Below are 72,089 nucleotides of genomic sequence, written 5' to 3' on the forward strand. Positions count from 1 at the left end.
TCTCTAATTTCTTAACTTCATTATCAATTTCACACAATTAGAGAAACATCAAATAAGAAAACGAATTCAATTACCTTTTTCTTGCCTTACAGACTTCAATCAATCTCAGAACAAATTTCATTATCTGAGATTAAGATGTCACCTGCACTCCACTGTAATCCTCTCAATCATCCAAACCCATCACTTAACTCATATACACAATCAAACCATAACCCATCTGCATCTTCACAAACCCTAACTTCTTCACTTTGACAACTAACTTTTCTTTTTCAAAATCAAACCCATAACTTTCATCTTTACTTCATATCGGGAAACCCATCCTCTAATTTCTTGTTATTTCATTCAATTACTTCATCCTCAATCCAAAAAAACCCTAACTCATAAATTGGGAAAGAACATGAGGAACCCTAAATCCTGGTTTAGTGATTCGTTAACAGAATGGTTCTTTAACAACAAATTAACATCAACCCTTTTTTTTCTTCATCATCAACCACTCAAATCCATCTTTAATTAATCAATTCTTCCATACTTTGAACTCAAACCAAACCCTAATTTCTGATTAACCAAGAAACAACACCACTCTCATATCTTCATCAACACCAGTAATATCTTCTAGTTCATATGCTCTAACTCATCGATTGTCTCTCTATCTCGTACCAGCTCTCATCACCTGAAGAGGAAGAAGAACATGAGAAAAGAATAGCAGAAGAAGAAATAAGGAAGAAGAATAAGAAAAAATGATTCTCTCTGTTCGATTTGGTGAAGATAAGGCCCAAAGGAAATAATAGGACACGAAATTGCTATGATAAGGAAGCCACAACGTGTCCGTGTTGCATCATTAGCGTTTTCCATGAAATGACGAATTTACCCTTCATACTAAACCAATGATATCTTTTTCATCCGATATCCGATTGACACGTTCGAGTAGTCCATTCTGCGTAACTTTTCAAGATCTATTCAACGACACTAATTTCGTATGTAGTTCGTTGTTAGATTAATTCGTATTAATTAACTTTCATGTTAAACTAATCGAGTAATTAGCGGCTAAGATGTCTCTTGACTAGTCTAATAGCATTGACGAGCTTGAGGGTCTTTACATCTACAACCAATCTCCTTTTTTTTATATTATCTTTCCTATTTTTTTTTGGGTTCAAACATGGTTAGGATCTCTCCGGAGGAAGATGAGGCTTTTATTAGGGCTCACTGTTCTGCTTCAAATCGTCAAAATCAACAAAGAAACCATCATGCTTGCTTGTTTTGGGAGATGGTGCTGCGAGAGCTTACCGAAATAATAGGAAATATTAATGTTCAGACAAAGAAAACAATATTAACTCGCGTGTCCATAATTAAAAATGAGATTAGAATATTCATAGCATTACAAATACCACTATATCGTAATGTTGCTGCTGCATGGAATGAAGCGAGAATTGTAAGTTAAACAATGTAAAAGTATATCATATTTAAAAGAAAAATTTTTGTTAACAAAATATATGTTGATATGTGTGTATTTATCGCAGGAAGGTCATGCGAGGGAGTTATACTTGCAACAAAAAAGAATGGAAGTTAAGTTCTATAATTGCTACCTTAGTTTGAGGCAACAATTTACTCATATGAACCCAGAACTGTTAGCACTTGAAAACCCTGATGTCGGTGAAGACTAATTCCGACAATTAATTGGTTTTGTGGGCACACCTCTCTGACAAACCCTCAAGAGACTATAACTCGTCCGTCCACTTAACGGTTTAAAGGCTTGCTGCACATGCTAAGTGCAGGCGTTGCCTGCGACAGTGAGTTAGGTTTAAGTTTTTGCACTAGGAATTTGTAATAAGTGTACTATATTGTTACTATGTCTATATAAATTTCACTTCTGATGATGCCTCTTTATGCAGACCCCCTGACCCATTTTGAGTTTTCAAAATAACGTGTTGTCAAGTTTTGTCTCGTCTATCAATGTCTAGAACAAGTGGATGGTAGTATCTTATCACGCAAGTGGATTGCAGTACCTCACTTTTATTTGCTTATAAAAACCAAAACTCATCGACAATGAGATTCACAATTTCTTCAGATAACCAATAGCCTGATTTTTTTTATTTATTTGCAGACATATTAATCATCCACATATGGCCGATGCTGACCCCTGGGAAGGTTTTGATGAAGACGAGCTTGCAGCAGTGTTAGATATTTACTCGGAGGTCAGCCAACAAAGTTCAATCGAGTTCTCAACAAACACACCGGTTGTGGCTAACACATCAAACCCATATGATAACCGCAATAAATCGGTTGTCGTTGACCTCACCCCATGCCCAATAGTAAGAAAATCAGAGCGTTTAATCCCTAAATCCCGTGGTGCCTCAAGTAGCCGAAAAAAATTTCCCGGACCGGCCAGAGAGCACAGAGAGTTAGAAGATCTCAGACATAGAAGGAGAGTAATGGGAGAGGAAGATGTATCTACACAAGCCCTCCAACAATTAGCGATGGATGAAACTGGAGGTGTCAACGATATTCAATTCCAAAGTAACCCTTGGTTTCTTGCACAACAATTTTACGGAGAGGGGGGAACCGCATTGGGATCTATAAAACCAGTAAACCAAAGAATCGCAAGGTTGGTTGTACTGGTCGAGGAGCAAAGACAATATCTTGATGACTATACTTTGAAAGTGAAGGTGATTCTTCACTCATGATGGGTTATCCACTTAGTAAATCAGTTCAATTTTGTGATTACTCATTGTTGGATTTTTTATATTCTTGCAGGATACTAGTGGTAAAATGCCAGCAAACGTCCATCGCAAAGTGGTTGATCATCCTGAGTATGGAAAGCATATAAGGGTGGGAGCAGTATTAGTTTTGAAAAAAGTGGTAATATTTTATTTCGGCAAGACAAACTTTTTCATAAACATAACGCTTCCCAATATCGAAAAGGTTTGTTTCAAATAGTTAGTCATTGACATTTCAAAAACATATATGAAATAAAATTATTAACTTGATGTTTGTTCTACAGGTGATACCTTCGGATTCTGGTTTTGTTGCGATGGGTCATCGACAACTATAACACCGTTGATAGATCCCAAATCCGTTTTATGGGTTTACCTTTGTTAGCACCATTTTAATTGTCCTACGTTGCTGAAGTATCCGAATAAGTTTAACTTATTTAAGCATCATTGTTACTTTTATTTACTGCTAATTGATTATAATACGACCTATCAAATGAAACATACAATCACTCTAAGCATTATCTTCGTTGGAACCAAAACATACAACCACACTAAACATCACAATCATCCGTACATTGTTAGCCCGTATAACAAGCCTTTAAACCACGTGAGTTTTTTCAGATAGGTGTACCCACAAAACTAGTAGGAAATATCTAACTTCCATCTCAAACCCTGGTAAATTAATTAATAATCTCTTGATCGTATTCTGTTTGATGCGCTTTAAGAATATGAAAATCTGCATCGTGTGTCCATCTTTTTCCATTACTTTGTTTGTCTTCGTACTTAAGATGACCTTCGCGGTACTGCAAACAATTTCATAAAAAGAGTAAATAAAGTACAGGGAAAAAAACTTTTTAAATTCATATAACATCGGAAAGAATTATTATAATAAAATCACTGCATCTTCAGGGTTCCAACCGGCCGGCATGTTCCCCAATTTGGTTTTGTATTTAGTTTAAAAAAGGGACCAAAATTCGGTACTGTTAAGATTTTTTCCTATGGGGTCGCTGCAAACCAAACAGTAAACACCAATTAGAGCCACATCCTCTTCACGTGAAAAATTTAGACATTTGATGTAACTGCAGGGTAGCCACACAAATGAGAAATTTAAATTAGCAACACAGGAAACTAATACTTCTAGAAAACCAAACGTGTGTGTGTTTGAGTTATGTTGTGTATTCTTTTGGATTTCACAAGTTCGGTTTATATACTTTCTAAAAATAAAACCCTTCCACACATACCAAAGTAGTTCTGATCAAGATAAAATAAATAATGTTACTGTCGGTCCTTACAAAGTTAACTTTTTTGGTTGATGTTTGACATGGCAATGACACACACATATCACTCTAAAAAATATCTTGAATTAAAATTTTTTCATTATTACTTGAAGGGAAAACTCTGTCGCTGAAAGCCTGCACGTTATTTTTGAAAAATTTGGAATCTCGAAAAAGAATAAGATGAAACAATTTTCAAATAGATGTTAAATTTTCATAGTCGTCCTCACTTTTTAACGAAATTGGTTTCATGTTCACAATCGTCCTTACATTTTTACGAGAGCCACTAACTGTTTAAAGAGACACCTACTACTTGGATTACATCAATAATATTGAATTATCAAGAGATAGTCGTTGATTCATTTAATAGTTGAGCAATGTACCTTTAAACGAAACGGGAGGTGAATTAAGCTTCGACAGAAACCAAAGTCTACCCGTACAATATCTAATATCATAATCATAACTTCGTATCTTTAATTTAAACTAAAACATACAACCTCACATGAAACGTTACACCATAAACATAAACATCATAAACAATACATGTACATAAAACATAAACATTACATCATAAACACAAAATAACTTCCCGGCGAAACATAAAATAGACTTACTCAACCCATTCCACCAACTGACACCCAGGACATTTCCAGAAATGTTCACCGAACGTGTTCTTATCTTTAGAACGATGCAGTTTCATAACAAACTTACAATCAGGGATTGGGCATGCCGCCACCTTTTCGTGTTCAACCTTAATTATGCCTTTGTCTTTGAAGTTTTTACATAGTTTATTTACCTTTCTATCATCTTTGGCCTGGATTGCATCTTCCAACCATTGCATGTGCTTTTTCACGACACTTATCGAATTGGCAACGCAAGTACCTACTCTGTCCCGGTTCCGTTTCTAGTAACGTTTTGATTCCCGTACAACGTCTATGTGGGCACTTGGAATACATCCAAGGGAACTGCATTGTGGAATGGTCATCAAGAAAACATAGTGGACAAATTTGGTTTACTTCGATGCATACCATCTGTTTTCCTTTGCGGCTAGAATTCATTTGTGACTGAGTTTATTTCAAGAATGGTTTTATGCTTCAAGTTAGGTATTTCTTTGAATCGTTAATGGATTGTATTTGTAGAAAAAATTGTTTTTATTTATAAGAGAATTCCCGTTGTTGATAAGGAAAAAGAGATATCTATCTTAATGAGATATCAATAACAGTGCGTTGATGATGATAAGAATCCGAGGCTAACAGTGCGTCTGAGTGGAAACAAGTTGTAGGTTTACAATTTTTAAAAATAATGTGATTCGTCTGTGAGTAAAATGCACCTTTAGACATGTACATCCAACACAATAAGAAAAATAAATTAATCCAACAAATCTCGAAACAATTTATTCCTTGAATGTAAATAGAGTTGGTAAAACACGCTAAAACTATAAATGAGTGTACATGGAGTGTAAACGAAAAAAAGTCAAGGAACAGTTATACGTTAACCGTTATAAGAAAGGAAAAACGGACAACGAGTAGCCGTTCATATGGAACGGACAATAGTTGTCCGTTATTTTGAAGTAGAACGGTTAATGATTTACCGTTTTCTACTTTTTTAAAACGGCTAATGGTTAGCCGTATCCGGAGTCTTCCCTCTGGAATTCCCGCACACCAGAGAATCCTGGAGGGAAGAGGAGCTTTAAGTAACGGTTTTTTGGTTTGGGAAGAGGCTGGGAATGCCCATAAAACCCAGTCTTAGCAGCGCATGCTGTGACCACCACACTTGTGATGTGTGGTCTTCTTTCCCTCCTTCTTGTATTGCTTCTCTCCGTGAGAACGAAGCTTCTATTTATTTGTAGGTTTTGTCCTTCTTTTTGTTGTCTGTTCATTCGACGACGATGACATAAAAAGAAGAAGTCAGAATAGGAATTTGAAGAAATCTCAAATCCTCCCTCATTACAAAAAGAAAGAACGGATATATTCGATTAAAATGAAATGAAAATGACCATAATCAAAATAAAATAAAATAACATATCACCGCTGTCAAAAAGTGGAATAAAATACGTGTGCAAACAAAGCAATTCCTAACTGATTTCCCGCCTGCCAACACTTTCCTACTCATCTTTCTACACCCCCACACAGTATACACTCGAAGAGGCCATTCCAGAAACCCATTTCTCTTCTTTCTCAAGATTTATAATGAAAATATCACTCACTCTCTGCATTCTCTAGTAAAGAATCATCCATGGCGGAAACCACCGCTACCAAAGATCAACTTAGCTTAGAAATTAGGTCTTCCCCTAAATCCATCATCAAATCAACCAAACAATGGGATGAATCTTTTCAAGAACAAACTATATCCTTCTTCAATTTCTGTTCTCGGAGGAAGAAGAAATCTAATACTTGGATCATTTCACTCTTTGTTGTTCTTCATCTGGTGGTTTTTGCTACTACGATGATTGTGAATGATTGTCCTAGAAATTCCAGCCATGGACGTTGTGTTATTCGATCTATTGGTAGGGTTTCTTTTCAGCCTTTAACGGAGAATCCACTTCTCGGTCCTTCGTCATCTACGTGAGTCTTTCTTCACTTCTATTGGTAGTTTTTCCAGTTGCTTGAATTAAATTTTTTCTTTGTTAGGGTTTTCCGAACCTGCCTGTTATGGAACTTGAATTCAATTCTTTTAACTAGGATATATGAATTGTGCAATAAGTAGATCTAGTTTGATCAGTTGAGAATTACTAGGTTAGAACTGTTTTTGCTGCTGCAGTATATAAAGATCACCGCCGAATTTAGGCATTTTGAGGTTTTTATGTTTTTTACTTGTCGATTCCTTGTTAGAAGATACCAGGAGTTCAAGGATTACTCATATGACTCCTATGAAAATGGTATTTTTCTTGTTAATATGTCTTATTTATTCTTGAATTGGTACTGGTTGAATCTGTATGGCCTAGAGCATTAACAATAATCTAGTCAAATCAGAATAAATGCTGGCTTTGAAAAAGTGAAATACTCTTTCACAGGGACTTAGGTCTTTGTATGCTGTATTTCTCTGACACGAGTAACTTTATTCCGTAGTATGAATACAGCAGAAGATTTGTGAATGTTAAACACAAAAGTGAGTTTCCTAGTGGAACTTTTTTGATAACAATACAGAAGTATGTTCTGCTTTAAATGATAGAAATTAAACAAGAAAACTGGTTGAAGCAGTTTCTCGTTTTCATGCGCCATTTGTCCTGAAATGCTAGAGATGATTTGAATGGGGACGGTGTACCGTTTAATTTAAACATTATCACGAGTTTTTGTGCCAATCATTCTTTCTGAGAAACTATCATTCTTTCAGGCTGGATGAGATGGGTGCTCTTCGTCGGAAGTTATTGGTGAAACACGAAATTTGGCGCCTAGTAACATCTCCATGGCTGCATGCAGGGATGTTCAGCCTGATTATAAACCTTTCTGGTGTTATCTTCATAGGCCTGCAATTAGAACGAGAGTTTGGATCCTGTAAGATCCTTTCTGCATTCTCCTTATCTCAGAGTGACAAGTTTGATACTGTCTAAGCGTAACATAACCTGCTCTTTTTTTCCGCTTCTGGATTGCAGTGAGGATTGGGATGATCTACTTATGCTCAGGTTTTACTGGTAGTTTGGTATCTGCGCTTTTCGTTCAAGATATCCCAGAAGTTGGGTCTTCTGGTGCTTTATTCGGATTACTTGGTGCCATGCTCTCAGGACTTATCAGGAATTGGAAATTTTATAGTGACAAGGTCCTTTCATTATTCTTAGACTTTCACATTTTGTTTGGTGTTGTCTCTTTCCTCACTGTCTTCTCACTTTCACTCTTTCATTTTCTTGTATGCGAAAATGCAGTTCACAGCACTGGTAGTACTGTGTTTGGCAGCAACTATAAATTTTTCTCTTGGCGTGTTGCCTCACGTGGACAATTTTTCAAATGTTGGGGGATTTGTCTCTGGATTTCTCCTAGGATTTGTACTGTTCTTTGACCCTCGTCTTGTGCAAGTGCCTCTAAATAAAAAAGGTCTATTTGAATACAAGGAAAAGAGTTCAATGAACTTCAAGCAGAAATTGGATAAGCCAGTGCTGAGGAGTATCTCTCTCGTTCTGTTTGCTCTTCTGTAAGTTTTTCCTAACTCTATGCGACTTCTTTTATTCACTTTAAGATAATTACAGAAATTCAAACTGGTTCGTCTTATTTGTTGAAGATTTATACTTATGGATCAACTTATTTTTGGTTTGGTAGTGTTGCTGGATCTGTTGTTGCAGTACTACATGGAGAGAACTTGAATAACCAATGTAGCTGGTGCCATTATGTTAACTGCATTCCTTCCAAAAGGTGGAGCTGTAATGTGAAAGCTTCGCTGCCGTGCGAGGTAAGCATTTACAACTTTTAACTCTCAACTGTTGATAATGCAATGCTGTATGCCCATGCTGTGCAGCGAGACAATAACAGAACATTTGCACCTCAGATATTGTTTAGTGACACTAAAGATTGATGTTGCGAGATTTTTTATACTTATAAAACATGACTGAGAGAGTCATCTAACACCAAGCACCAGTACATCAAGAGATTTGGTACATAAAAGCTACTTCATATCCCTATGATTAGTTTGCGAACTGGCACATTATGGGCAGCTGTACCATACTTTATCTTGAGTCAGCCTTTTTTGGGTTAGAAATGACAGAAATACACGCATGCTGCTATTTATCATATAACTGAATCAATCTCATATTCTATAGCTCATACTAACTCTGGTTGCACTTGTGCAGGTCAGGAAAACTGCTAACCAATCGATTCTGACATGTAAAAGTAACGGCAAGTACAGAGTGTACACTTTCACAAACTTATCAGAAGCGAGGATAAGGGACCTGTGCAGTGAGATATGCTACTAAGCCTGCTGAACATTGTATGATATATGTTGTCATGACAGGTGTTATGCTTTAGAAACTAAAAAAATGGGTGGGATTTCTTTTCTTTTTTTGTTTGAAGGGGAAGTGTCACAATGGTGAGATCGATACATATATGCACTACCATTTGTCATAAAACAACATAGGCAATCCGTGTAGAAAAAAAAAGTTTCGCTTTAAACCTGTAATAAATGCAGTTACTGAAAAAGGTTTTTGTTTGTTTGCTTTTGCTCAAGAATTTGTGAATTATGAAAACTTTTGATTGCCAAGCCCATTTAGTCGAGGCGATGACAGGCCGGACCTTATTTCATATATCCAAATCCACAACCACAACAAATCTAGATGCTTCTAGCCAGTGAGAGAGAGATGATCTGGACCATTCGATCTCGTCTCATCAAGTGAAAAGACCTAATCCTAAATGACATCAGCCCTAGAGAACATCCACATGTGCGAAACCCACAAAAACCCTACTCAAACTAAAACAGAGAGACTTCAAGTACTCTAGCAACAAAAAATTCTCGACCATTAGATCTATCGACACGTCATCGATCCGGAACAAATTCTGAGTTTCAACGGTCAAGATTTCGTTTGAGAGGTAGAATCCGAACACTTTGAGAAAAACTTTTGTTTCTCTATTGTGTTTCTCTCTCTTCTGTTTCTCTGTTTTTCCAAATTTCGATTTTCAATTTTTCTTTGAATTTTAAGAAAAATCTGTGAAGAATTTTGAGCGACTGAGTGAGAAAGAGATGGCAATTATTGATAAAGAGAGAGAATTTGAGAAGGAGAAAGAAATCAGGGTTATGAACGGCAAAACAAGCTATGATATTGAAGATGATGATGAAGCAGTTGATGATAATGATGAGGTGAATGAAGTTGTTGATATGAAGAGAGTTGTTGACGAGGGTACTGAGGAGGAAGATGGTGGAGATGAGGAAGACGATGACGATGAAGAAGAGGAGGAAGAAGAGGTTGATGATGAGGATGAGGAAGAAGATACTGAAGAGGGTTTGCCTGCTTCTACATCTGTTCCTCAAGTCGTTGATGTTAGCGATGATGATGATGATGAGGAAGGTGCTGGTGGTGAGGATGATGATAGTGATGATGATGACGACGACGACGACGATGATGAGGATGAGAACGAGGAGGAGGTCGAAGAAGATGATGAGGTATAATTTCTTTCTTTTATGTAATTTTAAGCTTAATTTTTTAGATTTATGTTTTGTCTGTGATATTATATCTGAGATTTGTTTGTTTCCCTTTTTTGCCCTAAATTTTTAGGTTAAAAATTTATTTGTGGTACAATTTCCTGTAATAGATATGTTTTATTTGGCTAAAGTATGGGGATTTTGATTGTGATTTAAGCTTGATTTGTCTAGATAGAAATTCAGAGGTTTTCTGATTCATCTATTTTGTTGATTTTTACTAATTTTGTGTATGTACATCACTTTGTTAGTTCTAGTTGATGTCTGTCTGTTTATTTGTTTTGTTAAGTTTTACTGTTACTAGTTTCAAGAAATCTGTCTTCCCCTTTTTATGTCAAATTGATGGTTTAAGATGAAGCTTGGATCTTGGTTTAGCTAGTTGGGTACCAGTATTTTCTTGTTTTGATGTGTTAATCTTGTTTGAAGAGGGCAAGTTTCTTAGTAAAACCTTGATTAACTTTGTTTACCCTAATCTAACCTTTGATTTCTTCAGGGTCTTGTTAGGTGTTGCTTTCAATTATGCTTGTGTGTGTAGGAGGGTCTAGAAGATTTTGATTGGTAGTGCTCTACTTAATTTTCTTGTTGAAGTGGGATCTGATTCAGCAGTACTTTCTAGTCTTTCTTGTATGTTGATGGTGTCTATGTGGTTGTACCAAGCCCTCCATGAATTTATCATGGATGTATGGATGATGCCTGCTATGTTTCTGTTAAAGCTGTATGCTCAGTCTTGGATTATGGAAAGAAGGATACACTTCTGTCTCGCTTACTAATATGTTATGCCCCTTCATCAGCATATTTCTTGTAGATCTGTGTTTGCAGATGTCTTCTCATCTTGCTTGTTGGCTACATATATCATTGGACTTGTTTGATCCTGGCTGCAACTTGCTATATTGTTGTTTATTTGCTCATATATAGGATTGTGTTTGTTGGTGACTTTGCATATTAGTTAGAAACATGGTTTATAGGTCTTAACACTAGTAGGAGTAATGATAATCCCACTTTATTGTTTTTGATTGACCTTGAATGGTGGTTCATGAAGGAATATGCTAGCTTGTCCTGTAGATTAAAATCTGCCTGTACATATACCTTAATATGGTTAGTTAAACTTTTCCATTTGCCATTTCTGTTTGTTATTGTCACTTTGTGGCTTCTGACTTGCATACAATTTTTGTCCCGTAGTTTCCATTGATAACATGTGCCCTTTGTTTATGATATGTACTGGTGCTAAATTCAAGAGTTGACATGTTTACGCGTTACAAACTTATCCATCCCTTATTGTCCTGGTTTTTTCTTTTTCTTTCTTGTTTCTTTTTTTGGGAAAACAGTTGAGTTTCTTGTGCGGGCTTTGATTTATATCTGATCATTGAATATTAATGACATATGATTGTCTTGTAGGAGGATTTGGGAACTGAGTACCTTGTTCGTCCAGTAAGTCGTCCAGAAGACGAGGAGGATGCTAGTGATTTTGAACCAGGTCAGGAGAATGGTGAAGAAGAGGATGAGCTTGTGGAGGAGGATGAAGATGAAGGTGAAAAGGGAGAGGTTTCAGCAAAGAGAAAAAGGCCAAGTAACGATGATGACTCTGATGAGAACGACGATGATGACTCTGATGACGATGGTGGGGAAGATGATGTGAGACCTTCCAAACGATAGGGTTCAGCCCTCGAGGTTTGACGAGAGACCGTATCCAGTCAGCTGAATGCCTCTCCTCCGACCTCGAGTACACAGTCCCCTTGTGTAGAAAAAAAAGGTAGAAAAGTTTGATGCTTCATAGCTGTACTTTTGTTTATTTTTACTGTTATTTATGAGACAGTAAAGTAAGGTCTTAAACTAGGCATCTCTAAATTCAGAAAAAATATGCATTGTAGACGTATTTCAATTGAGTGGCGGTGTAGTGGGTGTTGATTATTACTTTTCTCAATGGCAAGAAAGTTTAAGACCTTGTGTAAGGTATTGTTAACTAGTTCTTCATTAATATTCTAAATAGTTTAGATTAATCATGTTCAGTACAATTTCTGCACAAAGACTCTGTAGACGGACGACTGCGGCCTATTAACAGAAAGGTAATGTTAGAAGGTGATATTTACTTTGGTTTTTTGAGGCGGGTTAAGAATTACAGAGCAGCCCTTGCAAACCTACCTTATTCACTTGTTTAGTTAAAAGCCAATGTAGACTTGTGAACGAGAATCGCCAAATGAAGAAATAGTACCCCAGCAGATCAAATACTTCCAAAATTATGAGGGAAAGAGGTTATAACAGATAAAGAAACTGTATAATCTTGCGACCATCTACACGTCTGTAGAACTTATTCTGATACTTGGTAGTATGAATACAGCAGAAGATTCGTAGTATGAATGCCTTAGAGCAACTGCAATGGACGACTAAACCCAAATTTTTGGTCCAGATACGTGACGTAGTCGAACAGAGTAAAGATAAAAAACCAGACTATACCTAAATTTCAGACTATATTTGGTCTGGACTACGGACCAAAACCAAATTTGGTCGAGCGAAGTTATAAATTTCGTCCGTTAACAGGCGTTTATATAATGCACGCTTCAGATGAAGCGGTTGATACTTCTCGTCCCATAGTCAGGCGTTTATATAACGTACGTCCCAGTGAGGCGAAGCTATAATGTACGCCCCATCAGACGTGAGTATAATTTTCGCCCCATTCAGGCGTGCATTTTATGGCCGCCCCACTCAGGCGTGCATAAAGCTCACGCCCCACACCGAGCGGACATTATACCTTATACTCCGTATGTTACCATGTTTGAACGGATGAAAATAGTCGACAAAAATGTTTATACCGTTGGTAATTTTCGAACGTTGGAGAAAACGGAACGTTGGACATTTTCGAACGTTTGAAAGATATTTTCGGACGTCGGAAATTAGGTTTCTTTCATACACCTATATATACACTTGAATTCCTCTAATATTTCCCCAAACACTACTCATTCATACTATCTATCAGCAGCAGCAGAAGAAGTATTATTTCGTCTTTCAAATCATTTATTAGGAAATTTTCACCGAATCGCTTACAATGGCACCACGAATAGCACGAGGTCCAAATTTTACGTCAATCGAAGATGTAACGATGTGTAAAATTCATTTATCAATATCTCAAGATCCTGGTGTTGGAACTGATCAATCAGAGGCGGCGTTGTGGACTCGTATCAAGGATGATATTGAACTTCATTTACCTAATAAACCAGAGCGGTCTTGGAGTTCCTGGCAAAAACGATATCAGGGAATAAGTAAAGATGTGACGTTGTTTTCGGCGAAAGAGGCGGAAGTGGATGGTGAATATCATACTGGATGGGGTCCTGAAAAGAAGGTAAGTATTCTTTATTTTTTGAACAATTATTTTCTAATATTTACACGCCCATGAACTTAACTATTTTTAAAAAAGCTTGAAGAAGTAAACATGTGGTTCAAGGAATGCAATAATGGAAATTTTTTTTAAGCACGAAGAGTGTTACCCAATTGTCTTAGAAAATATAAAATATAATTGGCGATCGACTTTTGTATTCGTTACGACGCACGATTTGGACAGTTGTGAGAATAACGAGGAAGATGAGGAAGGACAACAAACAACAACTCAAGCCGAGTCCGGTAACGACACAGATAGTGGAGACATAAAGAACACATATCTCCGTAAGATGGGGAAAAAAGCAGCAAAACGATATAAGAAAACTGGGAGAGAAAAATCCACTGTCCAAGAGGAATTGATGGGAATAATTATTAAAGAACAACAAAATTTCAATACTCATTACCAAGCACAATCAAGATTCAAGATGGAACAAAGAGCAGCAGAGTTTGCAGCAAAACAAGCCGAACATGCGGTAAAAAAAGCCAAGGAAGTTGAAGATGAAGAATTTCACATCATTATGATGGATCTTCAAAAATTTGATCCTGTACAAAAGGAGTACTTCGAACTTCGTAGGGCGGACATAGTTCGGAATAGAAGAAACCAATCTTAACTCAAAGGCGGAATAGTTGAAAACTTTATTATCTCTCCTATTTAGTGATTAATAGTTTTAGTAGTATAACTATCTTTTAATATTTCTTATTATTACAATTAGCCGTATTATTATGTAATTTTTGGATTTTAAGTTTATTTTCGTTGAATTGAATTAAATTTAAACGTTTTTGAAACAACTAACCGTAATTAAAACTTGATGATGATTACATAAAAAAGAGATAATACATTAAATAAAACAATTCGTCCAAAAATACTGACCAAGTATTGATCAACATCTTTCGAACAATAACTATAGGAAAGTTACAAAATTCTAATTTAATCATTCGTCGGATTATAGTGCGCAAGATTTGATTTGAAGATTTCATAGCATTCCTCATGCTCAAAATCATTGCCTGTCTCGTGGTAATATCCCAACCGAGCTGTAATTTGCTGCAAATTTAAACAAAAATAAGTTACATATATGTTTAGCTTAAATATAGCTCTAAGCATAGGATTTGAAATATATTCTCACCCGTTCCTCATACGCCATACTAGGATTCCGTATGTTAACATCAACATGAAACACAACAAAAGTTTCCACCTCATTGTTGATGCGATTGAACCTATTTTGAACATCTTTTTTAGTTCTAGATTTTTCATTACCTGTTAACGTATCGAATATATCAAAAATATTTGACCAAAAACGGTTGCGGGGTTGCCCTGAATAAAGTGGATCTCTGTAACATTGATCCACGCTTGAACAATACCAACATCTTCTTCTTTAGAGAATTTTTTCATACTTCGTAGCTGAATCACAGACTAAAGAGATTGTTTGGGGTGGAGAAAAGAAGAAAAATAAGAATTCTATAGTTTTATAGGATAAAAAAAAAAGAATTGACACGAATCAATCATAATATGTTGGGATAAGAAAACAGTAATCCCATATAGTATCGACAAAAAAAAATGATAAGAAGATAAGAAAATGATTTTATTATTATCCAAAGTTAAAATACAAAGAAAATGACAATCATAAGCTTTCATAAAAAAACAACCCATACAATGACAATCAATGTCCAAATTTTTAATTTCCATATTCTGACCATATATGTTCGATCAAGTCATCATGCAAGCGAATATGCGCTTCTTTGTTATGCATTGCACGTCGGCGTTGCTCAGCTCTAATTTGGGAAAACTCCTCACTATTGCCTCTTAATATATTAACCAGTGCCGGGTTGCTACGTTGTTCATAAACATGTGGTCAGTCTCCGGGTAGACGCTCATCCTCGACTATCATATTATGTAAGATAATACAGGTTTTCATGATATCGGCAAGCACATTTGGATTCCACATTCTTGCAGGTTGTTTGATGATTCCAAACTGTTGTTGGAGTACACCAAATCCCCGTTCTACATCTTTTCTTGCACCCTCTTGCATCGATGAAAAGATTTCCTTTTTCCTACCTACCGGATGTTTAATGACCATAATAATAGTAGGTATCTCTGGGTATATGCCATCACCTAGATAATACGACATATCATATGAATGTCCGTTTACCTCGTAGCTCACTGGTGGTGCTTTTTCCTGTTACAAGACTTCGAAAAACATATGAACGGTTCATAACATTAATATCGTTGTTAGATTGGGGCATACCAAAAAATGCATGCGAAAACCATAGATCATAGGACACCACCGCCTCCAACACGATACTTTCGCTCTCTTTATATGCGATGTTAGCCCCTGACTCTGCTGACGGACATTTATCCCATTTCCAATGCATGCAATCTAGACTACCTAGCATCCCTGGAAATCCCGGGTCTTTGTTTTGCTTGAGCAATAGTTCAACATCACCAGCAGTTGGTTCACGAAATATTCTTTCCCATACACGTTGACAGTCGTCTTACAGAACCTCCGAGTAGCTTCCAACACAGTGGTTTCTCCTATGCGTAAGTACTCGTCTATTGCATCTGCCGCACATCCGTAAGATAACATTCTTACTGCTGCTGTTACTTTTTGATGAGGGTTTAATCCTACAACTCCACAAGCATCGGGCTTTTGAACAAAATATCTGTATGTATTGGTAACACCTTCCACTATTCGGTTAAACAATTGTCAACGCCTTCTGAATCTTCTGCGAAAAACATTGGGTGGTTGGTTTAGGTACGGAGAAAAATAGTCGTTCCATAGAAGTTCAGCTCCTGCATCACGATTTCTGGGTACTTTGATACGAGTTTGAGGACATTTTGAATTTGTAACAAGGACTCCCAAACTAACGGCCATGTTATTTTTCATAATTGATATTGCATCATCATCAGAGGAATAAAAACTACTATTAAAATATGAAGAAGAAGAAGAAACAGAAGAGCAATAATGAGCGGTTTTCTCATAGCTTTCCATTACTATCTGAAGCAGAAGAGGGGTGTTGCCATTCATATATTGGGTGATCAGGTATTTAATTTATATCCAAGAGAATTAATAAAAAAAAAGGAGATGGTGAGAGATAGTGATTTTCTTGAAAAAATTAAAGTCTTTTACAAAAAAAGATAAATGCTTTGACAGTAGCCTGATATGACTATACTCTATATGGACGGTGTAAAAACTATACACACTGCCTACTCTCAAACTTGAGAGGACTACTAAAGAGATAGTGGAGAGCGTTGACTTGAAATGACTCGCTGTAAGATAAGATAAGATATTAACTATCAGTATCCGAAGGCGCCGATCGAGGTGGCATAAAAGGCATCTGCATTCTCGGAGTGGCATTGACTAACGACATTGTTGAAGCTGATCCTTGACTCATAGAGCTCCAAACTTGCGGTGGCATTGTTTGGGAAAAGGAACCGAACCCAAGGGGAGGTTGGACAGCGTGCGGCGGACGGAAAAGAGACATTTGTTGCTGTAAATCTATGTTCATAGTATTCAGCCTTTGTATTTCTGCTTCTTTCGCCATAATAACGTCCATCCTCTCATTCGTTTGTTTTAATGTAAAATTGCGAAATTGGTGATTAAAATCAACATGTTCTTGAAATAATGTGCAAGCTTCGTGCTGTCATGAAAAAATAAAATACATAAGTACAAATGTATAATAAAAGTCGAACGTTCTTGAAAAAGTCGAAAGTTAACATACGTGGGATAATAGATGTGGAGGAGGGATAGGTACATGTTCAGCAGGGTGTTCAATTGGGTCCGTATACAAGTCACCAACAAGCCCATATGTTTGGGCTTCCCAATTAGGATGAGTCACATAATCGTTGTAGTTAGTTACCTTTCTCCAGTATTGTAAATATATATCATAATCTTTAACAACTTGCACTATCTCTGTAGCATCGAGCAAACCTTCTCTTTTTAGGCGTTCTGCTTGAATACTGCCGATATCCCCAATAACTGTGTGTAGTTTTATGGGAACAACAAAAGTATAATGGTTTTGCCTCCATCACCTTTCTCCGAGGTACATCTTATGCTGTACAGTTAGAAAGGGAATACGAATGTAGTAAGTATGATATATACTACATAAGCATGAAAAAAAATGTTATTACTATTTACCAACAATTATCGAATAAAATTTAATTATTAACTCACAATGCCCATGTAAGAAAATATATATCTGGAGTCTGATAGCCTCGAAGCCGTGCATCCCATATCAGATGAAAGAACTTCTCTGTATGATACCCATGGGAGCCATGTCACTTTTTCAGCAGTAAGCTTACTCAGTAAATCCCTACAACGGAAAATATCATTTGTATTCTTCGGTACATTCCATTTAGAAGTTACAAGCCATTTTTGTTCTGTACTCCCTTTTGAGACGTCTGGTCGACATATGCCTAGGTATTCATACCCCCAAAACTACTCCATGAAAATAATTAGACAATTTAATAACTTCGCAACAAAATAAACAATGAAAGGAAGAAAAAACTGGATTAAAAGAATACCTCTAATATTTGGAATGGACCGTATAATGCCTTTTGTCTCCTACCATTTAAACGGAGTGACGCATACAATCTCGAAAAAGCAACACCACCCCAGTCATACGTGGATACTACATCAAGATTTTCAAAAGCAGCTAACCATCTAACATCAATATAGGTCTTTGCATTAGAAAAGAAAAAATGTCCCAAAACATACATGAAAAAGGAAATTGCTACTCTATAAGCAAGGGTGCTATCATTTTCATCCGCAACCAACTTGTCTTCTAAGAAATATGAGCTTAAATATTTAATTATAATTGATTTGAAACCCACAACAGAGCTTTTGGACAGAGCGTGACATCTTGGATATCCGGAAAGATACGCTCACGAACATATTCAAATTGATACTTCCCAGAATCATACGGAATGTCAGGCCCATCACCGATACTCAGTCCAGTCAGCATGAGACAATCTAGGGGGTAAATCCCATCTCACCATTTGGGAAGTGAAAAGTATTTGTTATATCTCAAAACCGCTCAACAATATAATCAACCATTGGATGTTGGGTTTCGCTACATTGTATGTTCAGTAAACTTTACCATCCCGCTTTTTCAATAATATATTTAGCTCTAAGACAATATTGTGAAATAGTTTGATAGTGATGAATTACCGATGCCAGAGATCCACGATGTTGATACTTTAATTTCTGCTCTCCTGTAAATGTAATGTCTGTAGTAGCGTGCGGTTTATCATCTTGCAGTACATGAAACCGCCCTAACCGGGGAATATCAACCTCCTTAATTTTACCAGTAGAGATTATGTTGTAATCCTCTTCGGCTACAGATTTCTGTTTCTTGTTCGTCTTCGTGCGACCATTGAACCGCGCTGTGAGTCTGTTCAGCATCTGTGCACACACAAGATAAGTGCAATCTCAATTTTAAAACACCAACCCTCATTATTCCATATTTTTATAAGTCCATCATCATTTATATTCCAAATACTATAAATCCTTATCACAAACTATATTAATTTCAAATTCTATAATTCCACTTATATTCCAAATACTATAAATCCTTAATACAAACTATATTAATTCCAAATTCTATAATTCCACAAACACAAATTAAATCGTCACCTATGTATGTAGAACATATTAGAAACCAAAAAAATATACCTCATAACAACTCAATGTAATCACTTCAACATTCCATAAAAATCACTATAAAATCAATCACTTTTAACCCCATTTACATACATATATGTAACACATAAAATTCACATAACCACAAGAAATGTAAAAACACATATTAATCCAAATTTATGAAAAAACACATAAATTTAGCTCATCTTAAAACCCAATTTCATATTTAACCAAATCTACATATAACATACGTGATCAAATCTGTTCACATACGGTATCATATTCATAATTGTTTGTCAATACCCAATTTTCTAAAACCTAATTTTAACAAGGTTTTAAATTAAAACCTAAATTTAACAAACTAAAACCCTAAATAAATTGTGCAAGAATATAGATAAACATAAGAGATTAAGAAAACTAACGTACCTCTCATGGAATCTATCTCGTTGCTATTTTCCTTTTTTTTCTTCCTTTCCTACTCGTTACTGCGTTTGAGAATGGGAGTGAAAGATATAGGTGATGTTTTGATGGCGGTAGAAACAAAGAGGTAGAAAAGAAGAAGACCGAGAAGAAAAGATTAGAGTAAACGTGTAACACGTAAAGGGGTTTACGTGGAGGTGGAGGTATAATGTTCGCCGGGTTGAACTTCACATGTGTTGATTACGTGTGTTAAGTGGGGCGGAGATTATATGTACGCCCTTGGACCGGCGGAAACTATAAAAACGCCCCATCGGGCGTGTATTATATCACCGTCCCGTGTACAGGCGTAAATTATATGACCGCCCCACATCCGGTGTTTACTATATCAACGCCCCACATCCGGCGTTAATTTTATGGCCGCCCCAACTGGGCGCACTTAATAGCTACGCTCCACTATCAGACGTTGATTATACGTCCGCTCGACTAAATATACTCGCTACCATAGCGTCATATTATGGACTAAACTCAAATTTTATCGTGGTTTTTGGTCTTTGCTCTTTGGTTTTCATCACACCATTGTGGATGATCTTAGGAAACTATATTTACACGACCATTTGGCTCACCTGCGAAGTTAACATAACATAAGCACACAAAAAATATGCTAGTAATTTACTACTTGTACAGTGTGGGAAAGGCTGTTTCCTGCTTGGTTTCTAAAACTCATTGTAAGCATTTTTCAGTGAATTATCTTGACTAGCTAGTAGATTTGGTTGATCAAATAGGAGGTTCTTTCCTCATCTCACAAATAGGGTACCTAAGGTCTGATGGTGTGGTCCCTTCTGCAGACAAGTCCCATCTTGACATGTTATTTTTTTTACATTTTCTCATTAGTATCTAAATTTCTAGTCTCGTCAACTTATGTGTTTGAAATTGGTACAAGGCGACGCAGCCACTAACTGTAAAGTTAAATATTTCAATGATTACCACAGAATACAGATACTACTTCATGACAATATTAATTCTTATGTCCATCAATTTTATAGTGCTATTACTGCATCGGTGCACTGGTTCATACAATCGCAACTTAGTGCTTTTACTTTTAAATATGTAGTGTACCAGTTAGCACATATAGAGCATCCATCCAGTACTTTTTGATTTTGTTGAGTAGCCACAGATACAATAGTGGGGATTGTCGAAGATGTGTTTTGCCAGCTCACTCACGGGGATAGGGTACCCGATACCTACAAGTCCAACCTTACCAAAATTTTGTGCTCATCAATTGTCCAACACATGCAATGCAAACAAAGTTGGTAAATGCCCGACTTCAAGTCATGCTTTGTAAGTGTAAACTTTACAACATGAGTCTTTAGTGTCACTAAACAAGATCTGAGGTGCACATGTTCTGTTATTGTCTTGTTGCACATCATGAGCAAACTGCATTCAATTGTAAACAGTTGAACCATACGTCGTCAAAAAAGTTCTACTAACGAACTCACTTTCGTGTCTGAGTTTTTCTAGTTCAATTCTCTTCCCAAGTATAATAGTCCTACAGATCCTTCATTTCTAATCTATGAAAATCTTAGCCAGACAACTACGTGCATTCATTATCAGCCAGTCACTCAAAAACATAGCATTCAAACTCAATTTTCAGAACTCACACCAAAGAGATTCATTAACAGATGGAGTACAACTTCAATACCTTAATTCATATTCATTAACCAGAATAACTCCATATCAACAATTCTTTTAAATTTTTTTGGATAATATTTATATTTTAGTGGCAATACAAGTACCGAACCTGCGACCTTCTAAAGGTATACATACATGGTATCACTTCATTTGTTAGTCCCACAGCGGCAACACTGCGAAATGGACTCTAGTTTATAGGAAGTGGAATTTGGAAACTGGACACGACCTTACTTGAACAGGATCTGTTCTATAGGCTCGTACCTCTGTATCCTTGAGTTCTAAGGAGACAGGAACCGTAGTCTGTCTGACAGACTCCAAATTCTTTTTGCTGGAGAAAATGCAACTTGTTTTAGATTTTACCTTCAGGGAATAAATAGTACCCAAGAATATGAGGGCTTCAGGGAATAAATAGTACCCAAGAATATGAGGGACTTGTATAGTATGAATACAGCAGAAGATTTGTGAACGTTAAACCCATACAAAAAGTGAGTTTTATTTCGTAGAACTTTTTTGACAATGTACGGTCAACTGAATGCTGTGGAACAAGACAATTGCAGAACATGAGCACCAGATCCTGTTGAGTGACACTAAAAACTGATGAATTTAAACTTATAAAGCATGACTTCAACAGTTGGGTAGTTACCAACTTTGCAACTTAATTAAGCAGTTGTTTGCTTGTGTTGGATAATTTATGGGCACCAAACTTTGGGTTGGACACGTAGGTGTCCGATCCCCGTGGGTGAGCTGGCAAAACATATCTTAGACAATCCCCACTATTAATTAGGTGCTTGAAGGGTCACTCAGTTCCACACTCGGCCAACAAGACTGAATTTTTTTTGAAGAGAAAGGTTAAATTCATTCAAGATGAAGATGAAGAAAAAAGAAAAGAGAATACAAGATGAGAACGCCTAGGCGAGTTCAAAGGTGAGAGAAATACTCCACCAGAAACAAAGAAAAAGCGACTAAAAGAGTGGTGAAAACCAACTCGCCAACAGAGTAAAACAAACCGCAGTAAATAAAATACCTCGGCCTACAAGACTGAATGGTTAGCACATTAATTGGATTTTACACTCCTCCTATCACACTGTCTGTATAATGCACACTAGAGAAAACAAGTATTTGTGGTTACTCTACAAAATCAAAGAGATCTGGATGGATGCTCTATGTACTAACTGGTACACTAGAAATTAGATGGGCATAAAGTAGAATTATGTTATGAAGTAGTATCTGTGGTAATCGTTGAAACATTTAACTATACAGATAGTCGCTGCGTTACCTTGGTGACCAATTTCAAACACATAACTTGACGAGCTTGAAATGAGTAATGAGAAAATGTAAAAAAACATGTCAAAATAGGACTTGTCTATAGAGGGACCACATAAGACCTTAAGCGCACGCTGTTTCTGAGATGAGAAAAGAACCTCCAATTTGATCACCATTCCAAAGCTACTAGCTAGTCAAGTAAATTCACTCTTGTGCGGTTTCAGAAACCAAGCAGGAAACAGCCTTTCCGCCGTTGTAGAATCAGTAAATTAACATATTTATAGTGAGGGTGTTTCTGTTTAACTTTGCAGCTGTGCCAAATGGTCGTGTAAATAATATAGTTGGAAGTATAGTTAGAAAAGTGCGGCAATTGCTCATATATCTTTCATTTTCTGCCGCAAAACCTCTATAATGGTATCAGTTGGATTACCAATCCTTTGTGTTTTTTATTTTCAAGAATATGACCGATCCCTTTCGATGTTTATTTTCTGGCCCTGAGGTATTTTGTTAAAAAAGAATAAAAAAGAACTCCTAACTGTATGTTTCATACTTTCGATTTTTTTATTTACTAGAAGTTCAGACAGAAGTTCCACCAATTTATTAAGAAGAAAGAAACTGTCCCGATTAACGATTACACGCTGGGTTGGGTGCTAAAATTGGGTCCTTTACAGACAAGAAAGTTGGCCAAACCAAATTTAGTAGATGCACCCGCTGCGTGACTGCTAAGGGCATCCGCATCGTGGTAATAGCTTTCTCTGCAGTAAATGTTGATTTCTGCTGTAGTTATTTCTTGTTCTTCTTTCACAACGCGCGTACGCTGCATATTACTCCGCGTGTATTATCGAATTTTTGTTGTGCGTTTAAAAGTAAAATAAAACAATGGGATAGTGGTAACAAACGGAATCAAAATACAAAATGAGTAATTAATCGAGATAAAGTTCGGGAAGCGCCAAAAACAGACCAGATCAGTTGTAGAATCTTCACCAAAGATTTACGGTAGGGCATACAATGAAAGAGGAGAAAGTGAGACATACGATGAAGAAAGTGGAAGAGTACCTTATTGAGTTATCTCACCCAAACAAACTATCAATCAAATCAAAATTCTCAATCAATATAGGTGTCTCTAAAATAGTCATCCCTCCTTTATTATTCATATACCCTCTTTCGTTGTAAATATGCTTATTGATAGATTACTGGTCATTTTCTAAGAGGACCACAACTCTGACCGTCTAAAACTACTACGCCACATCCATATATATATTCAGTCCGTCCTGCTTGTAGTACTCATCTCATTTATATTCTCTCAGCTTCATCTCCCTCCACAACTTCATCATTCTCTCTGTATCCATCTCTTTCTATCAGAATACTTTTTTCAACAAGTTTATCAACAAAATGAAGAACACAACAATCCTGTCAAACTCATCATTTTTTATGATCATCATCTGAAAGATAATAATAACTACATATCTTTTAATCTTGCACATACTGTTAATCTACTACTAGCTGCTGCCACAGATATATATATATAATTAATTAAGTTGTATAGTCTGTTGTTATGATGAAGAAGAGTGGTTTAATGAATGGTGGTGATTATGAACATGCTACACATGGCAGCCCACACTTGAAAACTGTACTGTCATCAGCAGATATCTTACATCATCATAACAACAATATTAATGCTCATAATAGTGAAGAAGAAGAAGAAGAAGAAGATGAGGAAAGAAAGGTTGCGCTTAATCTTCGTCATCTCTCCAAAATGATTCTTCCACCATTGGGTTCCTCTAACTATAATCAGAACCAAATCTTATCCAATGGTAGAATTATCACCCCCATGGATTCCAGATACAGGTAAATTCCCTTTTCTTTTACTACTCACTAAGTACCTACTAGTTTTTCAACTCACCCCGAGCTGCAGGCTAATTTGTTTGGCAAATCCAGCATTTTTTTGTTAAAGTGGTCGTTAAGTTAGTTGAGCAAATTGCCTGAATTCGGTACGTTGGTGCCTAAACTAGATTGGTTCAGTGCATATATTTGGTAGGTCTCTTGGATTATCCAAGGAAACTAGTTTCTTTAAATTGTGTCTTTTGACCGAGCCAATTGAATCGGTGAGTCAAAATAATGGGACACCAGTAAGAATCTAGGGAACGTTATTATATTATTATTTGACTGATTGTGCAAATACAAACTGAAGGATTCTCTGGTCCAGAAAGCGTGACCGCGTCTGCGTCCGCAAATATAGAATATATGTATCACTTTTCTTCTTTCTTTTGTCTTTGTTGATACTAAATTAAACAGACTCGGCCGAGTCATCATGATTTAGTTCACCTAATACTCCTTGAATATTTATATAAAATGATGGGGCCTAAGAATTGATCTCTCTTATCGCAAAAGAAATTTAATTTATGTATTGAAGTGAGCAATGAGGTGTTTTCTTTGTGGGTCAAGATGTTGGATCCGATATCTCTATCACAAAATCTTCACACCAACATGATATTGTTGTCGATATGGTTAATCTGTTTCCATTTGATAAATGTTTTACACCACTACACGCATAACCCACGCATTTACCCACAAACAAAAACTGTTGTAGAAAAATCTTAAGATCATTGAAACTTTTGAGGTTAATCCTGACAACCGAGTCTCATTCCCGGTCCAACTCGTTTATAATTTGCAACTCGAATATCTATTTCAGTCTAGTGTCTACTGTCTAGTCGTCTAAGTATTTTGTCAAAACAAGACTGAATTTGTTCTGTAAATTTAAATAGTGTTTCTTATTGCCGAAACGGGTGTTTTTTGTGATCTTTTCTTTGCTAAAGTTAAAGGCACATGGATTCCGAATTCTGTCACGGGTTCAAGTTATTAGGCGTTTGAATCGTATAGAATGTATTGAAAGTTAGTTGGGTAAGACGTTGATCTTACTAGGGTAATCTTTACTAGATCCATCCGACTTTCGCTATCTGTTGAACAAATGGATTGAAAGTGGGTTGTATGTCAAACCAAATATAACTTAATAATGCATGCTCTTTTCTAGCCTCTAGGAATCTAGCCCATCTAGATTTGGTTGGTGGAGGTAAAACTAACATTAGCCACCTCGTGCAAAAATCCCAAGTTTTCATTTACTTAGGGATGGCCACCGACAAAACTATTTGCATAATTGATTCCACTTGACATGGGACTGCACTGCAGAAAACAGTAAGTATAGGCGAGGCGAGATATTATTTGCAACTAATCTTGGCTGCGTGAACCGTGCCCACGAACCCAAGAGTTTTACAGCCAATTTGAATCTACATCTCCAGAATAATTCTAAAAAAAATATTAAGCGGCAGTTAAAAAAGATTCACAGTAATAAATGAACTAAGAAAGCATGACGAAATCCCAATTCAAATGACTGTTACTTATGGACTGATTCATTTTCTCTTTTCTCCTCTGACATTTTATCTGACAAACTGTGATAATGAAAATTGCAATTATCTGATGACTGCGTAATTAATGTGTTTAGATGTTGGGAGACGTTGATGGCATTTTTAGTGGCGTATTCGGTATGGGTATATCCGTTTGAGGCAGCATTCATGAAGTCGATACCAAGAGGAGGACTCTACTATGCTGATAACGTTGTTGATTTCTTCTTTGCCATTGACATCGTTCTCACCTTCTTCGTTGCTTATATCGATCCCAGAACTCAACTCTTGGTCCGTGAGCCCAAAAAAATTGCTAAAAGGTAATTATTGCTTCCTAAAAATTCAGTTTGGGAACTATTCACTCAAACTCAATGATGCAAATCGCAGCAGTGTTTAACAAGTACTCAAATAGCGTTAGTATTGATCTTAGAATGTCTGGATAACTTATAAAGGTATGCGTATGCCTCCGCAGGTACCTGACAAGTTGGTTTATCTTGGATGCGGCTTCCACAGTCCCATTTGAGACTTTGGGATATTTGTTTACGGGAAGCAGGCATATGAATATCGGGTATTACATCTTGGGTTTGCTAAGATTTTGGCGTCTAAGAAAGCTCAAACAACTCTTCACCAGGTACATTATCTTTTCTCCTCCTTTTCAATTAACAAAGTCAATCTACAAGCGAGGCTACTTAATTGCATTCTTTACCATCATTTCAGAATAGCACAATCTAATACTTAAACTGAGCACGTACACTAATGAAATATCGTGTACTTGAAAGTTAAAACGTCGTAGCTGATTATTAGTTATCATCGTATTTTTCTTCCAGGCTTGAAAAGGACATTAGATTCAGCTATTTCTGGATAAGATGTACCAGGCTTCTCTGTGTAAGTAAAATATCGCATATTCTTAGTGTTGAAGAGTAGCAAGTAGCAACTAATTTTGTACTGAAGTATGTGTTCCTGTTGCAGGTGACATTATTCCATGTCCACTGTGCTGGTTGTTTTTATTATATGCTGGCTGATCGAAATCCAAACCCGAATAAAACATGGATCGGAAAAGAGTCACCAGATTTCAAGGAAGGGGGACTTCGGATCAGATATATTACATCCATTTACTGGTCTGTAACCACCATGACAACAGTTGGTTACGGAGACTTACATGCTGTGAACAGTAGAGAGATGATCTTCAACATATTTTACATGCTCTTAAATCTCGGTCTAACCGCGTACTTGATTGGTAATATGACCAATTTAGTTGTGGAAGGAACTCGCCGAACTATGGAGTTTGTAAGTATTTATTTTTCTGGCTACATTTGCGTTTCATTAATTTCGCACCCGCATTTTCATAATGGCAAAGGCTGCATTTGTCTAGAGCAAAGCTTTGAGAATTCCTGCATCGTTTAATTAGAAATTCTGTCTCTGCTAATGCAGCGAAACAGCATACAGTCAGCTTCAAATTTCGTTTGCCGTAATCATCTTCCACCAAGGCTGAAACAGCAAATAATAGCATATATGTGTCTGAAGTTTAGAGCTGAGACCTTAAACCAACACCAGTTAATGGAACAACTGCCTCAAACAATTTGTAAAAGCATATGTCAGCATCTGTTTTTGCCTACAGTTGAAAAGGTTTATCTTTTTCATGGCGTATCACGAGAAATTCTCTTGCTCCTGGTAAGGATTTTATGTACATTTATGACATACAGAAGTTATTACTTGACATACAGGCACTAAAAGTGTTTAAATACTGATCAGGTCTCAAGGATGAAGGCTGAATATATACCACCAAAAGAAGATGTTATAATCCAAAATGAATCTCCAGATGATGTTTATATTGTTGTATCTGGAGAAATAGAGATAATAGATTGTAGGGAAGACGGGGAGTTCTTTATGGGCAGACTAGTAACCGGTGACATTTTTGGAGAACGTGGGGCGCTTGGTTGTAGGGCTCAGAGCTTTACATTCCGAACAAAGACCTTATCTCAACTCTTGAGGTTGAAGACAGCCAGTCTTTTTAATGCAATGCAGGCTAAACAAGAAGACAATGCACTGATCCTGAAAAACTTCTTCCGGGTAAGCTGTCAGTATATATTAATGGCAAATGTAAGATCAATCTTAGCTTATATTAAGACAACTCTCTTTATTGATGTTTAGAAAATCTCTCAAAACTAAACACAAACTCTAATCTTGCTCATATGATCAACCACAACTTTGGTGATCATATACATATAGAACTATGAATTTCTTTTCCTAGTCCTATTACCTTATTACATGTCTTTCCTTTTCTTAGAACTAGATGACTTCTAATTCCCTTAGGATTACATCAATTGCCTTTTCTTATCCTAACCAACTTGTTAGAGATTATCTTAGGCTTAATGTTGAAGTTTAACCAACATTCTCCCCGTTAAGCTTCAACCTTACCCGTGACATATCTTGTACTCCAATCAGTTGTCTCATTTCTTCAAACTTGATCCGAGCTAATGCCTTTGTCAATATATCTGCCTTCTGCTCAGTTCCAGGTATGTGTTCTACGTTAATGACCTCCTTCTCGATGCATTCTCGTATGAAATGATACCTTTTGTGAATGTGTTTCGTCTTCCCATGAAACACTGGATTTTTAGTGAGTGCAATTGCAGACTTATTATCAATCTTGATGAGAACTTTTTCAGGTTCTCTTCCTTTGATTTCACCCAACAGTTCTTGAAGCCATACTGATTGTTTAGCTGCTTCTGTTGCAGCCATAAACTCAGCTTCACATGATGAGAGGGCTACAGTGTCTTGCTTCTGTGAACACCATGTAATAGGTGCTTCACCTAGATAAAATATATGACCAGTTGTACCTTTTCCATCATCTTGGTCAATATTATGACTGCTGTCACTATACCCAACAATTCCTTTTGATCCTCCTCGACCATACTTCAATCCACAGCTGATTGTTCCTCTTAGATATCTAAATATCTGCTTTATTACATCACTATGAGACTTGCGTGGAGTCTGCATATAACGGCTTGCTACTCCCACAGAGAAAGCCAAATCTGGTCTTGTGTGTAATAAGTATCTTAGGCATCCAACATTTCTTCTATAACTCGTTGGATCAATCTCAACTTCTTCTTGTGCCTTTGAAACTTTAAGTCCAAACTCCATTGGTATCTTAGTTGGATTACAAGTTTCAAGTCCTGCTTCTTTCAGAATTCTCCTTGCATAAGCTTCTTGTTTAATCTGAATCCCATCTACTCCTTGATGGACTTCTATGCCAAGGTAATAAGTGAGTTTTCCGAGGTGTGACATCTCAAACTTTGATGACATTTCTCTCTTGAACTCATTGATCACCTTAAGGGAGTTGCCAGTCAAAAATAGATCATCTACATAGATTGCAATCACAAGAAGCGTTCCCTTTTCTTCTCTTCTGTATACTGATGTTTCTTTAGAGCACTTAACAAATCTGATTTCTCTTAAGATTTGATCTAACTTTGTATTCCAGGCTCGAGGAGCTTGTCTTAGACCATATAGAGCTTTTGATAACTTATAAACCTTATGCTCTTGTCCTTTTACTTTAAAACCTTCTGGTTGTTCAACATACACATCTTCTCGCAATTCACCATGTAAGAATGTTTTCTTAACGTCTAAGTGGTGAATTTCCCATGAGTTTGATGCTGCTTCTGCTATTAAGAGACGAATTATCTCTAGTCTAGCAACTGGTGCGAAAACTTCATCAAAGTCTATGCCTGATTCTTGAACGTATCCCTTAGCTACAAGTCTTGCCTTATATTTGTTGACAGTACGATCAGCATTCCGTTTTATTTTGAAGATCCACTTAAGACCAATCACTTTTACCCCACCTGGCTTATCAACTAGAAACCAAGTCTTGTTTCTGTTGATTGAAATAATTTCTTCTCTACATGCTTGTGTCCATTTAGAGACCTTTGCTTCCTGAAAATTCCTTGGTTCATCATTAACAAAAAGTAGCATTATCTCACATTCTTCTGCAGCTTGAAGAACATAATCCTCCAGATACTGTGGCTTTTGTATATGTCTTATTGATTTTCGCAGTGGAATGGGTTGAGTTATTTCATCGATATCTTCTTCTTCTTCTTCTTCTTCTTCTTCTTCTCAGTGTTTTCATTATTCTCTTATTATTCTTGATTAACATCATTGTTTCCATAGGTATTGATGATTATGGGTCCTTCGCCTTCATCAATTACTTGACCCCATCTCATGTGAAACATTCCTGGATCCCTACTTGGTCCATCATTAGTTTCTTTCTAGTTCCAGTTTTCTTTTTCATCGAATACCACATCTCGACTCACTATCACTCTTTTCGTTGTTGGATTGAATAATCTGTAGGCTTTGGATCCAGGCTCAATTCCTAGATTCACAAGAGTCTGAGATCGATCATCCAGTTTCTTAAGAGTTGCAGAATCAACTTTTGCGTATGCTTTGCAACCAAACACTCTTAAATGATCTATGTTTGGTTTTCTCTTTCGCAAGCTTTCATATGGAGTCATGTCTTTCAGAGCTTTCGTAGGTATCCTGTTTATTAGGTATGTGGAGTGTCGTACAGCTTCTCCCCATAGATAATTAGGTACCTGCATAGCCTTTAAAGAACTTCTTGTCATCTCCATTAGAGTCCTGTTTCTCCTCTCCACCACTCCGTTTTGTTGTGGTGTATATGGTGTTGTGAGTTGCCTTTTGATTCCATTTGACTCACAGAACTTGTTGAACTCTACGGAAGTGAACTCTCCTCCTTTATCAGTTCTAAGCATTTTCTCATTGAGTTTAGAAAAGTAGTGTCTCTTACCAGTCATGTGATTGCTGGCTCCATTATCTAAATACCAAATTCCTTCTTCTCCATCCTTTGATTCGTAGTTCTTTGGTATTAGGTTCCCTTCGTTTAAGAATACAACTTCGTGCATGAAAAGATATGTATCTGCTTCCCTTGTTTCATTCTTGTTTGTTTCTTCCATCTTTTGTATTCTTTCAGGGCATACAGAGGAGAAGTGTCCTGGTTTATCACATCTGTAACAAATAATGTTTGATCTATCCTTCTTTTCTTTCCCTTGGTTTTGATCATTCTGACTTGTTGTTCTATCTTGTGAGTTAAACCTTCCTCCCCTTCCTCGGCCTCTGTTTCCTCTACCACCTCTTCCACGACCTCTTCCTCTTGTCGCAGAGTTTTGTTGGTAAGAGTTTGTGTACAAGAGTTTTCCTTGAGTTTCTCCATTGTTTTCTTCATCAAGGATTCTTTCTTCATATGCTTTAAATCTTCCAATTATATCTTCATAGCTAGTCTTCTTTAAATCTAAGACTTGTTCGAGAGAAGCTATGATATGAATATACTTGGATCTTGGTAAACTATTGAGAAACTTCTTTACCAGTTTATCTTCATCAATGGATTGTCCAAGTGACGCATCTTTTGAGGCTATCTCTGATAGCTTTACTGCAAAGCTATCAATAGTATCAGTGTCTTTCATCTTCACTCTTTCAAATTCAGACATTAAGGTTTGCAGACGGGCTTCTTTAACTCGATCAGCTCCGAGATTACGTGCCTTTATTGCATCCCAATTTTTCTTTGAAGTTTCCTGTTCACCAACTTGTAGAACAAGACATTCTGGTATTGCTTGAAAGAGTAATCCAATGGCAACATTGTTTTTGTCTGGGTCCAATGTACCAGGATCAATTGTTTCCCAAACTTTATAGATTTTCATCAGTACCTTCATTCTCATGGCCCATACTGTGTAGTTTGTGGCGTTGAGGATTGGAACTTGTATTGATGATGGCGTGAACTGTTTTGCACCCACAATGGTAGTTTCGTTTTCCATGGCTCATAAACAAGCTCTGATACCAATTAATGGCAACTGTAAGATCAATCTTAGCTTATATAAAGACAACTCTCTTTATTGATGTTTAGAAAATCTCTCAAAACTAAACACAAGCTCTAATCTTGCTCATATGATCAACCACAACTTTGGTGATCATATATATATAGAACTATGAATTCCTTTTCCTAGTCCTATTACCTTATTACATGTCTTTCCTTTTCTTAGAACTAGATGACTTCTAATTCCCTTAGGATTACATCAATTGCCTTTTCTTATCCTATCCAACTTGTTAGAGATTATCTTAGGCTTAATGTTGAAGTTTAACCAACATATATATATATATATATATTCTTTTTTTGTTAAATTTTTTTTATTGTTAAGCAAAGACATGAGGAATTCAGTGGTATGCATCAACTATGAGATTTTGGATTCGGGGAATCTCTTCGTTACATTTTTGATAATGAAATCCTCAATTGTTAGGCAACCTAAAATAAAGGTGTCAATTCTTTTTGCAGCATTATAATGGGCTTAAGGATCCCAATAGTGGCGAATTTCATGTAGACATAAATGGAGAAGGCGATCCTAAGAAGGACATAGAGCCCGACTTGTTAGATGTGGCTAGCAGTGGAAATGCTGCATTTTTGGATGAGCTTATAAAGGCAAAATTTGATCCAGAAATTGAAGACTCGGAAGGAAAGACACCCCTGGTATGCTTTTTAGTTTTAACTTATCTCCTTTTGACAGACTGTTTTGCTCATTTCAATACCAAAACCTTCTAAATGTAGCATTTGATACCTGAGTAATATGAGTAGCTGCAGACCTAGATGGCTTTGTTCCCCTAAGCATCTAATTGCACATGCTGTCCAGCCTTAGTAAAGTAAAATGAATCATATATGGGAAGAGTAATTATGTAAATTAACAATGCGAATTTGTTTTTTAAAAATTGAATTAGGCTTTTGAATATAGCCCACACTTTTATCAAACCATAATTAAAAAATTTGAAGTTAAAATTAAAACTAAAAGATAAAATGAAAAACAAGTCTTAATCTTTTTTTACTGATAGTTAAACTTAGATCCTCTTACTTAAAATAAAAGAAAAACCTAACTTTTTTTTCTTACTCATACTTAAAATTAATTATAATTGGTATTCTCACAAATTGAACAATTATATATAAACTTTAATGGTTACCTTTTCCAAAAAAAAAAACAAACAAACTCTAAATCTTATTTCCTATAAAATAAGTTTTTCTTAATCATGAGTACATTAAAACTGATGGGGATGTATATTCTAATTGTTCCCTTAAAAAAATTCCACAACTAAGGTTTAATTCTTTTCTGAGGACCATTCTCCTACAATTCCATAAACATAATTTATAAAAAGAAAAAATCCATAAGGTGATGTTTTTTTCTTCTAAAATCTATCGAGGGTGTTGATTATTATTAAAAACATTAATTATGTCAAATGTGTTACATAAATTTGATTAGATGATTAACTTTTTTTTTTTTTTTTGATGTTGATTTAGAGATTTAATGATTATCTTATTACTATGGCTATAAATAATAATTATACATAATTTCATGGGCTTTGTCGAATGTTTATAAATGTGTGTTTAGTTAGCTTAAACACTTATTTTAAACAGGTTATGGTTAATAAATATGTGGGCTACATTTAAGAGAAGCCTTGAGTTTTATTGATAGACTACGTATGTGTTTTGGATTTATCAGCACGTAGCAGCATCTAAAGGGCATGAAGACTGTGTTCTGGTACTTCTCAAGCATTCATGCAACGTTCACGCTCAAGGTAAAAAAAATTGCGCAGGCTCCTTGCTAATAGCATAATCTTTTCTCTTGGTAGCTTCTTCTAGTTAACAATTTTAGCTAAACCCATCACTTTCAAGGGAATCTATAAAAAATCATGTATTACATGGTTTTTCTGGTGTTGTTGATATTTCATCACAGCCTCATGTATACATACACCATTTGTTGCAGATAAATACGGGAACACACCAGCATGGGATGCCATCTCTAACAAACACCATTCTATTTTTAGACTCCTCTACCACTGCTCGTCCATTTCAAACCCTTGCACTGCTGGTGACCTTCTCTGCCTTGCTGCCAAAAGAAATGATCTCTCTACCATGAATGAGCTTTTATCATATGGATTGAATGCTGACTCGAAGAATCGCAAACACTTCACTCCTATTCAAATAGCTATGATGGAGAAACATGTGGACATGATAAATCTCCTACTTCTCAATGGAGCTACTATTGACAAGGTGGATGATAGTATATCGGATGAACTAATGGCTCCTAAACAAGATTTAGGTGATCGCCAGGCTAGGGTGCTCGATGCAATGGCAGCAGATGCTACACAGGAAATACTCTCTAGGAAAAAGGAAAGAGTGCAAGATAACAGCTGTGCTGGAGGGTATCCGTCAAGAGTGATTATATATAGAGGTCATCCTGTTACGAGGAAGAATAACGGATGCACGGAAGCTGGGAGAGTCATTAAGTTACCGAGTTCTATCGAAGACCTCAAGATCATTGCAGGTTGGTTTCTTCAAAACGCATTTTCTCAATTTTGGTGTGCTAGCATAAATTGTTCAGCAACTAGGCCACGCTCTGCCGTCTCTTTCTTGAGAGACCAAGTTGCAGAAAAGCAGGCCCTGAACCAAATTATCTGTGGCATAATATTAAATGTGCCCTATGAGCCTGAAAATTGCATCTAACTGGATTCTTAGATGTAAAGCTAGACCCAATGATGATCAACTTTTCTATCCGCTGCATTTTTTCACTGTAGCAGGAGCGTTTTTGAAAAGCCAAACTGAATTTGTTATTCCTTTATCTGTGTCAACAGGTGAAAAGCTTGGGTTTGATGCAAGTAATGCAACTATAACAAATGAAGAAGGAGCTGAAATTGACTCCATTGAAGTGATTAGGGATAACGATAAATTTTTTATAGTAGAAACTGGTACTTTTGTGGTTTAATTGTAGATTTAGATCCTCCTAATGAGGTTAACAGAGAATAATGGAGAAAAAAAAGCAAGAGAAGAATTGGAAGAAGATGTCAATGTATATTAATCAGGCATCCACCTTTTTCTTATATTTTCTGAAACGGTGCGTCCTTATTTCCTCTTCTTTTTCTCGTGACCACGAAGAATGTGTATAGGTATGATGCAGTGCAGGATAACAGGTAGTGGTGTAGGTTAAGGGTTTCGTTTTCTGTTTCAGTTAATCCAACAGCTGCGTCAATGGCATGTGTCTCAGTGTCTGTTACACTCTTGAAGTGTGTATGTGCAAACAGATGAGTCTAGACTGTTTAGCAGAACTGAAGGAATATACAGTTACTTACGTTATCTTCATTAATAAAATTTACTTTTATTTTTATCTTGTGTACACCTGAGAGTGGTTGGGTATTGGTACTCTTCAGATATACCGATCCCATCGAACCATGCCCCAATGAGCAAACCCGCCTTAAACCCCAAATTTTAATTCAAGCCTTGACGACCCCGTTTCCAGTCGCATAGGGTTGAGAGAGAAGTCCGTTGTCATTCCCACTTGTAGGTATTGGACTCTCGCTTTCTCACTAATAAAGCAAGAACTCAATTAAGTTAGAACTCACATTTGGGGATACTAACGGTTATATGCGGCTGGATTTTGGCTAAGGGGTATTTTATAACGATAAAATGACCATACTGTCTTTTATCCTAATGAAAAATAAAAAGAAAACCTAAAAAAACCTAAATCGTTTAAACTCAGTATCTCCTCATTCTCAATCGCCGACTGCTCATCTTCTTTCCTCTTCTTCTCTTTTTTGTTAATTAATCGCCGACTGCTCATTTTGTTTCCTCTTCTTCTCATTTTTGTTAATTAATCGATGATGCCAAAATTTTCTTTATTGATTAATACCTTCTATGAAAGAAACCTAAACTGGTTTTGAAAGATAAATTGCATGCAATTGCAAATCAAAAAGGCGAAGAAGATTCAGACAATCAACAACTCAGTTTAGTGGTTACAGTGAAAAGATAAGTGATTCTGATTGTTTTTTTAGGCTTTCAATCAATAAATTAGACATTGAAATTCAGTTAGAGGGTCTCAGTCGGTATTGAATGTGTGTTGAATGCAATGTCGACTGTTGCTTCAGTATTAGATTTTAGGTTGAATACTACACCGACAATTGTGTGTCGGTATTGAATTTAAAGTTGAATATAATGCTGACAGATACACTAATTCTATGGTGTGAAATTGTGGTCTGTAATCATTGTTGAACCAATTTTTTATACTAATTGCGCATGAAGACAGTCGGTATAGGTGAGAAAAATCATGTCAATGCCGACTGAGGGTCTATTTTTCTGGATTGGAAATAAACACTGTCGGCATTGTCGATATAAATTTTTTTAATGCCAATTGTGATGTTTCAGTGCCGACTTTTTTTTCTTGCAATGCCTACTGGTTATTTCCATGTTGACTTTGGGTTGTTAAATACATAGTTTTATCGATTTATATCTTATGATTTAGGATCAAGAACAAAGGATCAAAGGAACTTGGAGCCTTGAAAGAAAAGAATGCTGCCCCTACTCCTGGGTCCCTTCCAAATCGTTATGGTACTCGTAAACGATTGAGGGTAAACAATAGAGATACTAATCAAGTGGAGCCACCAAGGAACCATAACATCTTATCAATCAGGGAACGTACTGAAGAAGATTTAGGAAGATGTTCTCAACAAGAGGAGGAAGATAAAGGAATTTTCATAGAAGAAAGAAAAAAAAAGGTAAATGAGTAGTAAAGAAGAAAGAAAAGCTGAGCCATACACCCTGTTGTTGATCTTATGCTACCTGACACAAATGACCATTTTTGTGGTGAACAAGAGGACGATGAACTCTTGTTCGACTATAAGGGTTCGTGGGCTTATATCATCTATGAAACATATGTAAGATTATTCGTTTTCTGTTCTGTTCTTTATTTGGTGTAATATTAAGAATTTTATAATACAACGGTGTATTGTAGACTGCAGTCGTTGGACATTGACGATCAACCGTGATGAAGTGGATCCTAGCTACATGTTGGATACCGTTCTTACTCCCATGCTTAAGTGGTACGTGTTAGAGCATTGCTCGGTCAAACTACAAGTGTTGTTATCTCAAGCTTGTTGTCAAAATTATATCTTGGTTTCTAGTCAACAATTAGTTAAGTCTCGAACTAGGATAAAAATGTAGTTGAGAAGCAGTGGATCACGAATGTCCATTCTACCGTTTGAAGGCGAAGATCAACCGAAGGTTTTGGAGAACTTCATCAATAAAAGTTAAGTGAAGACTGAACCACCTATTTCTCAAGTTATATTCACTTTTCTATAATTGAGATGATGCCGCATAACTAATTAGACTATCATGCATATACAAGAATTTCGAGTCAAGTTTATCTTGATAATTAGTTCTTGAAATATAATGACTAATCTTAATGAACATTTGTTCATACTTGGTGAATTTTGGTCAAGGACAATTCATTGTTCGCAATCAAAATCATGATTCAAATTTTATCATTAATAGCCTAGAACAATGATATGTGTCATTGATGTTATTCGGGAATTTTTCGAATCGATTTAGAGAGAAATATAGAACTACTATAGATTCGGATACAAGACAGTGTTATCATTCTTACAAACTGGGAAAAATATTATAAGCCTGAAGCCGTATTACATGTACTCCTATACGTAGCATATTAGTTATATACCGACTTACAGATTTCTGGAAAACATATCCTTATGCACATCATGTAAAAATCTGTTCAACTCGTGAACCGGATCGGTACGCATAACCGTATGCAAATCGTAGAGGAACTGTGGTCACAGAACCAGGTGAGTATCCATACCGGTACATGTACCAAAATAGTTCTGTGTTCCGGGAATCGGTTGTGTATCTAAACAAGTACACGTAACAAAATAGTTATGTGGACTTCGGAACCTGTCATAGTCTTAAGGTATCCATACTGGTATGCATACCTAAATAGTTTTGTTAACTCTGGAACTTGGTTTGGCTTATTAGCTTACAAACCGGTACACGTAATTTGACTGACCTGACTCACGAACGCCTATGGTATTTGTACTTTGTACACCTAATAACCATGTCGATTATTTTCAAGTGCGATAAAATTATTTCTATGAGATAATTAGCATTTAATCAATTCTCTAAAAACACTATAATTATTTGATCATATGATTGTGACTCAAGGTTAATGTCTTAAGTGTTCATGCAAATGAATATTAATCTTTTAAGTTCAAATCGGCTAGTTTCGGCTAACCACCTTGAACATAGTCTTTATACAAGGTTCGGTTACGGTTTCACCTAACCAGAGTGTATATCTTGTTTGTGTAAAAAAGATTCAAAGATTCATCTAACGGTGGATATTGATTTCTTGGTTCCAAAGCTATCTTAGCTCAAACCTAAAGCAACCTATGGTTTGAATGTCTATAAAAGGGGATTTTCAAGCAACTAGGATCTTTGAATCTTGACACTACTTTTTGGTGTGCCCTAGATGTAACTAGAGTCGTCATTTTCCTAACCCGTTTAGGGTTTAGCGACTACAAAGACTTCATAGGGATTCATGAAGCCAGGTTTAGTTATCTTTTCTTGATAACTCGAATATCCTGATCTTCATCGATTGTTGAGCTTCTCACTCGATCAAGATAGATAGAAATCATCAAAGTTCTCTTTGTATCAAACTTTCTTGATCCCAAAATTTCTATACTTGTGAGGTGGATAATAATTTAGGTTGCACTTCAGGTTACATAAGTTCGGATTTTGAGGTTAGCTAGACTTTGTCTATTGCTATCGATTTCCAAACCACGTTGATCAAAATATTTTTGATCGTAAAGGAAATCATATATAGGATTAATTTGTGGGAGGCAGATTGGTTTAAAGTCTTCAATTGAGTTGAAGAAACTCTTAGTTGGTGTGACGTCAGCTAAGGGAATCAATTGCGTGGAGTCCTGCTGGGATTCAAGAGGCGCAAGGAGCGCGACTGTACATTAATCAGTGGGAGACTCGATTAGGGATCAACTATATTCAAGTCCGAAGTTGATTGGTAGTAGGCTAGTGTCTATAGCGGCTTAATACAGTTTGGTGTTCAATCTGGACTAGGTCCCGGGGTTTTTCTGCATTTTTGGTTTCCTCGTTAAAAAAATTTCTGGTGTCTGTATTTTTCTTTTTTCGCATTATATAATTGAAATATCACAGGTTGTGCGTTAATCAATCATAGTAGATACATCTAACCTAGTTTGTTGGATACGACTTAATTGATTCTTGGATATTGGTCTTTGGTACTGTCCAAGTAATCTCTTTGGTTCCTTTTTCTGAGCCAATCTCTCTTATTGATCTTCATTTTCGGTTTATTGACATCGTCAGATGATGTAAATCTATTCAAAAAGAACTCCTTTAGATCAACCACCTTTGAAAGAGAAGACATCGAATCTTGATTCATATTTTCATTGAATAGACTGTGAAACATAATAATTTATAAATCACCGAACAAGATTCTGAATGCATGCATCTGAAAATATAACACTTCCCAAAGATAAGAATATTTCTAAGATATATTTTCATTGACTAGATTTATTCCCATAGTCTACATAAACAGTGCCTTATCATGCTTCCTCACACATAAACGACGCACTTGGTGAGGATATACTTCTAATACCGATTAAGTGGTATTAGCATGGATTCTAGAACACCCACAGTATTCTAGATATAGTGGAGTATTTATTTTAGGACTTCTCTTATTACATCGATATACATAAGATCTTAGAGATTTGTTTTTCAGATGATATTGATCAGAATCGTAATTCTTCATCATTTTCATGACTTTCTCAGCTCTCTGTTTCAAAATAAAGACTTCTCTTTTGAACATGACCCAGTGATCATCTTTGTTAGAGCACTGATCGGTCTAACTCGCAAGTGTTGCTATCTCAAGCTTGTTTATCAAGTTTAGGTGATCAAAACTATAAGTCTTGATTTCTAGTCTACTTATAGCTATGTCTCGGACTAGGATAAAATGTATAGTTGAGCTTTAGACTTCACGAAGTTCATCGATTGAAGACGAAGATCTACTGAGGAGATCTTGGAGGAACTTCATAAACAAAAGGTATGTGGAGACTATAACTTATCTATCACTCAGAAGTCTATTATATGCCTTAAGTCATATAGTTATATAGATTTTTACATTATACACATTTGATACTTCAAGCTGAGTTTAAGTCGGTTATATCTTTCTCGAAATATATGTTGGAAGCTTTTTGCTTTAGATACATTCATCATTATTCTTGACGAGTTTAGTTGGAAAAAATTTATTTGTTGGAAACTAAATAATGAGTCAAAAGATGATCGTGTGAAAATTGCCTTGAAACATCTTACATGATTTGTGTGAGACAGTCATTTGATGTAGACTCGAAATGTTTCGTATTGATTGTTCGATCACTTGAAAATTACTCATAAGCTAATAGTTTGTGTGAGACAGATATTGTCGTCTTCTAAGGATGTTTCAATAATTTAAATGGGAGTTTAAAACAATTAACCATTGTCTGGATGTAGCACAGTATGCATACCAGTATGCAAACTGTTGTAGTATGATTCAGGTCCGGAAACCAAGTTTGCATACCAGTATGCGAACAGTTTTAACTGTCAAAGTCCGGGAACCAAGTATGTGTACCAGTATGCGAACAATTTTACCTGAGCTAGGTCCGGGACGATAATATGCATACCGGTTTGCGAACTATCGGACAAGACCAAAGTGCGGAACTTAAGTTTGCGTACCCGTTTGCAAACTAAGTTGGTTTAAGTTCTAAAATCGGTAAAGCATGATTTCATACTCATGAACAAATACATGTATAAATTAAGGAAAGCAAACTTTGCAAATCGTGGCTTAATGTTCATGAATTGATTCTCTTGAATCAATCGGATTTTATTTCAATTGTGTCTTGTATGCTTCTATGAGAATATAAACAATTGAAAAATTCTATGAGTAACACAATTAGATTCATTTGATTATCATTTGATCTAGAAGTGTTATATGAATGTGGTGAATAGAAAAGTGTTCATATGGATAATTCGGTTAACTATTGTTGAGCCAACTCAATATACACGTTTAGGTACGGTTAACCATACCCAAATCAGGGTATATTTCATTTGTGTGTAACAAGATAAGACCATCAAACGGTGGAGAGATATTGCTTTGTTTTTAAGCAAACTTGGCTTGAATCTTAAATCAGGATTTCACCTAACGGTGAATATTAATTGCTTTGTTTCAAAGCAATCGAACCCTGATTTGAAGACTATATAAGGGAGAACTCTAGCAATTGGGAAACCTAATACCCACACCTCCTATGTGATACTAGTTGCGTACTAGAGTCGATTCTCCTTTAACCTAGATTTTTCCTAAAACTATTATAGGTTAACGACTGAAATACTTCGTTGGGATTCTGAAGCCGGACCCAACTATTTTCTATGCAATTGCGTGTTCCTGATATTACTTGTTCTATCGTATTGAGTACTATCTTCTCATTGATTTGGCTCGAGATTTATCTCCGATAGGTAAGATATAAAAAGTAATCACAAAGCTTTTCGTCTCATTCTGTGTGATTCCACAATAACATGTTCTACTACCATATAGTCATGTTATTGTGAGGTGATTGATATTTATAGGATGTTCTTCAGGAATATAAGACCGGATTATCAATTGGTGCCTGTTCACCTTGATTTATCAAAATACGGAACAAAAACTTCGTAGGTATTTCTGTGAAAGACAAATTTATCTATCAGAATAGACTTTTCTGTGGGAGACAAATTTATTTATAAAGTCTTCGATTTTGGGTTGTAGCAACTCTTAGTTGTGGGTGAGATCAGCTAAGGGAATCAAGCGCGTAGAGTCCTGCTGGAATTCAGAAGCGTAAGGAATGCGACTGTACCTTAATCGGTGTGAGACTTGGTTAGGGCTCAACTACATTCCAGTCTGAAGTTAACTTGTAGTAGGCTAGTGTCTGTAGCGGCTTAATACAATATGGTGTTCAAATCTGGACTAGGTCCTGAAGTTTTTCTGCATTTTTGGTTTCGTCGTTAACAAAACTTCTGGTGTCTGAGTTATTTCTTTTCCGCATTATATTTGTTTATATAATTGAAATATCACAGGTTGTGCATAGTTCAATCAATTGGTAAATCCGACCTTTGGTTGTTGATTGAAGTTGATTGACACTTGAACATTGATTTTTGATACCGTTCAAGCTATTTATCATATCAATCAGGCTCACAGATTTCTATCTGTTCGATTGCATATTGTATTGAGAAATTGAGATATAACTCTTGGATGTTTTTTCTTGATTGAGTCTGACTATCTAGTTGATTCTGTTGGAATTATATTGGAGTTAGTCCATACAGATTTCCGAACGAAATATTGGGTGTGGTTGTTAGACCCCCCCCTTTTTCAATTGGTATCAGAGCAGGAAAACACGCTAAGACCTCATAAGTTTGTGTTTGTAGCAATCCGACTCTATGGACATAAGCGCTATCTCTATAAGCATACCACCAGTCTTCGATGACTAGAGTTACTTATGGTCAAAAATTGTTATGCGTGCCTTTCTACAAGCACATGATTTTCAATCACGGGTTTATGTTGTTAATGACTACAATCCTCCAATGGTTACAGGAGATGGTGTAAATATCGCAAAGGATATTGGTGAGCTTCACGAGATTCTCGCTGCAAAGCAAAATTCTGACGGCTTAAATGTTATCATACATGCCATTACCCCAGGCCTTCAGCAACCATGTGACTATGTGCACTCAATCTAAAGATGCTTGAGAAATCTTAGAAACCGTATTTGAAGGGAATACCTTTGAAAAGGAAGCTCTAAATTCTTATTGGGAAAACCTTCGTGCTGATGAAGATTCATTTGATGAGTTTAATCACAAAGTGTCTGAAATTTTTAATGCATCCTTTGCATTGGGTAAGATTATTCCTGGAAAGAACATTGTGATGAAAATTCTTAGATCGTTGCTAGCTAGATACGATTCTAAGAAACATGCTATTGTTGAAGGAAATTACACTTTCCTGAAATACTCTCTTTGATCATGAGCATACATCCAAATCTTGAAAGGATATCTCTTTCAAAGCACAAAAGAACACTAAATTACTTGATAAAATTAAATGTGTTGGTAACTCTGCTGTTGTTGAGACTAATTCATCAGATAAAGATCTTGACAAATCAGTCTCACTGATCACAAGACAGTTCAGAAATCTTCTTTTGAAGCGAAGTAAACGGTTCATCAGAGATAAACCCAGGTCACCAGTCAAACCTCATGATTGTGCCCCTCCTAAAAACAGGGACACCGTCGATACTGATAATGAGGATATGCCACAGTGCTTTAAGTGTAAAGGTTTTAGTCATTTTTCTAATGAGTATCCAAATCGTAGAAAATACATTGGGAACAAAGGTCTTGCTGCAACTCTTGATGAAATGTCTGATCACTATGATTCAAATGAAGATGAAAAGTCAAGTGTTGCACTCCTTGGTGAAAATATTGATTTTGATAAATATATAAATACGTACATCAATCTTGATATTCTTCCTGGAGAAACTTCTTCAAACACTTTGGAGGATAAAATGGACTTTTCCTTGTCTACTGAAAATTCTATCTCATATGTTTCAGGTACCACAATTTATTTAGCAGCATGCTCAGCTATGATGTCTGAACCTTCTTCCACGTTGACATGTTCTTATTGTACTTTTAAGGATCATAAACTCTCTAATTGTTTCAATTACAAACATAAAATAAGATATGTCAACAAACTTCAAAAGGGAGCAAATCGTTTAGAAAACAAGCTCAAATTTGTTCAGAAGTCAAATTCATCTGAGGTATGTATATTCAACTCATCTCCGAAGAAGTTAATTTCTAAAGAAAAAGATAGACATATACAGAAAAGAACAAGGTCTAAACAATCTATGAAAAAGGGTATTAAGAATTCCATACAAGAATTATATGGTGGATAGATTATTGTTCACCCCAAAACAGCTTAATTGTGTTGAAGGTGCATCTTGTCGCATGTGCCCGAATTTAAAAAGAGACAAGATTTGTGTACAATCGAGTTTTAGGAAAAAAAAATTAGTTTATTTTTTCTTTTTGTTTTTCTGGAATTCTGTTGATCTTTTCATAATTGATGTTGAAAAGTTTACCCTGTTTTGATTACCAAAAGAGGGTTAAATTTGACAAATTCCGTCTTTTTAGGGTTATGAGTTGGTCGTACGTGAATCCTACTTACTCTGTATTTAGGTTCCGTAACCCTATGTTCCTTTTTCCTTCTACAAAACTCTTTTTATCAAGAGATTTCTTGGAGTTAGTTTTGTGTGTTTCTTCACAATTCCATATCTTGATGGAGAGTCCAAGCATCATATCTTCTGATGGAAAAGATGTTAATATGATTGTTAAGCCATCAATCATGAATGAAAAAGATAAATCTCATCCCTCTACAACTTTGAAGAGAAGAGGAAGAATATGCAGAAACCAAGGGCTAACCCCTCAAATCTTCAGAAGTTTTCTAGTGTTCTTGAATAGTTGAAAGAAACAAGGATGACGATTCAACAAATAAATGCTATTGTTCTAAGAACTCTTAAAATTCAGAAGGCCCTGGTTCGGCATCATTCTAGAAGGTTTGTTGGAATTGACTCCTTTCTTCATGAACCTTATATTCCAATTTGACGACAAGGAGTTCGGGGATGATAAAGAATTTTGCAAGAATCTTAATGCTTAGGAAACTTCTTATGATAATTTATTCTTGTGTTTCAAGAAGGATAACTAGCGTTTTGAGTTGCAAATATTGTGATTACACATAGCTATTTCCAACGATTTTCATCTTGCAATGTTTTACATTTATTTATTTAAATTCTAAGTTATTTGGAAGATGATTTTGCAGTATTAATCTTATGGTTTTATATATTGCAAAAGTATGTTATGGGATATGTGTTTACGTCCGTGAACTATGATTATCTCATATATGTCAAAAGTTAAGTCTATTGTGTCATTATGAAAATATTAATGGAATATAAAATGAACTTTTGAATATTCTGCAGTATTGATCTTTCCCTGATCCACTTTTATGTGAAACAACTGTATGGCTCCATAAGTTTTCTTATATTTAGAGTTTACAATTAAATTAATCATAGAGGTTCTCTTGTGGTTAATTTATTTGAGTTTTAAGGATACAAATTCATGTTTCATGTGATTTGTTAATGTCCAAAGAAATCCTTCTTTTCTCGTAAAAGTAAGGTCGCTCTTGTTGTTCTTTCGAGAATGACATTTTATGGGGAAGAGTTCTTAACTGAATTTGTGCTTAATTGCTAAATCTTTGTGGGGAGTGCGACTGTGGAATATTGTAGGAGTTTTATTGTATCTTTATAAACTCCTTGATGAATACATTAAGTTTCGACTATGTGAAAATTTCATTATGATCCCGCTAGTTTCGTATCTTTGCCAATTTATATTGACAAAAAGGGGGAGAACTATTTTGTAGTTCATACTACATACATATGGTTTACGAATCATTATGTAAGGGGAGTGGTTTTCATTGTGAGATGAAGTATTGACTAAGGTGGAGTGATCAGGGGTTGACTAACTTGACTTGCTTCATGTTCCTTTTCAGTTAAAGGATATGGGTCTCCGTGCAGCAGAGAAGTGGATATTCAATTCCTAATTGAAAAGTAGTAGTTCTTGTTTCAAGAAGCACATGTGCGAGGCAACATAGCCGCGGAGACAGATACAAAATATATCTTCTATATGTTGAAGTGTTGTGATCAAGGTCAGTTGTCGTAATCGGTACATTAACAAGTTCAAAAGTTTATAGAAAATAGACATCTTAACCAGTTAGTTTGTTTACTTAGGAGAACATGTATCTTTTGCTGGTGTGGTTGGCTCTGTGACCTTATCAATGACGATTTTATAGTGGATTTCTTGTAATAACTAAAGCTAGGACTAAGTGCTAGGAAGATATAAAGCAACAACCTAGTAACAGTGACTTTATAGCAATTGTCTTATTTTTTGGAAAAGAAATTCAGTGTGTATATTTGAACTAAGTTTATAATGTTGTTAAATGCCATAAGGATGAGTGAGTGTCTTATCAGGTCAGGGTTCCATATTATTTGTGATACTGAAATTTTGAAAATACCAATACATTTGTAAATTATTATTTTTATTCTAATAACTTATTCCACAACGTATATAACTGTTGCTTAAATTATTTATACATTGCATAAAGTCTTATTAAAGCAACGGATGAAGCAACGCATAAAACGTTGCTTTAATTAATTTAAGCAACACATATAAACGTTGCCAAAAAAAATTGACGCCGTGTGGACAACGTACATAAACGTTTCTTAAATTATTAGCAACGTTTATAAACGTGGTAAATTCGGGTTTTTGGTGTAGTGTGATAATATCACCATAGTATTATTGTCAAAGTTGTGATACAATTGGACTTTGATGATGTGTTATAATACTATGACACTGTATAACAATACGCAAACAATCTTGTTGATTATTGTTATAGCTACGGATCTTCAACAACAATGATGCTGAGTTGAACACGTTCAGAATCATAGGAGTACTTGGAGTGACGAAGAATTCAAGGAATGTTGAAGAACCAAGAAAATCAAGCATGTTGGATGAGAAGCTACAAAATTTATTTATTTTGTAATCCATATGTATTGATAGTTTTTTCAATAAAATTGACAAAGGGGGAGATTGTTAGAGCACTGCTAAGGTCGAACTCGTAAGTGTTTCTATCTCAAGCTTGTTTGTCAAGTTTAGGTGATCAAAACTATAAGTCTTGATTTCTAGTCTACTTATAGCTATGTCTCGGACTAGGATAGAATGTGTAGTTGAATTTTAGACTTCACGGCGTTCATCTATTGAAGACGAAGATCTACTGAGGAGAGCTTGGAGGAACTTCATAAACAAAAGGTATGTGGAGACTATAACTTATCTATCACTCAGAAGTCTATTATATTCTATCTTCTATTGAGACTAAGTCGTATAACTATATAGACTTTTACATTATACACATTTGATATTTCGAACTGAGTTTAACTCGCTTATATCTTTCTCGAAATATGCGTTGGAAGCTTTCTTCTTTAGCTACATTCATCATTATTCTTGACGAGTTTATTTGGAAACAATTTATTTGTTGGAAACTAAATAATGAGTCAAAAGATGATCATATGAAAGTTTCTTTGAAACATCTTACATGAGTTGTCTGAGACAGTCATTTGATGTGGACTCAAAATGTTTCGTATTGATCATTCGATCACTTGAAAACTACTTATAAGCTAATAGTTTGTATGACCCAGTTATTGTCGTCTTCTAAGGATGTTTCAATAATTGAAATGAGAGTTTATAACATTTAATCATTGTCTAGATTTAACCCAATATGCATACAAATATGCAAACTGTTGTAGTATGATTCAGGTACGGAAACCAAGTTTGCATACCAGTATGCGAACGGTTTTAACTGTTAGAGTCCGGGAACCAAGTATGCATACCAATATGCGAACGGTTCTACCTGAGTTAGGTTCGGGACGATAGTATGCATACCGGTTTGCAAACTATCGGACAAGACCAAAGTGCGGAACTTAAGTTTGCGTACCCGTTTGTAAACTAAGTTGGTTTAAGTTCTAAAATCGGTAAAGCATGGTTTCATACTCATGAAAAAATACATGTATAAATTAAGGAATGCAATCTTTGCAAATCGTCGCTTAATGTTCATAAATTGATTCTCTTGAATCAATCCGATTTTATTTCAATTGTGTCTTGTATAATTCTATGAGAATATAAACAATTGAACAACTCTATGAGTAACACAATTAGATTTATTTGATCTAGAAGTGTTAGATGAATGTGGTTAATAGAAAAGTGTTCATATGGCTAACCTCGGTTAACTATTGTTGAGCCAACTCAATATACACGTTTAGGTAGGGTTAATCATACCCAAATCAAGGTATATTTCATTTGTGTGTAACAAGATAATACCATCAACCGGTGGAGAGATCTTGCTTTGTTTTTAAGCAAACTTAGCTTGAATCTTAAATCAGGATTTCATCTAACGGTGAATATTGATTGCTTTGTTTCAAAGCTATCAAACCCTGATTTGAAGACTATATAAGGGAGAACTCTAGCAACTAGGAACCTAATACCCATACCTCATGTGTGATACTAGTTGCGTACTAGAGTCGATTCTCCTTTAACCTAGGTTTTTCCTAAAACCATTATAGGTTAACTACTTAAAGACTTCATAGGGATTCTGAAGCCTGACCCAACTATTTTCTCTCTAGTTGCGTGTTCTAATCTTAATTGCTCTACCGTATTGAGTACTATATTCTCTAAGATTGGCTCGAGATTTATCTCCGATAGGTAAGATATAAAAACCAATCACAAAGCTCTTCGTCTCATTCTTTGTGATTTCACAATAACTTGTTCTACTACCATATAGTTAAGTTATTGTGAGGTGATTGATAGTTATAGGTTGTTATTCGGGAATATAAGACCGGATTATGAATTGGTTCCTGTTCACCTTGATTCATCAAAATATGGAACAAAAACTTCGTAGGTATTTCTGTGGGAGACAAACTTATCTATCAGAATTGACTTTTATGTGGGAGACATATTTGTTTATAAATTCATCGACTTTGGGTCGTAGCAACTCTTAATTGTGGGTGAGATCATCTAAGGGAATCAAGTGCGTATAGTCCTGCTGGGATTCAGAGGCGTAAGGAACGCGACTGTACCTTAATCGGTGTGAGACTTGGTTATGGCTCAACTATATTCCAGTTTGAAGTTAACTTGTAGTAGGATAGTGCTTATAGTGGCTTAATACAGTGTGGTGTTCAAATATGGACTAGGTCCCGGGGTTTTTCTACAGTTGCGGTTTCCTCGTTAACAAAACTTCTAGTGTCTGTGTTATTTCTTTTCCACATTATATTTGTTTATATAATTGAAATATCACAGGTTGTGCATAGTTCAATCAATTGGTAAATCCGACCTTTGGTTGTTGATTGAAATTGATTGACACTTGAACATTTATTTTTGATACCGTTCAAGTTATTTCTCATATCAATCAGGCTCACATATTTCTATCTGTTCGATTGCAGATTGTATTGAGTAATTGAGATATAACTCTTGGATGTTTTTCCTTGATTGAGTCAGACTGTCTAATTGATTCTCTTGGAATTATATTGTAGTTAGTTCATACAGATTGCCGAACGAAATATTGGGTTTGGTTGTTAGACCCCCGGTTTTTCAATCTTGATTACCCAAATTGCATGAACGTGTCTCAGAAATTCTTGGATTTATGACAGTTGAGGACCTTGTCAATTTTTCTCTTGTTGCATTGGTAAGATTCCAAGAATAAGTGCAACAATAGTTAATTTTGTTCTTCAGAGTTATATAAGTCTGAGGTCTCATCAAGAGTTATAACAAGGGCCTTACTTCCTAGATTGGGACAGTTTTTATCTAAGTGACCCGAAACCTTTACACTTGAAGCACTGAGGCTGATGATCATCATCTCCTTCTTGATTTTTTCTCTTCTTGGATGGAGCTCGATCATGATGAAAAGTGGAGTGATTATTATCCTTTAAAAATCTCTTATTTGTTCATTTTAAGAGATCGAAACTGACTAGTAATCAATGATATTGTTGAGTCAATATCATCATCTTGGTCTCCTGTAATCAAGTCATTTGAATTGTCCGCCAATCTATCCTTTTCCTTTGAAACCTTAGGATTTTTTTCAACTTTAAAAGCAATACCCTTAGGTTGATTAGATTGGTAATCATGATCAAATATCTTTAGCTTTTCAATTAGCAAGCTGCGAGAAAGGGTCGAAAGATCATTTGCTTCCATAATTGTCTTTTTCTTAGACTCGTATTTAGATGGTAACGATCTGAGAATCTTGCATACTATATCATTTTCAGAAATAGTCTTTCCCAGAGAGAAAGGAGCATTGAAAATCTCAGAGAGCTTAACATGAAACTCTTCAAAAGTATCGTTATCATTCATACAAAGATTTTCCCAATCATAAGTGAGGGTTTTAAGTCTAGCTTCATTTTTTGATGTATCAACTTTGAATACAGTTTGGAGATTATTCCAAGTTTCATGAGAAGTTTGGCAAGTGGAGACATGATGCTGAAGATCTCGGCTTACAACATGGATTATAGTATTCAAACCATCTGAATTCTGCTTTGCCAAAGTCTTTTCTTCACATGAGTAGTCACCTAAGCGTTTGAACTCAATTTCCGAATTTTCCACTTCTGGATGAACATACCATCAATAACTAATAACCAAGTATTAATATCGCGCAATTGAAGGAAAGATCTCATGGCATATTTCCACCATAGATAGTTGGAACCATCAAACCTTGGCGGTACATTAACTGAACTCGAATCATTCGAACTCATGTTCTTATAGGTTGGATCAAACTAAACACAGATCCTTAAATCTTTTCGTGTTTGCCTAATCTGATGCCAATTGAAATGACGAGGGTACCAATTACACCATATTCTTTTCGTTATCAACCTATAGGTCATGTACCTTGTCTGATCTACTATAGACAGAAACTGTGAAGAAGATAGCAACCACAAGGTACACTTGGTATATAGTTTTTAGTTCGAAATTAAACCTTAAACTATTGTGATTAACCTAAGTATTTGGGATTAATGTACAAGTGAAATTAATTTAATTACAACTTAAACAAATTATAATGCCAAAAGTAAAGTAAAAGCATACAACAAGAATTTGTTAACGAGGAAACCACAAATGCAGAAAAACCCGGAACCTAGTCCGGTTTTGAATACTCTTAGAATCAAGCCGTCATACAAATACACTACCAACTTTGTCTAGTTGAGACCAAGTAAACTACCACTAGTTACCTAGTTTCCTCAGTACCCCTGCGCCTACAATCAATCTGGTCAACGTACGTGAATCCTAAGATAGAGTCCATTATCTTAAGTTGCTTCAGTCTCTCTGAAGACTTTAAACACTCAACCCTTTTGATTGTCTTACAAAAAGTAAATGACTAATCTGTTTGGTAACCACTCTCCTATCTCAGGAAATTAACCAGAGATAATATAGTTGAGCGTGACAGTGGGCTTTTAAAAAAAATCAATTAAACTCCTTTGTAGATTTTAGATCTTCCAAGATCTGGATTAACAAGTTAACAATATCGAGTCAACCAGAATTACCAGATTCAGATACTGAAGACTACTACCAAATGACAACTTGTCGATCTAAATACGACTAGAAATAACAAGTCGATCAAAAGATAAACTAGATCTAGTCCGATCAAGTTTGTGCACGAAGCAAATCACAAATATATGAAACTAATAAGAAAAACCTTCTTGTATTCAGATCTTCAATAGTCTTCTGTACCTGCACAATAACAAACTTGATTCCGACTTATGATCGATCATGCATAGAACAGATTCTGTTAACAATAGATGATCACAAGCCAAAGTCAGATCTAAAATCAGATCTGAACTACCGCTAGTTTCTTTTTCTAGTTTGAGTGACCTTATGTCAGAAGAGAAGGCTCTCAAGAATAATCAAACCAGGTGCAATCAAGAGTTAACAATAACGGTTAGTCAATCAAACCAATAATCGAAAACTAAAATAACAATACAATTCTAGTTTTCCACCAGCGGTACTAGTAGACGCTTCTTGATCGCAAAGAAGTCTTTAAACTAGCGGATGCAGAAGGTTTCGCATAATTATGTTACGCTCCTCTCCAAGATAGTATTACGATAATACTATTAGTCGGATACACCAGAAACAACAAAGTTGAAGTTGGCCTGGATCAGGATAAGTTCATAAGAAGAACAAACTTCACTATTTATAGACCAAAGTAGTTTGGACACCAAGAAATTTCCATAACCGAAGATATTCTTAAGATATGCAATAAAATACCTAAATTCGGTTTTGTCTAATTCCAACTGTATAACCGAAATCTTCATGGGAAACTCAATATTAACTAACACTTAAATCTTTCTAGTGATATGTTTTGATTAATGGTAAAACAGAACATGTTAATTTCGAAAATGTCAAAAAGATTCTCTACTATTTAGGTTTGGGATCTCACCTTGAGTATCAAGGAATATCTTTGAAAAATTAAGAAACAATATTTCAGCACATGTTCAAATTACTCATTATGCCGACATCTTGAACTTTCCTATTTTGCAAACCCAATTTACAAATCACACAAACCCTAAAGTGTACGTGACCTAGAGAAATAGGTTTTGCCTATTGGGAACGGTTCTACCATGACTCCTAAAACAAGTTAGGATCAATTCCACCTTGACTCCCAATATAGGTAAGGATCAGTTATACCTTGACTCCCAACATAAGCTATAAACGGTACTACCTTGATTCTCTATATAGGTTAGGATCGTTCCAATATTAAGATCTTCAATGAAAACCGGACCTTCAATCCTATTGATTTCATTTCAACTAAGAAACAAGTTCGTAAATTATTTCCCTAAACTCATGTAGTAAAACATAGTTTTATAGGCATGAAATCAAACCTATGTTCACTACGTACACAATCTGGTAACGAGTTACAAATATTATGTTGATGTCGTAATTATGAAGTTCAAAAGATAAGCATTATACTTCGTAATTCAGTATACCAATATAAAGCACTTATCACTACTGATATATTGTTCCTTGATACTTTGTACCAGCATAGCTATCATAACTGATATACATGTTCCGGCGTAGCTATAGTTTGGCAGCGACTTAGAGGTATACACACCCGATTCCCATACCACAAAAAGTATGTGAACTCGTCAACCTGGAATGATACACATACCTAGTATGCATACCGAAAAAAAATTGTTGGTTCTGTAACTGATGTGGTACCCATAACCGGTACGCAAACCTAAAAAGTTTTGTATGTTACAAAACTTATATTTATCTTAAGAGTACATAAACCCAGTACATGTACCACGGAAAATATAGTCACGAGCAAGGATGAAGTACACGTACTTGCCCTGTCGAAATTTTTAGATGTACATAAAATTATTTCTGTGAGATAATTATCATTTGAATAAATCTCTAAAAACATTATATAGACATGATTGATCACATTATAACTTATGATTGTGATTCAAACTTAAAGTATTAAGTGTTTATGAAAATGATTAAGCTTATAGTTCAATCGGCTAGTTTTGGCTAACCGTTTATGAACAATGTATTTGTACACAGTTCAGTTACATTTCATGAAAAACTGAGGGTCTAACAACCACACCCAATATTTAGGTAATCTGTATGGACTAACTCCAATATATTTCCAAGATAATCAACTAGACAGTAAGACTCAATCAAGGAAAATACAACCAAGAGTTGTATCTCAATTTCTCAAATCAATCTGCAACCGAACAGATAGAAATATGTGAGACGGATTAATATGAGAAATAACTTGGATGGTGTCACAGACCAATACCCAAGTGTCAATCAATTTATATCAACAACCAAAAGTTGGATTATCTAATTGATTGAACTACGCATAACCTATGATATTTCAATTATATAAAAATATAATGCGGAAAAGAAATAACACATACACCAGAAATTTTGTTAACGAGGAAACCGCAAATACAAAAAAACCCTGGGACCAAGTCCAGATTTAAACACCACACTATATTAAGCTGCTGCAGACTCTAGCATACTACCAATTAACTTCAGACTGGAATGTAGTTGAGCCCTAACCAATCTCACACTGATTAAGGTATAGTCGCGTTCCTTACTCCTCTTGAACCACGTCGGATTCTGCGCATTTGATTCCCTTAGCTGATCTCACCCACAACTAAGAGTTACCACGACCCAAAGTCGAAGACTTGATAAACAAATCTGTCTCACACAGAAAAGTATATTGAATAGATAAATTTGTCCCCCACAGAAATACCTACTAGTTCTTGTTCCGTCTTTTGATAAATCAAGGTGAACAGGAACCAATTGATACATCAGACTTATATTCCCGAAGAACAACCTAGTAATATCAATCACCTCACAATAATCTTAATCTTATGTGTTTTGGGGTAAAAACTGATTCTGCTTTTTTTGGTAATTTGGGGTGTGTTGATGAGAAACGAATTCAAACCCTAAACAAATGCACTGCACGGGAATGATTTTAGGTTCGAGAAATCAATCTGTAAGACTCTGGCCTAAACCAAGAAATGGTCGTTTCAGATTCAATTCCGTCACAAGGTGAAGGAGAAGGGTTGATCTTAGGGAGGGAATCGAAGAAGGTGTTTGAGATCAAAATGTTGAATTATGAAGGTGTGGTTGTTTATGACTTGTATATCAGAAAATGGTTTTTGGCTACTTGTGATGATAACACTTGTGTTCTTGTCCTTCGAAATATATTGAAAATCTATTTATATAAGTCATTGAGCACACTCTGATCTCTTAGGTAGTGGAGGAAGTGGGTTTGTGCGGAAGGTAGTGATCATCGTGTTTCCGTTGTGAGGGATGACTGATCACACGTTCTCCCACTACTCTCATTACTGATAATCGTTCGTCTTTCCTGACACGTTCTCGTAATGGACGCGTTGCACGCCGCACGCTGTAAACCTCCAGACCAATACCCCATTATGTATCCCCCAGTTTGTGACATATTTGATGTCTCGAGTGAATGGGTCAAGTCATGCGACTTGCCGTTAAAATCAGCATGTAGTGCTTTTAGGCCAAACAATGAATTATTTGAAAAACTGATACTTATAAGATGTTGCTTATAATCGATGTATGTAAAGCATCGCTTTCGAATAAGCAGCTGAAAGTAATTGATCTGTTAGAAGCATCGCTGTTTTTGAGCACGATCAAATCAGTCACGGATTGAGTAGAAGGACCGGCCATGGGTGACCGTTTGAGGACCCTATGAATGTGCTATGACTTGGTCGATTACCCCCTGTGGAGGATGAATGTCCGATGATCTCAATGCTGCTTTGTTAGCGTTTGAAAAATAAATCTATGCCATCCAACTAGGGTGGCGAAGTTGGATGGCCGTGATCAATCTGCGGCAGTTGTCCACAGTCATTGACGCGATTTTTAGGGTTTTAGGGGTCGCGTGGTTAACCCCCTTTTGGGCGAGCAAATCGAGGTGTTGCGTGTTAGTTCGAGCAGGTCGATCGACCTTGTGCAAAGGTATGTTACCGGTAAGCGTGCTTTTATCTCTTGGGTCACCTAAAATTAGATCTAAGCCACTCGATTTGGTTGGCGAAGATGGATGGACATGATCGATTTGCGGCCGTAACATATTGCCGCAAACACCAATTAGGTTTTAAAACGGCCGCGTCTTCCCTAGCTCCATCGAACTACTTGATGCGTTAAGGGCTTGTCGCGAGTAGGTCGATCGACCAAGGAAGGAGTTGGGCCGCCAATGAATACTTTGGTGCTTCTTCGATCGTTCGAGATGCGATCTACCCGTCCAATTAGGTTATCCAAGTTGGGCGGACACGATCGATTTACGACAGTTGTATACTGCCGCGACCCAATTTAGGGTTTTGAATACGACGTGTTTGCTCGAGTTTGGGAAAACGGTTGAGCGCCCTATAGGCTTGCCGCAGGAATGTCGATTGAAAGATGGGATAATTGGGCCGCCAATGAACATGCTGACACTTCCTTAATCGTTTGCAGGAAGATCTAAGCCGTCCAACTAGGCTGGCAAAGTTGGACGGTTGTGATGCGTTTTGAGACTCTTTTTAACGGTTTCAGCTCGTTCGAGCTAGTTTTGTACAGCGAGATCACTCATGTTTGGGGTCGGCGTTCGAAACACTTATGGCCGAGAGAATGGGACTCGATCGACTAGGGCACTAGTGGGCCCTCCGGTGGTCACTACGGTGATTGCCTAGTTATGTTAGGAGTAAGCTATGCTTGTTAAATCGTGCGGCCAAGTTGTGTGGGCGTGATCGTTTCTGATACTGATATTAACAGTCTAGATTTTCTTTAAGAACAAATATGCGTTCGATCACGCTAACTTTAATTAAAAAGTATGTGAACGCGTTGATCTCTTTGTCATAGAGAGATGTAGCCTGTATGAGTATTTTTGTGCAGATCCCAATACTAGCACTTCGGGAGATTCATGATACTCTGTTGAGAGTGAGCATTGATCGTCATGTCATGTCAGTATTGAGAGTTCGGATGGGAACATAACATGGAAAAGTACCAGGTGAGTCATGCATTAGTTAATAATGCTGGCATAAAATAGAATCCACAGAATATTTGGGATTGCTATCGCGCGCACCATTCTGAATGAATTTCATATATATACTGAGTTGTTCAATACATGTATAAGTAAAGAGGTTTGAGCACTCATTACTTTCAAACGGCCTTTATTCCTTTGCAGGATGACAACGCTAAATATAGGGTTTTATGACTTTAACCCTAAACTAAAAACCACCATCAACAGTATGGAAGCGAAACAAGATATTGTGGAATCACAAACGATGAGACGAAGATGTTTATGAATACTTTTTATCTTACCTATCGGAGATTATATCTCGAACAAATATTAGAGAAGATAGTACTCTACACGATAGAACAAAGTAAGATCAGAACACGCAACTACAGAGAAAATAGTTGGGTCTGGCTTCAAAATCCCAATGAAATCTTCAAGTCGTTAACCTATAATGGTTTTAGGAAAAACCTAGGTTAAAAGAGAATCGACTCTAGTCGCAACTAGTATCACACAAGAGGTGTGGGGATTAGGTTTCCCAGTTGCTAGAGTTCTCCCTTATATAGTCTTCAAATCAGGGTTTGCAATCAACATTACCTTGGTAACAAAGCATTCAATATTCACCGTTAGATGAAAACCTGATTAGAGTCAAGCTAATATCTTTCAACCGTTAGATCGAACTTCGCTTGTTATAGACAAATGAAATGTGACTTCACTTAGGTATGAGTAACCGTACCCAAACGTGCGCACATAGTTGGCTCAATAATAGTTAACCGAAGTTAGCCGTATGAACACTTTCATATCAACTGTGTTCATCTTAATCACAATTAGTTCAAATGACTAAAATGAAACTAGTTATGGAGTTATTCAATTGTTTTTATTCTCATAGAAGTATACACAACACAATTAAAGAAAAATCGATTTTGTTTCACATGAATCAATTCATGAACATTATAGACACGGTTTGCAAAAGATTGCATTCCTTGATATATAAATGTATTAGTTCAGGAACAAACCTATTTTAGAACTTAACCCACTCAAGTATGTAAACGGGTACACATACCTAAGTGGTCGGACATAGTTTGGGTTCTCTAGTATGCAAACTGGTACGCATACCTCCAAACTCAGTTGAATTCCCGGACTTGAACTTTACGCTGGTACGCATACGGGTATGCATACTAAGTTCCCGGATTTTCAACTAACCAACCAGTACGCATACGGGTATGCATACTATGGTTCCCGGACTTTGAATAACTTGCAACAGTTAGCATACAAGTACGCATATTGTGCTATATTCAATCAATGGTTATCGTTCTAAACTTCATCTTAACCATTGAAACATTCTTGGAAGACGGGAATAGTTGTCTCACACAAACTATTAGCTTCAAAGAAATTTTCAAGTGATCAATAGATCAATACGAAACATTTCTAGTCTACATCAAATGACTGTCTCACACCAATCATCTAAGATGTTACCAGGTGATTTTCACATGATCATCTTTTGACTTTCATAAAGAATAAAGATGAACTTGGTTAAAGCGAAAGCTTACTAACACATATTTCGATAAATATGTAAGCGAGTTAAACTCACCTCGAAATATCAAATGTGTATACTATAAAGTCTATATAGCTATACGACTTTTTTCTCAATAGGATATAGAAAATAAATAGACTTATGAGTGATAGATAAGTTCGAGTCTCCACATACCTTTTGTTGATGAAGTTCCACAAGCTCCCCTTAGTAGTTCTTCGTCTTCAATCGATGAACTTCGTGAATTCTAATGATCAACTACATATTCTATCCTAGTCCGAGACATAGCTATAAGTAGACTATAAATCAAGACTTATAGTTTTGGTAACTAAACTTGACAACAAGCTTGAGATAGCAACGCTTGGGAGTTCGACCGAGCAGTGCTCTAACAATCTCCGCCTTTGTCAATTTTAGTGACAAAACTATCAATACATATGGATTACAAAATAAATAAACTTTGTAGCTTCTCATCCAAATGCTTGATTTCCTTGGTTCTTCAACATTACTCGAAATCTTCGTCACTTCCAAATACTCCAGTGATTCTAAACGTGTTCAAATCCGCATCATAGTTGTTGAAGATCCGTAGACATAACAATAAGAAAACATTTGTTCTCAATTATTGTTATTAGTGTCATAGTATTATTACACATCATCAAAGTCCAATTGTATCACAACTTTGAAAATAGTACTGCGGTGATATGTATCACTCCCCCTTAGTCAGTACTTCATCCCATAATAAAAACCACTCCCCCTTACATAATGATCTGTAAACCATATGTATTTGTAGTGTGAACTACACATTAATTCCCCTATTTTGTGTCAATATAAATTGGCAAATGTACGAAAACTTGTGGGATCATAATGAAATTCTCATAGAGATACTTCATGACTAAAAGAGAACATATCAACTTTGTATCGATGATTTCACATAGTCGAACTTAGTGTATTCATCAAGGAGTTTATAAAGATACAAGAAAACTCCTATAATATTCCACAACCGCACTCCCACAAAAATTTGGTAATTAAGCACAAGTTCAATTAAGAGATCTCCCCCATAAAATGTCATCCCCGAAAGAACAACAAGAGCGACTTTACTTTTGCAAGAAAAGAAGGATTACTTTGGACATTAACAAATCACATTAAACATGAATTTGTATCCAGAAAACTCAATCAAATTAACCACAAGAGAACCCAAGATTAATTTAATCGGAAATACTAAACATAAGAGAACTTACGGAGCCATTCAGTACTTTCACATAGAAGTGGATCAAGGAAAGATCAATACTGAGGAATATTCAAAGATTCATTCTATTTTTCATCAATATTAGAATAATGATATCATAGAATTATTCTTTGCAATCAAAAGTTCATCCTATCTTCCATCAACATTTGTATAATGACATAATAGGCTTAACTTTTGACATATATGGGACAATCATAGTTCAAGGACGCAAACACACATATCCCATAATTTTTTTTGCAATATATAAAACCAATAACGATTAATACTGCAAAATCATCTTCCAAATAAACTTTAGAATTTAAATAAATAAATCTAAAAACATTGCAAGATGAAAAATGTTGGCAATAGCAATGTGTAATCACAAAATAAGCTATTCCAAACCCTAGTTATCCTTCTTAAAATACAACAATAAATTCTCATAAGAAGTTTTCTAGACATTGTAGAGCTTTCTCAGGGCATCTACTGAGAATTCCTTCTCATTATTGAAGAACTCATTGATTATAAGATCATTTAATTCCTCAAGATCTTCAGAAATATCAGTTAACTCACTTAGTTCTCTTTTCAGTTCACACAAGGTGTTTTTTGTCAGAGATAACATTTTTCATAGTGAGCTATCTTTCCCAAAGAGAACATGATTTGAGTTTTTAAATCATTTCTTTTACTGATGAAATCCTTCACCATAGCCCTAAAGTTATTATCATTTAGACAAATAGATAAAAAAAAAGTTAGAGCAAGAACCTTTTTCATCATTTGTAGATTTCTCCCTTTTCTTTCTTGAGGATTGGATTCCTTCACAAAGATAAACATTAACTGCTTATATTGCATCCCTTTTTGTGGTTCCTCTAGTTACAGGAGCCATGAAATTGTATTTTTCAAAGAGAAAAGAGTGAAGGGCATTTTGATCACAAATGAATATAAATAGCATACCGGATAAGTAAACCCTAAACAAAAACTTTGACAAAGTCTTTATGGTTCACGATCCATTATCTATTTTTAATAAGAAAATATTCAATTGCAAATCTTAACTTAAATAACCTTAAACTACCAAGGATAAGAAATTAACAACTATATAGGACTTGAGCAACCTTGATGCAATCTTCATGTTCTCAAGTTAATAACGAGTATGCAAACATCACTATAGTTAAATAGTGATGGAGTGAGCAGAATGCTCACATCTTGTGTCACCTGGTGACTTATCAAGGTTTGTCGTATAAAAAACTTTCTTACCTCATCTGACTCTGGTTCTCCTAGACTTCTTCTTGTATTCAGGAGTTCATTGTTGATTACCCAAAACCATATTCATCCTTTGCATGTCACTCTGAAGTTTGGCAATTTGTTTGTTGTTCCTCTTGATTTTCCAACACTTACTTTGAACATGACTTGTACTTCCACGAAACATACAATTCAGAGATGAAATTTTCATTTTGCAGATTTGATTCCTGTTTATCACAACTTTTAATATTCACAGTTCCAGAACCGGCCGGGACAAAGGAATTATTTGTGCTCACAGTCTTGCTTTTAAACCCTAAACCATTTGTGTTTCCAAAAGACTTCTGACCAAATAATATTACTAAAGTTTTGTCAGAACTTCCAGATAACCGCTGCAGGTCACACTTAAGAGTATTAAGGGTTGTGGAAAAATGCCCCAAAATAGACCTCAAGGTTGTGAAAATGCCCCGGACGTTAGGGAAAAGATTAAAATGCTCCATTCCGTTAGTTTTGGGGCATTTTGATCAAAATTGGGCATCTTGACCAGTCAAAGGAGTTGTGAAATTCCATTTTTATCCTTCTTAATCAAAACGCCCCAATCCGCCACTACCACCGCCACCACCAAACGAACAACCACCAACCACCATCGACGCCACCACTACCACCACCATCCCCACCACCGCCACCACCACTAGAACAGACACCACCACTACCACTAGAACAGCCACCACCAACACTACCGCCACCACTAACGCCACTTCCTCCTCCTCCACCACCACCACCACCAGCGCCACTATCACCATCGCTGCCTCCCCCACTACCGTCGCCACCGCCACCACCACCTCCACTATCACCATCACCACCACCACCAATACCACCGCACCACCACCACCACCACCTAAATCCCGAACCCCAAACCCTGAACCCTGAATTTTAAACACTGAACCCTGAATTATGAACAATGTACCCTGAAAGGAAATTTCGACTACTTAACTCTCTCAAACGGAAAATCTAACGGAATGGGGCATTTTAATCTTTTCCCTAACGTCCGGGGAATTTTCACAACCTTGGGGTCCATTTTGGGGCATTTTTCCACTTACCCGATTATTAATCTCTCTTTCTTTTAAGGATAAGCAACTGGTGAACACATCATTAAGACAATCAATCTCATGATTTTTCACATGAAGTGATGATTCAAATTTCTTCAAACTCATTTTCAGTTGAAGATTTTCTTGGTGAATTTCTTCATTTTTATCCAAGAATTTAAAAATCTCAGTGTCAGACTCGTACTCTAAATCAGAATTTGAGTTAGAAGAAGTTTCTGCTGTGAAAGCTGAAATTTCTGTGCAAACTTTGGAAGTATGCGGATTGACCAACTGAATTGATTTTCTTTGTATTGAATCATCTGAAGCATTAGAGAGAGAAGGATTTCCCTAAGATCTTTTGTTTCTTCTCACAATTTCCTTGATCTTTTGTAAAATTAATGATCTGTCCAGATCAATATGATTTGAACAACATTCATAAGCCCAAGACAAGCAAGAGGGACTACTTTAGTTGGTCACAGCATTGAACGCGAATGTTCTGACTGTGTTCTGATCATGATCAAGAACTCTCAACTTTCCAATGAGTGAGTTCCTGGAAAGTGTTTCAAGGTAATTTCCTTCAAAGATGGCGTGTTTCTTAGAATCGTATCTAGCTGGAAGCGATTTGAGAATTTTCACCACAATGTCCTTTTAAGGAATAGTCTTACCCAACACAAAAGATGCATTAACAATTTCAGACACTTTGTGATTAAACTCATCAAATGAATCTTCATCAGCCATGCGAAGGTTTTCCCAATCAGAGCATAGGTTTTGAATCCTAGCTTCTTTCTCAGAGGAAGTTCCTTTGAAAACGGTTTCTAAGATATCCCAGGCTTCTTTAGACTTAGTGCACGTAGTCACATGGTGCTAAAGATCTAGGGTAATGGCATGTACGGTGGCATTTAGTCTGTCAGAATTTTGCTTCGCAGCAACGATCTCGTCTGGCACATACTCATCAATATCTTTTGGAACAGTTACATCGCCTTCTGTAACAACCGGAGGATCATAGCCATTAACAACACGAACTCATGTTTAAAAATCACGAACTTGTAGAAAAGCACGCGTAGTCATTTTCCACCATGAGTAATTCGAGCCATCGAGGATTGGTGGTACTTTTGTAGAGTTCACTTCTATCCATAGAGTCAGATTTCTACAAACACAGACTTATGAGGTATTAAACGTGTTTGCCTGCTCTGATACCAATTGAAAAACCGGGGGTCCAACAACCATACCCAATATTTCGTTTCGGCAATCTGTATGGACTAACCAATATATTTCCAAGAGAATCAACTAGACAGTCAGACTCAATCAAGGAAAATACATCCAATAGTTCTACAATCGAACAAATAGAAATCTGTGAGCCGGATTAATATGAGAAATAACTTGGATGGTACCAAAGATCAATATCCAAGTGTCAATCAATTTATATCAACAATTAAAGGTTGGATTATCTAATTGATTGAACTACGCATAACCTATGATATTTCAACTATATAAAAATATAACGCGGAAAAGAAATAACACAGACACCAGAAATTTTGTTAACGAGGAAACCGCAAATGCAGAAAAACCCCAGGACCTAGTCCAGATTTGAACACCACAATATATTAAGCCGCTACAGAATCTAGCCTACTACAAGTTAACGTCGGACTGGAATGTAGTTTAGCCCTAACCAATGTCACACTGATTAAGGTACAGTCGCGTTCCTTACGCCTCTTGAACCACGCTGGATTCTGCGCACTTGATTCCTTTAGTTGATCTCACCCACAACGAAGAGTTGCTATGACCCAAAGTCAAAGACTTGATGAACAAATCTATCTCACATAGAAAAGTCTATTGAATAAATAAATCTGTCTCCCATAGAAATACTTACGAGTTTTTGTTCTGTTTTTTGATAAATGAAAGTGAGCAGGAACCAATTGATACACCGAACTTATATTCCCGAAGAACAGCTGAGTAATATCAATCACCTCACAATAATCTTAATCGTGTGGAATCGAAACAAGATATTGTGGAATCACAAACGATGAGAAGAAGATGTTTGTGACTACTTTTTATCTTACCTATCGGAGATTAAATGTCGAGAAAATCTTAGAGAAGATAGTACTCAACACGATAGAACAAAGTAAGATCAGAATACGCAACTATAGAGAAAATAGTTGGGTCTGGCTTCAGAATCCCAATGAAGTCTTCAAGTCGTTAACCTATAATGGTTTTAGGAAAAACCTAGGTTAAAGGAGAATTGACTCTAGTCGCAACTAGTATCACACAAGAGGTGTGGGGATTAGCTTTCCCAGTTGCTAGAGTTCTCCCTTATATAGTCTTCAAATCAGGGTTTGCAATCATTGTTACCTTGGTTACAAAGCATTCAATATTCACCGTTAGATGAAAACCTGATTAGATTCAAGCTAATATATTTCAACCGTTGGATCCAACATACCTTGTCATACACAAATAAAATGTGACTTCACTTAGGTACGAGTAACCGTACCCAAACGTGTGCACATAGTTGGTTCAACAATAGTTAACCGAAGTTAGCCATATGAACACTTTCATATCAACCTTGTCCATCTTAATCACAACTAGTTCAAATGACTCAAATGAAACTAGTTATGGAGTTGTTAAATTGTTTATATTCTCATAGTATACAAGACACGATTGAAGGAAAATCGATTTTGATTCAAATGAATCAATTCATGAACATCATATCTACGGTTTTCAAAAGATTGCATTCCTTAATATATAAATGTATTAGTTCATGAAAAAACCGATTTTAGAACTTAACCCACTCAAGTATGCAAACGAGTACGCATACCTAAGTGGCCGGACATATTTTGGGTTCGCCAATATGAGAACGGGTACACATACCTCCAAACTCAGTTGAATTCCCGGACTTGAACTTTATGCCGGTACGCATATGGGTATGCATACTAAGTTCCCGGACTTTCAACTAACCAACCAGTACGCATACGGGTATGCATACTATGGTTCCCGGAATTTGAATTACTTGCAACAGTTAGCATGCAAGTATGCATATTGTGTTATATTCAATCAGTGGTTAATCTTTCTAAACTCCATCTTAATCATTGAAACATTTTTGGAAGACGGGAATAGCTGTCTCACACAAACTATTAGCTTCAAAGCAATTTTTAAGGATCAATAGATCACTATGAAGCATTCCGAGTCTACACCAAATGAATGTCTCACACAAATCATGTAAGATGTTACCAGGCGATTTTCAGATGATCATCTTTTGACTTTCGTCAAGAATAAAGATGAACTTAGTTAACGCGAAAGCTTACCAACACATATTTCGAGAAATATGTAAGCGAGTTAAACTCAGCTCGAAATATCAAATGTGTATGCTATAAAGTCTATATAGCTATACGAATTTTGTCTCAATAGGAGATAGAAAAGAAATAGACTTCTGAGTGATAGATGAGTTCAAGTCTCCACATACCTTTTGTTGATGAAGTTCCACAAGATCCCCTTAGTATTTCTTCGTCTTCAATCGATGAACGCCGTGAAGTCTAGTGCTCAACTATACATTCTATCCTAGTCCGAGACATAACTATAAGTAGACTAGAAATCAAGACTTATAGTTTTGGAAACTAAATTTGAAAACAAGCTTGAGATAGCAATGCTTGCGAGTTCGACCGAGCAGTGCTCTAACAGTTCATCCTAACCAGAGTGTATATATGTCAATCATATTTCAAATATTCATCTAACAGTGAATATTGTTTGCTTGGTTTCAAAGCTATCTGAGCTTAAACCTAAAGCAACCTATGCTTTGAAAGTTTATAAAAGGGGAACCTCAAACAACTTGGATCTTTGAATAACGACATTACTCTTGTGTGCCCTAGTTGTAAACTAGAGTTGTCCTCTTCCTAAAAACCTTTTAGGGTTTAGCGACTACAAAGACTTCATTGGGATTTGTGAAGCCAGGTCCAGCTATCTTTTATCTTGATAGCTCAAGTATCATGATCTTATTTTATTGTTGAGCTTGCTCCATCAATCAAGATAGATAAAAATCATCAAAGTTCTCTTCGTCTCAGACGTTGTTGATTCCACAATTTTAATACTTGTGAGATGGATAATAATCTAGGATGCTCTTCGGGAAGTATAAGTCCGGATTTTAAGGTTAGATAAACTTTGTCTATTGCAATCGATTTCCAGTCTCACCTTGATGTATGATAAAAAAGGAAATCACATAAATAGGCATCTTTGAGAGGCAGATTGGTTTAAAGTCTTCAATTGAGTTGAAGCAACTCTTAGACTGTAAATGACGTCAGCTAAGGGAATCAATTGCGCGGAGTCCTGCTGGTATTCAAGAGGCTTTAGGAGCGCGACTGTAACTGAATTGTTGTGAGGGTTTAATTCGGTCTCAACTGCATTCCAGTCCGAAGTTAATTGGTAGTAGGCTAGTGTATGTAGCAGCTTAATACAGTTTGGTGTTCAATCTGGACTAGGTTCCGTGGTTTTTATGCATTTTCGGTTTCCTCGTTAACAAAATTTTTGGTATCTGTTTTATTTCTTTTTTGAATTATATTGTTTATCTATATAATTGAAATATCAAAGGCTGTACGTTAATCAATCAAAGTAGATGCATCTATCCTTGTTTGTTGGATATGACTTGATTGATTCTTGGATATTGATTCTTGGATATGACTTGATTTTTTATTCTTGTATATTGATTCTTGGATAATGTTTGTTGGATAAATCAGGTTCACGGATTTGGTTCTGTCAACTTTCTGATTGTGGGAGAAATAGATATAACTCTGAATATTATTCCTCGATTGAGATTTATTAAGTTGAACTCTCAGAATTGTATTTAAGTTTGTCCATATAATTTGCCTAAGAAAAAGTTGGTGGCGTGTTTTGGTACCCCCACATTTTCAAAACTCACGACCATCCCTTCAGACTCAAAAATTTATGGTGCTCTAATGTCCATGGATCTATGGACCTCTCCAGGACTGTACGGTTTTCCGCCGAGATTTTATCAGATTTAGTGGCAAGTGGTGAAAGACGTTGTTTGTAACATGATTAAGGAATTATTTCATTCATGTTTTCTCCTCAACAAACTCAATAATACCAGAGTCACTCTCATACCTTAGTCCAATAATGCTCACAGGCCGGGGGATTTAGACCCATTGCATCATGCAATACATTGTATAAGCTAATCTCTAAGATTATTTCTTTAAGGCTTAAGAAGCATACAGTGAATATAATATCTCCACTGTAGTTAGCTTCTATTCCTGGGAGATTAATCTCTGAAAATATTTGCTAGGTTCAAGAGTTGGTGCAAGCCATGAAAAGAAAGGGTGCTAGAACTGGTTATTTAGATTTTAAAATGGATATGTTGAAAGCATTCGACAGAATGGAACAAGTGTTTTTGATTGAAGTCCTTAAGAAATTTGATTTTGATGGAAAATTCTGTCAGCTTATCTCACAATGTATCAGCACTATAAAAATTGAGATCATGCTTAATGGTTCTCCTACTCAAGCATTCAAACCAACCAGGGGAATATGACAAGGAGATCATTTATCTCCTTACCTATTCATTCTAGCAATGGAAGCATTCTCGAGATTCTTAAACCATTGTGAGTCAAACCAATAAACTAACAATTATAAAGATTTCAAAGTCTGCTCCTAAGATCAATCACTTATTTTTTGCGGATGGCTGTTTGCTCTTCTGCAGAGCAAACCTAGCTCAAACCAACAAACTTCTTGAAGTAATAGAGTTGTTTAGTACATGCTCAGGACAGCTAGTTAATTTCCATAAATCTGCATTTTATTTTGGTAAGAATATAAGCCCTTCATGTTGTTAATACTTAAGTTGTACAATGCATGTGAGACAACTTGATATTAATGAGGAAAATTATTTAGGGTTACCCTTTTTTGTTGGCAGAAACAAGAAAATCCCATTTTCTCTCTAATTAATTAGATGGCAAATAGACACACTAAGTGAAGAAGCATTTATATGTCTGAAGTTGCTAGATCAGTCATGAAAAAAACTGTAACCAATGCAATTCCAGATTCTACCATCTCCAAGATGAACTCGACTCAACAAGATTTCTGGAAAAACAAAAACACCAACAAATGAAAGCACTTCATCTCGTGGAGGAATGTAAACTAACCTAAATAAGAGGGAGGATTAGGATTCATAGACCTTCATATCTTCAAAAGAGCTTTACTCGCAAAGTCTGCATGGAAACTATACACAGATGATACTTCTGTATGCACCAAGTTTCTAAGAGCCAAATATTTTCCAGATGGAAAAGATTTCTATCTCAGCAAAAAAAGCAACACAACTTGGTCTTGGAGGAGTATTTCATTAGAATTGGACTTCATCCAAAAGTACAGCTGTTGGGGTATTGCAATAGGTTATGGATTATTTATTTGGAAGCACATGTGGATTCCAGAGTAGATGCTCCTCCTATTCCAAAACAAGGGGTCACAAATCATCATCAGTTTATCTATGTGGATCAACTTTTCGAAGGAAACACATGCAGCTGGGAAATCAGTCTTATATTCTATCTATTTGAATTTTCTACATCAAGATGCATTTTTAATATCTCTGTGCATCAACATTATGAAGATAAACTAATATGGACATGAGAGAGAGAGAGGGTATATTCTCAATGAAATCGACTTATAGAAAAATGTTTGAAGAGATTCATCATAAGAACATGGTGGGAGTTAGATTGTAACATATTTTCAAGAGGTCACGGAAACTCCCAACTCTCCCAAGAGTAAATAAATATCTATGAAAGTGCATCAAAAATATACTGCATACAAGAGATAAGATAGTAAATGTGATTCAAGGTTTGGATTCTAGCCGTCCTTTCTGCGCTCAGGTTGAAGAAACTCCATCACATATTATAATCGAGTGTGTGGTCATAAAAGTTGTCTAGTTTTCTATATTGGGTCTTCAGTTCAATAATAATATCTCTTTGCAGGATTGGGTGTGTGAGTGGTTTGATAAGCTGTATGCTAATCAAATTAGAGAAGAGGACATGAGCAGAATTGCTGTGATTGCTTAGATTATCTAGAAAGCAAGATGCGAAAAATTATACGAAGGAAAAGTTGTCTCTTGATAGACGCATTTATGTGTCTATTTTGTTCTCAATATTCTGTATTGTTAGACTCGATTAAGTACTTATTGTGTTATTTTGTGTTTTTGTAGATGTTTTTAGAGAAATAAGCCTTTGCGGCGAAATGAGCTCAAAAAAGTGATGATTTACACCCCGGAGAAAAGTACTAAAGGCACCCCAGAAATGCACCGGAAGCGTCCCAGAAATGTACCGGAGGAACCCAGAAAAATTACTATTTCCACCCCAAAATTACTATTTCCACCCCAATTGCTAAAGGGACACCCGTACAGGATTAGGGGGAGGGCACCTTCTTCTCAAATTCAAATAAACTTTTTGGCGGGAAAATTGGTTCATCAACTGGCAGAATTTCAATCGACAAAATGAAGGTGTTGTGGTGCGATTCAATGGCTCAAACTTGGTAGGAAGATGTGATATAGGTTAAGGAACACGTTTTGGGCTTTTGGTTCGATCAAATTTGGCCATAATTAGCTGGACAATTCACGGAAGCAAAACAGGGAAACACTGGTTGGACACGGGATTGGAGAAGATTTGAGCGTGTTCTTCTCATGCATGGAGGACTCTAGCACACTTTTGGACCGTGTAGAAGCTAAATAAGGGAGTATCAGAGGCTGTTTACGCGTGGAGAATCATTTCAGGGAAGAAAATATTCGGAAAATATTTTCTTTAAACACCGAGTAATGAAGATTATATGGAGTAATTGAGGGAGATTCAACGAGCTGTAGGTGTATAAATATGTTCCCTGGGAGTACTAGAGAGGCTGTCGAGAGTTGGGAGAAGAGAGGAGAGCCACAGACGCAGAAATCAAGAGTTGATCAAACTCTGCTGCTGCTGCTGCTGATGAAGAACACCAAGAACACGAAGAACGGACTCGCAGTAGCAGTCGTTTATCAACAGTGGAAATGACTCACGTCCGTGGGTCGTAGGTGTGGGTCGTAGCATTTCAGCGACAACAGCACCTCAGCTTTGTCGTTCATTTTGGACGCCTTCTGTGGGTCGCAGAATTCTGTTTTAGAACATTTACTTATCTTTCTCTTTATTGTAAACATCAATTGAGCTTAATAAAATATTTTGAGAGGTTTTCCAACATGATGAGTTAATTCCCTCGTAACCAAGGCAATGGAGGAAGCTATTCACGCAACATAAATGGGTAACTATTTCATTTAATTATATAATTCACCTAATCACTGCTTTTGCAGAGTTTTAAATTGTTTGAATGATTGTCTTAATTATTTGTTATTCAGTTTGATAGGTTATGCTTGGTTTAATCTCTTGATAATCTATGCTTAAGGTTTACAAATAATATTTGAGAATTTGTATGATTGATAGTGAATTAAAGATAAAAGAGGACTTAAGAATTGAATAGAGTTTTGAAATATTTATCATTCAATCTTGCGTAGTAGTGGAATCTAGTGTCTTGGTTACCTCTCGCCCAAAATTGTTAATATTTTGTATATATATTTTTATAAGTCTAAAAAAATCCTTTACCTTCACAAGTCTTAGAGTTCGAACCTTTATTACTACAACCCACGAAAAATCTTTAATCATTTTGGCGCCGCCGACGCGGATTTGTGCTTAGGTAGAATTTTTAGGTTTATTTTTTTTTTATTTATTTGTTCCTTTTTACTTTGTCTTTTTGTCTTTGATTTACAGGTTCGAAGTGGAGCACTAAGGACTTGGAGAGGAAAAAGCTTAAAGCGAAAAGCGAAAAGAGAAGAAAAAAGGACAATTTTAGGATTTAATTTTTAATTTTTTTTTTTTAGAGTGTGTGAGGAAAACTGTAATTTTTTTTATTTTGGACTTTCTTTTTTATTTGGACTTTATTCTGGACTTTGGACATTATTTTTAAAACCCTACGGAAGGGTTATAAATTAAAAAAAAAAAAAAATTAAATACAAACTGTTTGCAGGGAAGGACGACGATTACTATATCGTCTCGGCCCCTCGGGTTCGCACACGGCATAGGAGTCGTGGCCCGAGTCGACGACAACGGTTCATCGCCCGTCTGGTACGGGAGGTAAGTCCAATCGAAACACCCGCGAATCTCCTGCAAGCGGGTTACTGTCTGCCTTAAGGTGATAATTGTTTGAGGACGAACCAGACTGTTTTTATTTTCCTAGTAAAGGGCAAGGCCTGGCCTAAACAAGATAAGGGTTCGGATTTCATCACCGTTCTCTTCTTGTCCGCCTTAGGAAAACGAAACCGAACGCGAACCTAAGCTTTAAAATTTGGAATAGAACGAGACCGATAGGGTAACGAGCTTAATAGGAAACTCGTTCGAAAAATATTGGTTGCTCTTTAAGCACACTCCAAAGTTCATGACGGTTTCTGTGACTTGAATGCGTGACTGCGCCGCCTTGTGATAGCGGTGAGGCCTTGGGTATCAAAGCTCCACTGAGCTTCCCTCGCCTCAATTCAACTTACTTTGACTCGGATTGATTCCAGAGGGGTTTGCTCAAATTGCAACGAATTCCCTTTCGAAAGATAGAAGCTGGTCTAGAAACAATCTAAGTGGAGCCATCATGCTTTTTGTTTGCTAGAAATCTTTAGGTTTGTTTTGGTGGAGTCGAGTCGGCCTTGTTTGTGATTGTGTAGAATTCCCCTGCAATTAAGAATGTCGAGCTGGTATGATAGAAGCCAATACAATGAATATCGACCCGAATTTGAATATGGACATCATCAGTTTTATTACCATGGTGGGAATAGTGGTTGGGAACGCCAAACTCTTCAAGGTTATGGTTCATACCATGGTGAGCCCAATCACTATCCTCACAACCATCAGTCATACGAGAAAAATTCTGATAATTCCTCTTTACTTGAGTCGACACGTAAGTTAGCTGAGACAACACGTAAGTTCGCTGAAATGAATAACTTAGTTATGGACGAAAATAATGCAATGAGTGAACTTCTTTACCTGGTTTCCTAGATTACGTCAGGAATTCATGTGAGTCGGCCCAAAAGCTTTTGTTAGAGACCCAGAATAGAACTTCTCTAAAAGATCTAAATTTCCAAAATAGTGTTTCCAATTTTACCCTGATGTCATAGTGAATATCTGCCTAATTTAGAGGACGAGGTTAGAAAAACGACACTACTATGTAGATAAGGTCAATAATTTTCGTACTATGGATGATGAGGATAGCAGTGCTGAAGAATCTGAAATTTGTAGGCATAGTGATCAGGAGTCTAGTAATCCAATTGAGTTGTATAGTGATTATATTATTTCTAGTTCAAATCCAAATAATTTTTATGATTATTCACCTATTCAAAAGGACGAGGATTTGATTAGGGATACCACCGTTTTAGACGACGTAGTATTTCCTGTTTACGAAGCCGATAGTGGTTTAGAGGAACGGGTTCATTTCGAAAATACTGTTTTAGGGTCTAGCGACTTAGAAACAATAGTCTTGGAAGAAAAAGATAGACCCGTAGAGATGAGTAAAGATGCACTACCTGATAATAACTTAGAAGAATCTCTTGAATATTTTAAGGACTCTGAAGATACGGAAATTCAAGAAATAATTAGAGGTCTATCTAGAGACACTGAAAACTCTAAGTTTGGGGGTGATTATCACTTCCCTAGTGCCTTACCTTTAACTCTCAGAAAGTTCCTACACTTAGGACTTGATATCTGTGCCTCGACCATTTTACAAGATTACCTTCATACTCGTTTTCCCGAGCCTAATGATGTCCATGAAGGAGTTCAGTCGTTAGAAACCCATCCTCTGGTTGATGTGGTTTGCCCAGGCTATGATCCCCAGATTGACTTTGTTTTCCCACCAAATAGTTTTCTTCCAACTGTGGGAACGTTTATATTCCAAATGTGTCGAATATTAAGTTGTGAGACTAGACCTAAATGCTTTAGGAAATTAGAATCGACACATTTGCTTAAGAATGACCACTACTCTCATTGTGGTCAAATTTGTAAGTCAAATCTTATTGGCTTAGAGGATCCTCAGTTATTTAGGTTATTATCG

General features: G+C 36.2%; 3 protein-coding genes and 1 pseudogene across 3 annotated transcripts; all 4 read left to right on the top strand.

Moving 5' to 3' along the window:
- Positions 1 to 6,078: 6,078 nt before the first annotated feature.
- On the top strand, positions 6,079 to 9,135 carry LOC113277992 (RHOMBOID-like protein 8). Its single transcript, XM_026526949.1, has 6 exons — positions 6,079 to 6,549; positions 7,319 to 7,479; positions 7,578 to 7,741; positions 7,845 to 8,110; positions 8,236 to 8,365; positions 8,763 to 9,135. Exons 1-6 carry the CDS (start codon positions 6,221 to 6,223, stop codon positions 8,883 to 8,885), a joined length of 1,173 nt encoding a protein of 390 aa, XP_026382734.1. The 5' UTR covers positions 6,079 to 6,220; the 3' UTR covers positions 8,886 to 9,135.
- A 383-nt stretch (positions 9,136 to 9,518) lies between these two features.
- LOC113283236 (prostatic spermine-binding protein-like) lies at positions 9,519 to 12,099 on the top strand. Its single transcript, XM_026532427.1, has 2 exons — positions 9,519 to 10,066; positions 11,498 to 12,099. The coding sequence occupies exons 1-2, from the start codon at positions 9,647 to 9,649 to the stop codon at positions 11,753 to 11,755; spliced, it is 678 nt and encodes a 225-aa protein (XP_026388212.1). The 5' UTR covers positions 9,519 to 9,646; the 3' UTR covers positions 11,756 to 12,099.
- Positions 12,100 to 21,437: 9,338 nt separating this feature from the next.
- LOC113285083 lies at positions 21,438 to 21,530 on the top strand (annotated as a pseudogene).
- Positions 21,531 to 23,578: 2,048 nt separating this feature from the next.
- On the top strand, positions 23,579 to 35,044 carry LOC113283237 (potassium channel AKT2/3-like). The gene is made up of 11 exons (XM_026532428.1): positions 23,579 to 24,327; positions 25,979 to 26,197; positions 26,350 to 26,508; positions 26,705 to 26,762; positions 26,847 to 27,164; positions 27,309 to 27,548; positions 27,630 to 27,947; positions 32,209 to 32,400; positions 33,419 to 33,494; positions 33,683 to 34,243; positions 34,551 to 35,044. Exons 1-11 carry the CDS (start codon positions 24,035 to 24,037, stop codon positions 34,679 to 34,681), a joined length of 2,565 nt encoding a protein of 854 aa, XP_026388213.1. The 5' UTR covers positions 23,579 to 24,034; the 3' UTR covers positions 34,682 to 35,044.
- The last annotated feature ends 37,045 nt before the right edge of the window (positions 35,045 to 72,089 follow it).

This window comes from Papaver somniferum, chromosome 5, assembly GCF_003573695.1.
Source record: "Papaver somniferum cultivar HN1 chromosome 5, ASM357369v1, whole genome shotgun sequence".
NCBI classification, from domain to species: Eukaryota; Viridiplantae; Streptophyta; class Magnoliopsida; order Ranunculales; family Papaveraceae; genus Papaver; species Papaver somniferum.

What these genes read in the sequence shown, in the direction of transcription:
- LOC113277992 (XM_026526949.1), top strand. Translation starts at nt 6,221, where the DNA reads ATGGCGGAAACCACCGCTACCAAAGATCAACTTAGCTTAGAAATTAGG. An exon ending in CTCGTTCTGTTTGCTCTTCT is followed by an intron (nt 8,111 to 8,235) that starts GTAAGTTTTTCC and finishes TTGGTTTGGTAG; the next exon opens with TGTTGCTGGATCTGTTGTTG. An exon ending in AAGCTTCGCTGCCGTGCGAG is followed by an intron (nt 8,366 to 8,762) that starts GTAAGCATTTAC and finishes GCACTTGTGCAG; the next exon opens with GTCAGGAAAACTGCTAACCA.
- LOC113283236 (XM_026532427.1), top strand. Translation starts at nt 9,647, where the DNA reads ATGGCAATTATTGATAAAGAGAGAGAATTTGAGAAGGAGAAAGAAATC. An exon ending in AGGTCGAAGAAGATGATGAG is followed by an intron (nt 10,067 to 11,497) that starts GTATAATTTCTT and finishes ATTGTCTTGTAG; the next exon opens with GAGGATTTGGGAACTGAGTA.
- LOC113283237 (XM_026532428.1), top strand. Translation starts at nt 24,035, where the DNA reads ATGATGAAGAAGAGTGGTTTAATGAATGGTGGTGATTATGAACATGCT. An exon ending in CTCGCCGAACTATGGAGTTT is followed by an intron (nt 27,165 to 27,308) that starts GTAAGTATTTAT and finishes CTGCTAATGCAG; the next exon opens with CGAAACAGCATACAGTCAGC. An exon ending in ATGCAACGTTCACGCTCAAG is followed by an intron (nt 33,495 to 33,682) that starts GTAAAAAAAATT and finishes CATTTGTTGCAG; the next exon opens with ATAAATACGGGAACACACCA.